This window comes from Humulus lupulus, chromosome 2, assembly GCF_963169125.1.
Source record: "Humulus lupulus chromosome 2, drHumLupu1.1, whole genome shotgun sequence".
Taxonomy (NCBI): Eukaryota; Viridiplantae; Streptophyta; class Magnoliopsida; order Rosales; family Cannabaceae; genus Humulus; species Humulus lupulus.
The window spans coordinates 57,604,342-57,676,430 of NC_084794.1; the positions used below are offsets into that span (position 1 = coordinate 57,604,342).

Genomic DNA, 72,089 nt, shown 5'->3' on the forward strand with positions numbered 1-72,089 from the left:
ACGATTATTCAAATGATTTTCACCTAAAAAGCCATTATTTTTATTCAAGTAAAATCAAGATATTTTCATTCCCAAACTCTATAAATAGGACCTAGTACCCAGCCATTATTCACCATTTGCTCTAAGTTCAGAAGCTGCTAGTGTTAAGTGAGTGTGAGAGTGTAAACACTTGGTTTGGGGAAAAACTATAAGCTTAAACATCATAAGCTTATCAAAAACTTTGGGAAGTGAGTTCTATAGTATTTCGGTGGAGGTTAGATTGATCTTGCAATCTTTGAGGTAAACCCAAAACTCTAGTTCCTTTCTGTATTTTATGTTATTTCCTTTCTCAAAACCTTCTACTCAGTCCCCTAACCTTATTCTTATTTTGGTTAGGGAATCCAAGCTCTTAAGCATATAAGTCGATAAGTATGTTCTTTTTTATGGTTTAGTCTTTCCATCTCTTTCATTTCATCTCCTTTCTTTAGACTCACTCTTTCTTATGGTTTTAGGAGTGTTCCAAAAGTCCCAACTCAGTCCATAATCCCGGTAACTTTGGTAAGGAAAATAGGCTAGAATCAATATGTTATGTGCTTATGTTATCTATATGTTTTATGTTATTAAAAGTGTTATGATATGTATATGTGTATGTTTGTAGGCTTGGGCATATGACCCATATGACTAACAAGACCCCAAATGGGTAATGGGCATATGACCTACTTAGCTAGTAGGACCCCACTAATCCCATGGGCATATGCTTGTTTAGTCTATGGGACCCCAAGTAATAATGGCCATTATAATAAGTGTATGTTATATGTGTTATGTTAAGTCTTTATGTTTTCTTATGAAATTATGTATATGACTTTGTGTTAGATTTTCCTTACTGGGCATTAGGCTCACTCCTTTCTGTTTATGTGCAGGAAAATAAGCTTAGAGGCGGTAAGATTCGTGGCGCTTGGAGGATGTGTATCGATGATGAATGGAGTCAAGGGGCCGAGCGTTAATCGATTCGAGGATGTAGTTTCGGCTTTATGTCTTTTTATATGTATTTTCTGCACTAATTATGTAATGTTTTATTATTTTAAATTATGTTTTTGTTTTAAAGACAATGGGATCCCATATCCGTTTTGGTATTTACTTTGTAAATAACTCTTATTTTGCAAGTTATTCAATAAATTATGGTATTTTCGCAAATGTAAGTTCTTTTAAGGATTTTGTGTATAGTTTCGTTAATGGTCCAAATAGTCTAGATTAGTGGGTCATTACATTTCTTGTTTTGTATTTAGTGATAAAGGAATCTGAATTGGGCATAAATTATGTTGTAATATGATTTCTTAAGCCTAGACTAGTAGACTAAATATTGTAATTACATTTGAGTAATTAATAAAAATCTATTTATGTTACCTTATTTGGCTTCAACTTTCATATTTGTTTTCCTAGTTTTGTGTAAGTAAAAAAAGATTATGTTTCTCTGAGCTAATATAACACATGTGTTATGCTAAAGTGTGGTATAACACAAAAAAAGTGTTATACTAAAGTGCAGTATAACACAAATTTATATGTATTGAAATGTGTTATATAATCGACTATAAATAACATAATTAAACACTTATCTATTTATTAAAATAACACAGAAATTGTGTTATCGTTGACAGTATAATAACACATCTGTATAACAATGATAAAGTGTTATGTAAAGTACTCTGACCTACGGTAACATAGTCGGTCTTAACACATCAAAAAGTGTCATGGTATGTTTTGATAACACATTTTCGGTGTTATTAAAAGAATTTTTTCTTGTAGTGTTTACTATCTTGATTAGCATGTCAGGAGGTCATAATTGGAGGTATGTGTGATTAATTGATTAAATGTGTGACTACGTGACATGCATGATTTATATGATAATATGAGTATATTAATATGCATGTTTATGAGTAGTAAATATGCATGTGGGCCCGTTCTTGTTTATAAGGGCATATTTGTAATGTTTGCCCGTTGTGGGCATAAATGTGATTATATGTGTTAAATTATTGACGACACATTATTATGTGGATATATATTTGCAGTAATTGGCTCGAGGCGATCTTAGTGAGCGAATTAGCGAAATAGTCACAATGGGGTCCAATCACTATAAGAAAAAATACTTTCAATAAGACCGAAAAAGTATTATCAAATATATACCATAACACTTTTTGATGTGTTAAGGAAAGCGGTGTTATAGTAGGTCGGAGCATTTTGCATAACACTTTTCCATAGTTATAGACATGTGTTATGGTATAGCCTAGGATAACACATTTGTTGTGTTAGTTTGATTGTTAGATAAGTATTTCATTATGCTATTTATAAATGGATTATATAACACTTTTTTGTACTTATAAAGTAGTGTTATGATACACTTTATAATAACACACTTTCTTCATTATAGAAAATAGTTTGCATAACATAATTTTAGGCTATTAAACCAGTGTTATTGTAAAAGATACAATAACACATTTTTTGTATTATTATAATATTTGGATAAGCTTGAATTATTATTATTATTATATAAACCTGTACATTATAATTATTTTTTATTGCTTTAATTCAAACCTGCTTCATTTAATATACTTAAGACACCCTTAACATTGTACAAATATATTTTTGAGTACCAATTATATGGTTCATAACACATATAACCAAATAATTGTGTCAAAATACATTCAAGATTATCTAAAAAACAATCAAAATGTCTTAAGATATTCAACACTGCCTAATTAACATAAATAAAACATTCTCACAAATGTTCAACAAAATAGTCTTAAATAGTTGCATATTCAAAAGTAAAGGTAGGAATTCATGATCTTCCAAATGTCAGCACACCAAAGCCTTCCAAATCAGATTTTCTTTTGCACTTCACTTATTGAAGCAAAGTTGATAAAGACATCAGCAGTAGGGTGTGTGGCACAAGCTGCTTCAATGCTATAGAAGTAATCAATAATCAATATGAAGGTAAGTCAATCTTAAAGTCAGAACAAAAAAGAAGGAAAAAAAGGCCAACTAATAGTATAGTCCATTTTAGATATTGTTTGCTAGCCCTAATGTTCCATCTTCGAAGTCCTCAAGTAATGGTATTACAATCTTGTGCATGTAAAAGGATGAAAAACTTGTTTCGTCTATTTCTGTGCTTAGTAAATGATAAAGATATTTACAATACACTCTAGTGAGTCTCCTAAATATTAGTATACATTAAAAATAAAAATTAAATATATAGATTTACATGTGCTAGTGTGTGCATGTGCATGTATATGCATCTATGTTCAAGGGAAGCTAATTGAAATGGTTAATCAGTGTAATATGTCAGTTATAAACAAATTTTGAGACTGACATCAAACAAACTCATAAAAAATACGTGTACATGGACTTAGACGAGCATAACACAACAGTACACTTTCATTTTTCAATTGACGTTCATGAATATTTGTTCAATTTATGACTGTCTAAGAATCAAATCATAGCAAATAAAGATGTATGAAACATAAAATAGAACATGAGAAAAAAAGGCATACGATGAATGGACTGGGATGGCTATTTCTTCTTGACCAAAAAAGAGTTTCTGAAATCCCTCAGCACCTGGGTTAATGATTCGAGAAACTGATGGTGTCTCCCTCCCTACGTACACAAGAATATAACAAATTTATATCCCTATACATACCACAAAGGAAGTCAAAGTCCAGCATCCACTGGATTGGAAGTTGCTTATAGTTGTAAAACAGTTCTTCTGTAGTGCGAGAGAACAGCTGTTCGGTAGCCATTGGGTAGAATCAAATATAATTTGCATCACAAATGATAACAAATTATTCCTTATGGCTACAGAACATAATGCAAAGTTATTAATATTTCCCTATAAAAAGCACAAAGAATATATATTAAAAAAAATGCAACAACAAAAATAAAATAGGAAAATGCATAGTACATTAGTTCCACTAACTGGTAGTCAACTCCTTACAAAGGGGGTGAAAGCATCCTATTATGAAAATGGTCTAAAGAGAAATGAATAACACATCAACAAATGATGATACAAAAATAGTTCAGGCATTGGAAATGAAGAGGGTAATAAGATTGTATAGAGACTTGTATAACTATATTTGGTTGTGCATGTAAATTTTGTAGTTGATTCTTGAAAATTTGAATATCATAAACATAATAATCTTTTAAATATCGAAATAATAACGTAAATACCTTAACCCCATAAGTTTGAGATCAATTGTAATGTAAAATTGAAAACACCTAGCAACCACCATTTTACTATCATAACCATATTAAAAACATGAAAATTCTAAATGGCAAAAAATAAAATAGTGCACTCAGGAGTTTGAACGCAAGGTCCCACAATACTATATTCCATTTCATCCTTTCCAATAGCGTGTAATTATCTCATCATGATCTTAGTACTTTTTACTCTAACAAAATCTCGCTTTTATAAGCAAGTAGTTATTAGAGGAAGTACTTATTATTTCTTATTTATTCTCCCCTAACCAAAAAATTATTTACATTGTTAAAATAATTTATATAACACTCTATCAAAAAATAAAGAAACAATGCAGATTCAACAACCACCCAATCACTGGTGAGATGACATAATATTCTTACGATACAATTATAGGATAGTTACCTCCTACTCTAACTTGAATAAATGATTATTGAAGTGTTGCTGCAATCTCTCATTTGCATAATTAATGCAGAACTGTTCAAAATTATTCTGCTATACAACAAATTACATGGCACAAACTATGGTTCAATGTAGAAGTACAGTACATCTTCAACATTAGAAAGTACATTTGAAACAGTAAAGCATCTTAAAATAACAAATTTTAGACCAACTCTTTCTCTCAATAATTTAATATTTCTTCCCTAGGTAGACAAATACGCCATACAGATTCTAAGTTCACCAGTTGCCTAATGTCATTTTGAGGTCAATTGCTTCAAAAGTTTCAAGACCACACAAAATACAATTTAGTGTGGCTATGTCTCATATTCATACTTTTGGTTGCAAATAATTGGCACACTCGATCTATTCTTTAAACTTTTTTTTGTTTAAAAAAAGAAACACAAAGTAAAGAGATCAGATATGACCTCTTAGTGTTTGAATTCAATTATATAAATAATAATGTCATTCAAAACAATAAGACGAGATTTATTATTTAAACTCATTATATAGAATTACCAAGATTCCAATATATTCTTATATATAAAAAGTAATAATGCTTTTTTTTAAGTTTTGAAAAATCCAAATCATTCAAGCATGACAAAACCCATTAATTCTTATAAATCTCTCACTTAAACATCAAAGGACCTAAGTATATTCTGTACTAGATGTGTAAAACATATAAAGCATGTAAGACAACAAAATTACAATCAAAATATGTAAATAAACAATCAGCAAACTAGAAACTGCAACATTATAAGTTTATAACAGAATGGAAGGGAATTGTTCACTAACCTTATGATGATAGACTGATTTACTTCATTTGGAAAAAAGTAAGTCACATTAGAACTTTTAACAGCTAATGTCAATTTTCAGGGTGGGATTTATGTGCTGAAAAGAATAATCTTATAAATATTGAACGAGTACATAACCTCGTATCATTTCCCAAATTGCTATGTCTATAATGGCATACACATGTGGGTTGTCATTTTTTTTACGCTTATATGCGTCTATATATTCATTTCCATACAAAGGAACTTTCTTCAATGGATTGATAGCAACCAACACTGGTCCTGCTTTTGTCTGCAAGGAATACAATCAAAATGTAAAGACATTAGAGGAGACAGATTTCCAAGAAAATGACAAAAGAAAAGTTACAACAAATTTGAGAACATATGTAAATCATATTTTGATTGTATCTGTACTAGAGAATGTACAACACTGATGGTTCATTTAGACAACTTAGCTGCTTGAGATCATCTACACCATCAAGGATATCAGGATTTGCTGGGACCAAACTTTTAGTTTGTACCTTTAAAACCTACAAAGTGAATATTAAAATAAATCAAACATCTAATGGCAAAAATACAATCAAATCTTAGCTCAAAGTTTCCATAGCTCTCTTACTTTCTCATCAGCCAATGCAATGACAGATTCGGTCCCTGAGATTGACAAAGCTCCCATTTCCCATTTGGATGTTGACACCAAGATTGAAGGTTCTGAAACAATAAACTTAAGAAGTAGGTAACATAAATTAATAAAAACTACATACTATGTTCACATACTAAGCTCCAGGAATCATCAGTTACTTTTTGAAACCAGTTTATAAAATTAAGGATGAATTGCAACAAGTCTGTAACAAATTTGGATATCTCATGTCAGCTATTTCTTACAAAAATAGAATATGAAATTGAAAGTCCAATTGCATTTAAGAGACAAGGAAAAATGAAAAGCCAAAAAGGTAACAATCTTCATACAAATAAAAATTTAGAGTTAGAGTATGAAGCAATCTATACAACAGCAAAAAATCATAATCCGCAAACCACCAATCTACTATACAAGGGATAGACCAGCAACGCATTAGACAATAAATGTAAAGCTGTAGTTTGGGATGGGGTGAGGGGAAAGCAGAAGATCTAACAACAAAATACTATAGTAAATTTGCTAAAAGTTAGACAACATCCATACAAATCAAGTCAAGATCAAATAATGTAGTTTCATTATATATAATAACAATAAAAGTAATATCTGTAAAACACCAACCTACTAAACACGTGGCTAAGAGCGGTTACATGTTATTAATAAATATATAATTGGTGGGAAAGAAGTCTATAGCAGAAAGACTCTGAGATTCACTAAACAGTGAAGCCAAATGCATAGGCATCAACAAGTTGATATCATGTACTAAATTATAAAATAAAATTGTCAAAATAAATAATTAAAGTTATAATTTGTTCCATGTTGATGTTGTCAAATGTATAAGACATCTGCAAAATTATAAGTACTACCTTTCATAGTCGAAAATAAATTGCATATGCAGCAAAAAACTGCCATTATTTTTTGGAAAATATAAGTACATACCAAAAAATGAAATTTAAAAAGAAGCTAGAAATATACCTTCTTCGCAGCATACGAGTTGGTATCACCCCACATGTGTTCACTGTGAGATGCAGAGACCGATGGCACAGGTGGAGCTACAGAGTCTTAATCTTCATCACCACTTGATGGTCTGTCTTCAACTAAAACTACATTCATACCATATGGTGAATCCTCATTCACTTGGTCTATGCTTCCAACACTATTAACAACAGCCACATCCCCTGAATCATTATTTTCAGGTATACTTGATGAGGTGATATTACTGTATCCTAACTTTGCCAAATTGATCAGAGGTCGGTGAACCCATAAACCTAAAATAACCAGGCAATGACTGTCCAAAAAGAAACATGCCACCCTTAAAGATAAAAGCAAACAATAATGAACCCCTGTGTAATTTCCCCAAAATCACAATGCTACACTCAAAGATCAAGACATGAGCAATATTTCCATAATACATAATAGAATTAATCAAAGATGGCAACTCAAGAGGAACAATGCACAAACATAACTGAACCAATCCAAGGTACATAAAAATATTACCCAGAAAGATCTACAAAGGAACAACTCAGTAGTGGTGGAATGACATTGGGGCTCAGGTTGTGGTGTTGTTTAACCAGGAGCTCACGAAGTTGGGGTCGGGGCCGTTTTTTTCTGGGTGCGATGGAGCTCTCGGTGCAGGAGTTTTCCTGGAGACACACGTGGCCTCGCATTAAGGGGAGGTGTGCCTGGGCTTGTGGAATCTGGGCCCTCGCTTGGTGCACACTCGAGGCTCTATAGTGGAACGGGTGCAGAATCACGCCTGGTGGTGGCCTGCGAATGGAAGTCGCACTGGGTGGAAGGCACGCAGAGGTGGGCTCGCACCTTGGGTCACTTGGTTTGGGGATTGGGTTCACGGGTGCCTGAGATTTGGAGCTTAGCTCGGAGAAAAAGGGTTGTGAGGATGGTGGTTAGGTGGTCGGAGCTAAGGATGATGGTGGTTACGAGAGTGGTGGCTAGGGCAAAGGGAAGAGAAAGAGACGAGAAGGAGAATGGGAAAAAAGGTATCCGGGTAGGCTGGTTCTTTTTTTATATTTTATTTCTATTACTTTACCACTTTTTGCATAGTATATATTATAATACATTTTCAAAAGACTTATAATTATGTGTTGTGGAAAGTAGTTTTTGGTGTAGTGAATACCCGACTTGGGGAGAGCCTAGGGTTACTTCAGGGACTTAGTGCCTATTTGTGATTTATTTGTTAACGTACATTTATTTGCTGATTTATTGGACATGTCGGGATTCATTGAGAATTTATAGGGAAAATTGAGGATTAGTGGGAGTTGAGGTTAATGATGGTGTAACGCCCTGGATAGCCAAGACCGTTACACTGTGTGTTTATAAAGGTGCAAGACTCACTAGTCAAGTCATTTAATTTAAAACGTGTTACTGAAACTATAGTTGAACTAGGGTTAAAAGATTTTGGTCTCAAAAGCTGCATTTCTTATAGATAAACCTTTTCTTTTTACATCAAAGTAACTAGTTAAAGACTATTTACAAAAGATTCAAGATTTCAATACAGTGATTAGCCACTCTAAGGAAAAACAGAGAGTTAAGCACTTCTCGTCCTGTTCCACTCCTCGGCCGTGGCGGCCGAACAGCTGACTATGTACATTCAGCCCCACAACTCTCCATCCCAGGGTGGGTCCAACTTACCTTTGCCTTTACCTGCACCACGTAGCACCCGTGAGCCAAGACCCAGCAAGAAAACACAATAACAGAGCATAATCATTCAACAGACATTCAGATAACTTATACCTCGTAAGCATGTACTCAACAGTTTAAGCATTCATGTTAATCAAGTATTCAGCATACCAAGTATATCATTCCATATCAATAATCAATTCACATATGATAACTAGGGTTAACGCCCTTAGGCTGTACCCTCTATTTATCCTATTGAGTCCGGCCAGCTTAAACCGAGCTCAGTGAATATTAAGCTATCCTTGGCTACCAGTGGCCGAGCCGCACCCTGTTCACAAGTATTATTTATGGCACCCTTAGGCCGTTTATCACATGTCCCATGGCATAATACCATCTATGACATCATACAGATATAGGGAGCTCTTTGTCCCATCACAAATACATAACTGGGTGTAGTTTTCTTACCTTTAGATTTGCTAGCTTTGTTCACTTTGATCCTTGAGCACGATCCCGACTGAGCCCTAGCGTACACCTAGTCACAGCCATAGATCAGAATCATCACCAAAATTCAAATCCAAACCTAGCCTCGGGACCAATCCCGAGCCCTCAGGACGCCCTAAATCCACCAAACGGGGTGGTTGAATCAAACCCCGAACCCCCGAGCAAAAACCCTTGAAAATAACCCAAAAATCCCTTTATGGAAACAAGGTAGCACTACAGCGCTCTAAGGAGAGCGCTACAGTGCTACAAACAGAGCCTAAAATGCCCCAGACCATATAGCCTAGCGCCCTAGTGACTAACGCTGTAGCGCTAGTCACAGCACGGCAAACCCTGCATTTTCCTCCTTTGATTTTCCTCGAGCCAAGCCTTACCAAAACTCTTCCAAACTTAACCCAAAAATAAAAACAAGCCTACCAACATCACCAACTCACCCCACACATAACTTAATCACATGCACCCCACATCAAGGAAATCACCATAGCTAAACCTTAATCTCAGAAACTCAATAAGAACAACAGTTGAAACCACAGAACTTGAACTATAATTCCATACCTTTGATGGATGAGCTCAACCTAGGTTATCCTCCTCACTAGCTTGGCCTTCACCTCCTCAAAGCTTCAGCCTCAACTCCCTAGAATTCCCCACCCAAACTCAGCTTAACATCCACAACAATACCAAGAGCTAGAAACTGAAAAACTACCTTGAACCTTACCTCAAATGATGAATATCCCCTGCCAATTCCTTAACCTGATCAAGACCCAAAGTATAAAATATCAGCCTTAAGCTCCTTTGGCTTCTAGCCTCAAATCTCCAGAAGAAATTGGTGGAGAAGACCCAAACCGTTCTTCAAAATTTGCCCTGTTTTCCCTTCCTTCCTTTTCCTTTATTTCTTTCTTTTCTTTCTTTCCTTCAGACCTCTACTGCCTTCTACACATTCCACTAAAGTATAAAACTTAATAATACTTATCCCCTTATAAACCAAATGACCACAATACCCTCCCATTATCCCTAAGCCTTTAAATCAACCTAGGGAATTTTGGTCATTACACCCCAACTCCCGCTAATTCCTCGAGTGTCTCTAATATTTATTGCTTTCTTCCCGACACCTAAAAAATCACCAATCATATTCTCTAATATCAAAATAGACTCTAAATTCCCAGAAATATTCCCAAGCTCTCCCCGAGCCAGGTATAAATCCCCGCCATGACTTTTTCGCTAAACCGCTCACTAGGATCGTCTCGAGTCACATATTACAAATATATCCACAAAATAATGTGGTATCGAAAATTTACCACATATATATACAGTTATGCCCTCAACGGGCCAAAATTACAATTATGCCCTTTCGGAACACTAATCAAGGCCCTTAAGACTTATTAGTAAATTTGGGTCGTTACAGATGGTATTGCCCTTGTGTCTATATAAGGATAAGAATATGCTTAAGGAGCATTATGGTCTTTTTATCATAAGGATAGACTTCATCCTTGGAATGTTTAAGCTGCTTTAAGGCCTTAGGAAGCCTAGATGAAACCAAAAGCTAAAGATCAAAACTCTCAGCTCTTTCCTTTTCTCTCTCACGATTCTCTCTCTCTCTCTCTCTCTTGGAGCTTTGCACAAGCCTTACGATTTTGGGAATGAGAGAATGCTAATTGAGACTAGAAATTAAGGATTTAAGCTAGGATTAGAGTGGAGTAGCTCAAGAGGGATCAAGTTATTTCTGAGGTAAGATTATAAACCTTGATTTGCTAAAATTATGGGTTGGTTTTGGGTGTGCATAGGGATGCTTAGTTAGTTTATGATTTTGGGATTTAAGGTAGTTTGAGTTGGTATTATAGGACAAATGTGTTGTTTAAGATGTGTTATTGAGAGCTCTAGGCTATATTATAGCTTTAGCACATGTTTGAGCTGAATTCTGGTGGCTTTGGCTTGGGGAAAAATGCAGGAAAGAGTTGGGAATTCTGGGTTCACTGGGGCGTTTCACGACCTTATTCTTGGGCGTCATGACCCACATGAACTTAGAAGGCCTTGTGAGATTTTTGTTTCGTAGGCGCACTGCAACCCTAAGGGCCAAGTTGCGGTGCATGTCGGTGGGGCTTAGTGCTGGGAGCCTCTGACTACGCTACGAACCTTAGGGCTAGGTCGCGACCCGCATAGGCAGCCTTAGCCAAAACTTTTTTGTTAGCCTGAGAACTTAAATCTAAGCGCATGGGATAAATTTTACTACTCGGTTTAGTAATTTCGAGGTCCCGGAGACTAGTATTTTATTCCAAAGCTTTTAATTGGTTTAGGATTTTAATGGTTATCCATTATCACATTGTGACTAGGTTATACTGCAAGGGCTCAGAATGAGGCTTAAACCCCTGTTAATGAATATGTTATGAATGTGAACATATCTGTTTTTGAGAATATCTTGATAGGCATTCTTGTATATGCTGCCATTGACTACTTGTTATGCACTGTGTATTGATGATTATATCTGTTTACAGGCTGGCCAAAGGGTGCTGGGGGCTTATAGCAAGTGTGCAGAACGTAGCCCATCCTAAGGGTGCTGGAGTCGGCTATAAGACTAGTGGACTCGGCCTAAGGGCACCGAGCCTGGACATTATACAATAAACCGAAATGTGGTTTGCACTTCACTATTTCTATTTGATTGATGAGTTTGGTTTATGGATTTGACCGAGCTGAATATTACTGCTTGATTGATTGTTTATATCTTGTTATTGATTGGATCTAATGATTTATATTTACTACTCTTATGTTGTTGCCTAGTTGTGCATGCTAATATAAGTTTTCTTGCTAAGCCTTGGCTCACAGTGCTACGTGGTGCAGGTAAGGAAAGAGGATAGCTGGACCAGCCATGGGTTGGAGAGATTTAGGGGCGGTATGTACATATGCTGCCAACCTGATCGCCACGACCGGGATATCTGCGAGGAACTAGGATTGAACCCTATTTTATCGCTTAGGATGGCTAAGTTGTATTCTATTTGTTTTTTTTCAAGTTTGTATAATAATTTTAGGATCCCATGTATAAACATAATATTTTAATAAAAAATAATCATCTTGTTGACAAAACTTGTTATACTACCTTACCTTGACTTAGTCTTTAATTACACATTTGAGTTCAAATGACTCACCTAGCGAGTTAAGCACTATTTTGAACACACAGTGTAACAGTCTTAGTTAACTAGAGCATTACAACTTGGTATTAGAGCCTTGACCCAGCCGAAAGTGTGGCCGATAGGGATGTTAGACCCCTAAATAGGGTGATTGTGACAGCCAGTATCCTGTGATCCGTAGGGGAAAAAACTAGGTAAAAGTTGTGCAATCCCACATCGCCTGGGGAAGGTCAATTGTGATTATTCTAAGATTGTGTAGGTATGGGACTACACAATTGAAGAGGGCTTAAATGGATTGATGGGTACAACCTATGGCAACAAGATGTATCTTCTTTTCGGTAACCCATCACTTGAGAACTCCAAAGTTAAGCGTGCCTGACCTGGAGTAGGCTCATGATGGGTGACCTCATGGGAAGTTTTTCCAGGAAGCGTGCGAGTGAGGAAAAAGCATGCTCGAAAGACTCGTGCTAGTTTGTACGACTAGTCATCATTCCAAGAAGCAGCCATAGTGACTTGGGGTGTTACAAATGGCATTAGAGTAGTCTAGGTTTAAGGCTTCCTGAATACTGGATGGGTGTGTACACTCTCCACTAAAGATAAGCTCGACTCACGGTTAGGTATCTAATGACATGATTATGTGGTTATTTGTCTAAATTGAACCTATGTGCCTTATCTGCATGCAAGTATAGAGATCATGATGTGTATGAATGTATTTGGTGGAAATAAGATTTGATAATTGACGCATGAACATTGCAGATTTGTATTTTGATATGCATATTGTGTGTATGGTTATTATGATTGTCTAGCCCTTCCCATGGGGTAGTTCTGGATATGAATATCAAGGTCGAGAGGTCGAGTCATTGACTGCAGACAGATTTAGAAATTATGTATCCAAGGCAGTCAATTGGAGCTGGTTTCGTTAGTAAATGGGGGTTGTGGATGATAGTCGAGGTTTGAACCTTCCATCTGCCCCTGGAATTCATAACAAATGTTTGCTGGTATGTAAACAAGACTGCTAAATCAGGATAAGAAGATTAGATGGTTAACACAGCAGTATCCACTGGGGAATGCTACTTCATATATAGTGAAAGTAATGGCACCAGTGTTGGTTCAACATAAGGGTTGAAACAGATGAGAATTACTGTATGAAAGACTCCAAAAGCATTATCCTCTAGTTTTTTTAGGGAGGTTTGGGTTTGTTCAGAGCTTATCAGATGATGGGTGTGATTAGCTCTGTCCTTGATGATATGGGAGTGGTAGGCCATGATAGAGTTGTTGTGCCATGCGTATGTTGTAGGAGGATGCTTGGACGTCATGGGAAGTAGTACCCCAGTCCCAGACTGTTGTCATGATGGGTTAGGAGGAATTCAGATAGTGGTTTGACGAAAGAGACCACTGTGACGCAGTTTGACCTGCGAGGACGAATGAGTTTATGAACTAGGCTCAGGATGGCAAGACAGTGATAGAGTATGTCAATGAATTTGATGGGTTGGCCAAATCCACTTTTGATTTGGTACAAACGGATATGGTCCGGGAGGAACGATTCATTTGAGGATTCAAATCTGGGGTGTTCCAGAGCATTAGGATAGCTCAAGTGCATGAGACTTCTATCTATGCTCAGACAATATGGAGGGCCTTGTTATAGAAGATGCAAGAGATGGGATATGGAGTGACAGTTCCATAGGGCAAGAAGCTCAGGCAATAATATCCCTATTTGCGGGATCAGGTAGGGACAGATGCTCGGTAATAAAAAAAATATGGGCCCCTGATAGTTCTACTACTCCTGGTTTTGACAAGAGGGTTTATAGTTATAGGATGGCCACCAGGGCGGCAATGAAGCCTGGTGAAGTCTTCTAGTGTGCGCCATGTGTGGGAGACATCATCTGGGAGGACGCCGAGTGAAGGCTTGCTTTCTATGTAGAACGATTGGGCATGTTAGGAAGGATTGATCGAAATCGAAGTTGGAAGAACCAAGGAGTATAGACCCCAGTTCGAGAGTCCGCCTTGATACAGTTAGAGCCCAAGGCTAGTCCCTCGGAGGCGACCGGTTGGCTCTCTAGTTCTCGTTCCTTGTTATATATTGAGCTGAATGAGCTCAGTGCTACATTTCTCCTAAAAGAGACATAGATATGGGACACATGCTTCATGATTACTATGCCATAGGGCTTGAGATATTAGTGCCTGTCAAGAAAATTGGTAATCTTCTAGAGAAGGGTTAGAGTACTATTGGTAGAAGATTGACAGTATAATTGATTGAATTAGTCACATGAGGATTTTGATATGACCCTGAGTACAGATTTGTCTACTCAAATAAGGGACAACCATGGATATCAAGAGATGATGATGACTTCTGGATTTAAAAGGGAAAGTATCCACACTACTACAAAAAAGGCTTTTCTCTGCAGTTATTTTACTTAATACACTGTGGTTTTCAAGAGTATTGAAAAGCGCAGTGTATTCGACCGCAGAGAAAAGTGGTACACAAACTGCAGAGAAAAGCCACACTTTTCTCTGTGGTTGTGATAAGCCAACCGCGGAGAAAAAGCCACTTTTCTCAGCGGTTGTGATAAGCCAACCGTAGAGAAAAGTGGCTTTTTCTCCGCGGTTGGCTTATCACAACCGCAGAGAAAAGCCACTTTTCATAAAAAAAAATATTTCAATTTCGATTTTATATAATTATTTTGAATTCTGATTATATATATGTTTATAATTATAACCTAGTCTTTTTAATATAAAAAATAATATTCAATTTTAATTTTATATAATTATTTTCAATAGTATAACGTAATTTGTTAAATTGTTATATATACATTTCATAACTAATACAAAATAATTGGCTAGTAATGAATCAATGAATTTAATCTTTCTAACAAATATAAGTTAACACTTTAATCTGACATACATATAAAAACATAGATTTCATAAATAAATGTCATTAATCTTGCTAACCAATCACTTTGTAGTGGTAGTAGATCTTCTTTGACATTGTATTCCTTTTTGTCAAACCATTGCAAAATTGAAAAGTTAATATAGATTAGATAATTAAATATTATATCTAGTTTTTCTTAAGCAAAAAAAAAAAGAGTTTAAAATATAACATACTTTCTTCTTGATAACTTCTGCCGAATTTGGTGCATTTACAAGATCATAAATGTATCTTAGTACATAATAACCACATTCATGACTTTCAGGTTGTTTTGGACAAGAACCTCTTAGCAATTTTGTAAATGTGTCGATGTATTAATTTTCGAAACATTGTACGGATGCTCTACAAAAATTAAAATTAATTAAATACATATTATACTCTCAACTTTTAAAAATTAATAATGCATACATTACAATTGAAGAACTTACTTTTCCATAACCTCCTTAATTATTGGTGGAGATTTATGATTTTTTAAAGGGTCCAAAATTATGGTCATCCCCCGCATCATCACGAGCACCAACATTCAATGTCGACTAAAACAATAATAAATTATGATTATTATAAAATAAAAATTCAACCATAGTAGTGATAATATTTAAGTAGTTCGTTCTTACTCAACAATCCAAGGAATGAAATATATTTGGCCTCGTCTATCCATAGTCATCATCCATTTGGCTATAAGATCCACCATATAATTTTTACTTTCATCATTGCCAATAGAAAGATGTTCGATGTCAAAAAATTTGTATAATTGTCGTGAATTTGGGTGCATGCTTTCCCAAATGCCTCTGTAGAATCAATCATTTATATTACATTTTCAATTAATAAATTAATATCGTCAAAAAAAAAATTGGGCAGAGTTTCCTTTGTTTCTATAGCATATCCAAAATTATAAGTACCTACAAATTCAATTCAAACAAAACATACAACAAACAACATGCATGTTCTCAACCATAAACCACCACAGCACACAAAATTCGCAGAACCTACTTCACTAAGACACACATGTTCTCAAGCTTCTGTTATCTCCGCAACACACAATTTCATCTCAAAACTTACTTCACTATAGATGAATATCTAATATATTCAAACTCCTCTAATAGTTTGTAATGACATAACAGATTGAGTTCAATTTGAATTGATACATACCTCTTAACAAACAGCATAGCTGAGGATCCAATATTATCCATGGAGGCTGCTTGATAAACGTCTTCCGAAGTGATGAAGATAGCCTCGCGCTTTCCTATAAACTCTGGGTCAACGGGAACTTGTACAACCTCATCTATTCCTTTAATGGAATAATACTCCTTCACTATAAATTTTAGACTCAGATCAATTTTTTCCCATTGGTTATCTATTAACCAATTTGAAGGTTCTAGTTGAGTTATTTCAGAGGGCATGACTACGTGAGATCCAACTGATGATAAATATGGGCTTGGTGATAGGGATTTGTGTTAGATGAAGATGGACCCTACATAATAGCATTTAACATATCAATATAGTGTACTCTTTTAAAAATAAAATTTAAATGTCTAAGCAAATAATTTTATACCTGACAAGTCACAATTAAATTTTTTGGCCAAGGCAGGAATGTGTCTCGTGCGTCCCCAACATATCGTATGTTACCAAAGGGAATAGGGATCTCAAATTCTTCTTGTAAGACATCTATAAGCAGGAGGTAAATATGTGCGTTTACCTTTCTGTTCAGGTGCTAAATCAGTTCATATACCCATTTCAACAAGATCTAAACGACTAGTTAAACCATCCTTAGTTTTACCGAGAATATCAAGTAATGTACCTATAATACTTTCGCACACATTTTTTTCTATAAGCATGACATCCAAACAATGTCGAACAAGTAAATCTTTCCAGTAAGGGAGACGAAAAAAATTTGATTTCCTTTGGAAACATCCATTTACTTTCTTGTTTTTTCCATACTTGAAATTAGTTTTCTCTACTTCATTAAGAATTTGTGCCCCGAAAGTGGCAAAGGAGCAACACCTTGTTCTTTATCACCATCAAATGCTTTTTTTTTCCCTATAATGATGATTTAGGGGAAAATATCGTCTATGACCCATATAAAAAATTTTGTGCCCATTCGATAGACGAATAGTCCTTGTGTTAGTGCAACATATTGGACATCCATGGTAACCTTTTGTGCTTAACCCTGATAGATTACCATAAGCTGGGAAATCATTAACAGTCCACAACAAAATAACTTTTAAGTTAAAGACTTCTTTCTTAAAACCGTCATATGCCTCAACACCATTTTCATACAAATCTTTCAAATCATCAATTAATGGTTCCAAATAAACATCTATATCGTGTCCCGTTTTTTTTGGGCCTGAAATCATTAACGAGAGCATCAAAAACTTTCTTCTCATCACTATCCATGGAGGAAGATTGTACATAACAAGGAAGACAGGCCACGAACTATGCATACTACTTAGAGATTTATGTGGATTTACACCATCGGCAGCTAGACCTAGACGAAGATGTCTTGCTTCAGTTTTAAATTCAGGATTTAAGTTATTAAATTTTTTCCAAGCCTGCGAATCTGTAGGATGTCGAAGTTTACCATCTTTCACTCACCTAGTCTCATGCCATATTAAGTTTTCAGAGTGTTCTGCACTTCGATATAATCGCTTAAGTCGCGGAATCAAAGGCAAGTACCACATCACTTTCTGAGGAATAAGTTTCCTAATCTCCTCACTCTTGTTAGGTTTGTAGTGGGGTGAATCACATTCTAGGCAAGTGTCCATGTTTGCATACTCTTTACGATATAACACACAATCGTTCGGACATGCATGGATCTTCTCATACTTCAAGCCTATGCAATTTAAAGTTTTCTTCACTTCATACGTAGACTTAGGGAAGCAATTATCTAACGGAAAAATCTCTTTAAAAGCAGCTCAAAATTGACCAAAACATTTATCGCTAACTCCATTTTCTGCTTTTATGTTGTATAATTTTACCATCATTGGTAATCTTTGTTTTAGACAACCATTGAACAATGGTTTATCTGCATCTCTAACCAATTTATCAAAATTTGAAGGATCATCAACAAACTCTTCTTGTGCTTCATCGAGCAATTCCATAGGATGATCGTCAAAATCACTATAACCCAAATCATCAATCCCTCGCCTCCCGAATGGATATGGATTATTATTTTTCAATGATTCCCAATGCCAATACCATGTACGATAACTTATATCAAATCCCCGACAAAATACATGATTTTTTATCATGGTAGTATTTCCTTTTGATCTATTACCACAATCTATACATGGACAATGAATTCTTTCCGGATCACTACAATTTGTTTGGCAAAATTCTAAAAATTGGTTGAATCCGTCTTGAAATTGTTGTGTTTATCTATTCTCAAGAATCCATGACTTATCCATAATGATAATATCTACCTAATTTCTAAGTCGATAATGAAAAGAAAATTAATATTGTAATTGAAAAAATTATGTTCAATTAATAAATTATAAAATGAAATGGGCAGAGTTCCATTTATTTCTATAACATATCCAAAATTCATATGTATTTACAATTTCAACATAAATAAAAACATAATTATTACATATATTAACTTATAAAACATGTTCAATTAATATTATAAAACAAAAAATTGGGCAGAGTTTCCTCTGTATTTATAGCATATCCCAAGTTATCTACCTATAAATTCACATCAAACAAAACATATAACAAACAACATGCATGTTCTCAACCATAAGTCACCGCAGCACACACATAATTCGCAGAACCTACTTCACTAAGACACACATGTTATCAACTTTCTATTATCTCCGCAGCACACAATTTTATCTCAGAACCTACTTCACTACGGATGAATATCTAATATATTCAAACTCCTCTAACAATAGTTTGTAAATATAAAAAATAAAAATAAAAAAATTAAGTAGTAATTATTACTTGCCTTCAAAATTAATCTTCAACAATTTCAGCACACCTCACACTCAAACAAATATTTCCTATAATAAAAATTTAAACATTAGTAAATATATGGTAATTAAATTGATCCTAAAACAATACAATTAACAAAAATATACTTTTAAAAAACCATTAGCAAAATAATATAAAAATTATGTAAGCAATAATATTTTAATATAAAAAATTATGTAAACAACACTATTATAAATAAAATAATACAAAAAATACCCTAAAACCGAAATATACATTAAAAAATCAAGTTTTTGTGATCAAAACATGTTTTGAACAATGAAAATGTCTTCTAATCCTATATAACCTTAAAAAAATGTTATAAAAACTTTGAAAATAACCATATAAACATACATTGAAACCCCCATTAAACCCACTCAATATTTCTTTATTTTTACACTAAAACTTCAAAATAAATCAAGATTAAGTATATTTACATGATTTCAAGATTTAAAATTCAAGAAAATGAAAAAAACAAAAAACAAAAAAATGGACAAAATGGGGCTTACCCGTGGCTGGGGACAGTGGTGGAGCGCCGTGTATGCCTCTATGTGAAAATGAAAAATGCAATATGAGATGGAAGAGTAGGGTCTCAGGTTGATGTAGGAAAAGGGAAGGCTTTTCTCCGTGGTTCTATGCTCAAAACCTCAGAGAAAAGTGTCCCACTTCAAACTTTTCACTGCATTTTTTTTAAACTGCAATAAAGTAGGGTGCGGACATTAAATATAATTTTTTTGAGTCTTTCAAACCTTTTCTCTAGGCTTTTTTTTTATTATTGAAAAAAACCGCAGAGAAAGCCTATATTTGTAGTAGTGCCGGTAGCATCTACGGGAAACCTAGATATTGTGGTAGGCACCATTTGGAATATATAAGTTAGACCGGATGAAGACTGGATCGGCCAGTAAGGTTTTAGATGGGTGCACAAAGGATTTTTGAGATCGTTGTTACGTTAAGGAATTAAGAATGCTACGAGATTTAGAAATGGATAGAATCAATATCAAGGGAATCATGAAGAACAGAATTAGTTCAATAGAAATAATTAAAGGTTAAGTTGAAGAAGTATTTGATTTGAGGGTTGATTAGATGGAGCATCTCATCATGGGACACGTCAATACTGTTTGCTATGAATGAAGGGTTCAATTGACCGGTTGTAAAGTAAGACAGTGTTCTCATAAATTGACCCTCGATCTGGTTATTACGAGATGAGGATCAAGGAAAGAGACATTTTAGGAATTACTTCTTGCACCAAGTAGGATACGATGGGTTTTCAGTGAAGGATCTTAACTGACCAATGCTTAAAAGACATAGGTATGTTTGACAAGTAGGGAATACAGGAATGGTAGAGATAAGCCATATTCAGATTGATTAGGGATGTTTTGGTCTACTCCCAGTTAGAAGCAGAACACAAATGACCACTTCATTGATAGTACCAAGACTAAGGAAGCAGGGTTACAGGTAAGGTTCCAGAAGGAGTAAGCTTCAATTTCTCCTAGGGTATTCAAGGTCATGTTATGGGAAGTGATGGGATCATGTATGAAGTGATTCAGATAGAAACACAACGAAATTATAAAGCAACACTTGAGGCATGAGAAGTACAGTGAGAACGGTAAAACACATCGGATATTACTTGAAGCATCTTCGAAGGCAACCATACCCTAGATTGAGGTAACATAAGATCCTAAAGTTTGTCTGAATAGATAGTTTCGTACCAGATTTTTAGAAGATGGAATAAAGATTGGGTAGCACATCATGGTATTAGAATAGTTATGTGGTGGACTGATACATAAGGATGGCATGATTGACACTACCCTCAATTAAAACATGAAACTGTAGTGCGATGCATCGAAGACTAGGATGCCCCCGTGTATGGACTGAGAATGGATGATTTTTCGTGCTTCACGAGAGATGAAGGAATAAGAACACAAATGTTCTACATGGGGCGTTAGGTTGATGGTAATGCCAGGTAGCCACAGTTAAGGTGCAGTGATGGCAACTACGGAATAGAAGTGCGTGTATTAGCTTAAAGAGTTAAAACATTTGGTCAACCATAGAGGAATAACCATGAGACTAAGGCCCTAGAGGGAATTAATTGATGATTACATGAATAATGAAATTTAGAGAGAAGATCGTATATGAATGGTTCAGAATCCTACTATTTTGGTATGTATGGGTTAAGATATGAGGATCGGATGAGCGATCCAATGGAAACTGGAATTGAGGTAGAGATTCTAGACGAGTCTTGTACTACCTCCTTATGATTGTTGTATCAAAGAGATTTGAATGAATGTTTGGATCTAAATTATGTATATTAGAAGGTAAAATTATATATTTGTGGGCCATAAGGGTGGATTACATTAGACTGCAGGTAATATGATTTGATACAAAAGTGTTGTGAGTCAATCGATTGAGTTAACACACTTCGGTTTGTGTGAACGGGTATCAAAATAATACATATGGGCAAAGGGAGACCGTATGTCTCCGTGGGACACTGAAGTCGATGGTATCGTACTGAGACCCTTTATTTGCCATGTTCTGGAAAAAGGTTGTAGAGGGCGATGAGTATAAGATTGAGACTTAGAATTATTGGTTACCTTCAGATAGATTGAAAATTTGAAGGAATGACTCAGACTTTAAGGATTTTACTTCAAATGTGTAAGTTTTTGAGATATTGAGATATGTACGGTCCCTTGATTAAATAGTCATGGTGATGGAAGCCAGTCAATGACTAGGATGATTATGAATAAGATACAGTGAGATAGGGAGTGAGAAGTACTCATTCCAAGTAATGAAATGAGAGACAGGAAGTATTGTGGTTCAGAATTGGTCCGGGGGACCAATGAAGTTATTGTGATTATTAGGGCATAAGTGTCTGCCTATTTGAAAGGACATAGGAGTTTGCAGATTTAAAGCATGGGAACGCGGAGTTCCAGGATGGGAGACTTTGTATTTCTCCAAGTATTGTGGACTAGAAAGGATATGATATTTTGGGAAAGAAAGAGGATCTTTGACTCCTGATTTAATAGACTTCTTAGATCCTACCAAGGACTAGACCAAAGGCCTATAGATTAGCCTTACCCTAGTTGGAGTGGTGGCTCATTAAGTGTTACTAGTGCCAATGTTAAGGAAATAAGTGTTAAGTATTACCATTGATGGGGTGAGAAGACCCTAGGATTTCAGTGGGATTTACTGCGCAAGGAAAATCTAATGGAATGTGTGATAAATAAGATAAAGTCTTACATAATAATATTATCACTCTATTGAGAGTATCACTAAGGGGTAGCAAAATAAAGGACTAGAATCTGAGGCTATAGTGTAATTTGTTAGATTCGTATCCCAACACATTTTAATAAATTTCAAAGACGAAATTTCAATAAGGAGGGGATAGTTGTAATGTCCAAAAATTACTAATAAGGTTTAGTGCCTTGATTAGCATGCCGAGAAGGCATAATTGGAGGTATGTGTTATTAATTGATTAAATGCGTGACTACGTGGCATGCATGATTTATAGGATAATATGAGTATATTAATATGCATGTTTATAAGTATTGAATATGCACGTGGGCCCATTCTTGTTTATATGGGCATATTTGTAATAATGGTCCGTTGAGGGCATAAATGTGATTATATGTGTTAAATAATTGAGGCCACATTATTATGTGGATATATATATATATATTTGTAGTATTCAGCTCGAGGTGATCCTAGAGAGCAGATTAGCAGAATAGTCATAACGGAATTTAATACCCGGCTTGGGGCGAGCCTAGGGGTACTTCGGGGACATACTCCCTATTTGGGATTTATTGTTTAACGAACAATTATTTGGTGATTAATTGGGCATGTCGGGATTAATTTGAAATTTATAGGGAAAATTGATGATTAGTGGGAGTTGAGGTTAATGACGATATTGCCCTTGTGGATATTAAAGGATAAGAGTATGCTCAAGGGGCATTATGGTCTTTTTATCGTAAGGATAGACTTCATCCTTTGACTGCTTAAGCTGCTTTAAGGCCTTAGGAAGCCTAGATGAAACTGGAAGCTAAAGCATCAAAACTCTCAGCTCTTTCCTTTTCTCTCTCACGATTCTCTCTCTCTCTCTCTCTTGGAGCTTTGCACAAGCCTTAGGATTTTGGGAACGAGGGCTTGCTAATTGAGGATGGAAATTAAGGATTTAAGCTAGGATTGGAGTGGAACAACTCAATAGGGATCAAGTTATTGATGAGGTAAGATTATAAACCTTCATTTGTTAAATTATGGGTTGGTTTTGGGTGTGCTTAGGGAGGCTTAGTTACCATATGATTTTGGGATTTAAGGTAGTTTGAGCTGGTAGTATTGGTCACATGTGTTGTTTAAGATGTGTTATTGAGAGTTCTAGGCTCAATTCTAGCTTTAGCACATGTTTTGAGGTAATTTCAGGTGGCACTCTGGGTTTGTAAGGGCGCGCCACGAGCCTGTTCTTGGGTGCCGCAGCCTGCGTGAACCCAGAAGGCCTAGTGGGATTTCAATTTTGTAGGCACGCTGCGACCCTAAGGGGCAAGTCACGTGTAGAGTCCAAGAAATTTACTTAGCTAAGATAGATAGTAGTATTATAGTATTTATAGCATTATCTTTGTAAATGTGGATTTTTGGTTCAGACCGGGAATTATTTGGACACTCATAGTAGTACTTGTAGATTTTCTAAGTTTAACCTATAGTTTAAGAATATTAATGTTAACCTAAGGTTTGATTATATGACTGATATTAAGGATAATATTTATTATACTATAAGGTTTAGATAAGGACCAATAGGATTTTAAGCACATGTTATGAATGGGTGATTAAAGATTAAGTATTTTGAGGATTAAATTTAATAAGGGGTAAAGTTTGAATGTTATGAGGTCAGTCAGCAGCTTTGAATACGTTGAGGGCTTAGTCAAGGCTGTTTACTCCATTCAAACTTAGCTAAAAATGTGTAATTTCATGTTTAATTAATCAACGTGTGCCGATATATCGCAGCTATAGGGGGCGATATATCGCAGCACGTAGATACGGAAAACACGAGACGATGCACGACAGCCTCGGGCATACTAGCCCAGGCGATATATCGCCTACAGGGGGCGATATATCGCCTCTATCAGTGTATTTTGAAATGTTTTGAAATCATTTCCCATTCAGCCATTCAACCTCTTGATAAGTCCTGCATCTTTTTGAGCGAGTCTTCAGCCTCTGCTGAACGATTATTCAAATTATACCTAAAAAGCTATTATTTTTATTCAAGTAAAATCTAGATCCTTTCATTCCTAATCTCTATAAATAGGACCTAGTACCCAGCCATTATTCATCTTTTGCTCTAAGTTCAGAGGCTGCAAGTGCTAAGTGAGTGTGAGAGTATAAACACCTGGATTTGGGAATCATAAGCTTATCAAACACTTTGGGACGTAAGGTTTTAGAGTATTTCGGTTTGAGGTGTAGATTGGTCTTACAAGTCTTCAAGGTAACCCAAAACTCTAGTTCAATTCTGTATTTGTTCTTTTAAGTTCTCATAATCTTATGCTCAGCCTCTAACCTTAATCTTTATTTTGGTTAGGAAATCTAAGTTCTTGAGCACATAAGTTTTGGTAAGTATGTTTCTCAAAGGTTTAGTCTTTCCATTCCTTTCATTTCTTCTTCTTCAAATCTACTCACCCTTTATATATGGTTTTAGGAGTGTTCCAAAAGTCCCAACTCAGTCCACATATCCCGGTAACTTTGGTAAGGAAAATAGGATAGAAATGCATATGTTATATGTTCTATATGTTATCTTATGTTTCTTATGTTATGATAAGTGTTATGATATGTATGTTTGTAGGCTTGGGCATATGACCCATATGACTAACAAGACCCCAAATAGATTATGGGCATATGACCCACTTAGCTAGTAAGACCCCACTAATCTCATGGGCATATGACTTGTTTAGTCTATGGGACCCCAAGTAATAATGGCCATTATAGTATGTGTATGTATTAAGTGTTATGTTATGTATTTATGATTATTATGAAATTTATGTACATGATGTATGTGCTAGATTTTCCTTGCTGGGCATTAGGCTCATTCCTTTTTGTTTTATGTGCAGGAAAATAGCTTTAGTGGCAGTAAGGTTCGTGGATGCTTGGGATTGTGTATCAATGGTGAATGGAGTCAAGGAGTCGAGAGTTCGATTGATTTTCGAGGATGTAGTCTTGTCTTACCTTTTTATGGTTTTACATGTATTTTTCCGCACTTTCTATGTAACTCCTTTTCACTTTAAGTTATGTTTTTTTTTAAAGACAATGGGTACCCATATCCTACTTATTTTATGAAAGTAACTTTTGTTTTCTACAAGTTTCTAATAAGTTTATGGTATTTTAGCAAATGTAAGTCTTATTAAGGTTTGTATGTATAGTTTCATTAATGGTCCAAAAGTCTATAGTAGTGGGTCATTACATCACGGCGTGTGTCTCTGGGGCTTAGGGCTGGGAGTCTATGGCTAGGGGGCGCACCGCGACCCTCAAGGCCATGTCGTGGCCCGCATAGGCACACTTATCCTAAACTATTTCGTTAGCTCGGGAACATAAATCTAAACGCCTGCGATGAATTCTACTACCTAGTTTAGTATAATTCAAGGTCATGGAGTCTAGTATTTTATTCGAAAGATTTTAATTAGTTTAGGATTTTAATTGTTATCCATTATCCCATTGTGACTATGTTATACCGCAAGGGCTTTAGAATAGGGATCGTGCACGCGACAGCCATACTCTATCTGCTCAGAACTTGAGGTAAGAAAACTGTACCCAGATTGTGAATGGGGCTTAAACCCCTGTTAATGAATATGTTATGAATGTGAACATAACTGTATCTAAGTATATTTGGATAGGCATGCTTGTATGTGCTGCCATAGACTACTTGTTATGCATTGTGCATTTATGATTATATTTGTTTACAGGCTGGCCTAAGGGTGACGGGGGCTGATAGCAAGCATACATAATACAATGCGACCTAAGGGTGCTAGACCTGGACATTATACATTAAATTGAAGTGTGGTTTGCACTTCACTATTTCTATTTGATTAATGAGTTTGGTTTATGCATTTGATTGAGTTGAATATTACCATTAGGTTGATTATTTATATCTTGTCATTGATTGGATCTAATGATTTATATTTACTACGATTATGTTGTTTCCTAGTTGTGCATGCGGATTTAAGTTTTCTTGTTGAGTCTTGGCTCACGGGTGCTATATGGTGTAGGTAAGGAAATAAGATAGTCGGAACAACCATTGGTTGTAGAGCTTCAGGGGCGGTGTGTACATATGACTTGCTTAGTGAGTTAAGCAATATTTTAAACACACAGTGTAACGGTCTTCATTAACCAGGGCATTACAACTTGGTATCAGAACCACGACCTAACTAGAAGTGTGGCCGACAGGGACTTTGGACCATCAAACCCAAAAATGCTAATAGGGTTTAGTACCTTGATTGGCGTGCCGGGAAGGTATGACCAGATTTATGTGGGATTATTGATTAAATGCGTGATTGTGTCATGGATGATATATATGATAATGTTATTATATTATATCCATGTGTTATGAGTATTAGATATGCATACAGGCCCTTTATTGTTTATAAGGGCATATCTGTGATTTTGGCCCGTTAGGGCATAAGCGTGATTATATGTGATAAATGGTGGAGACCACATTATTATGTGGATACACGTCTCGAAGCAATCCTAGTGAGCGGATTAGTGAAATAGTCACTGCTGGGTTTAATACTTGGCTCGGGGTGAGCCTAGGAGTATTTTGGGAACTTAGGGAATATTATGGGGTTTATTGAGTAATGGGTAAGTATTTGGTAATTAGTTGGACATGACGAGATTAATTTGGAATTGGTAGGTATACTCGAGGACTTAGCAAGATGTGGCATATGACGAAATTGCCTTTAGTGGCACTTGAGGATTTAGATTGATTTAAGGGGTAATTTGGACATTTGGTAAAGGGATATACTTATTTTTGGGTGCTGAGACTTTAGGAAGAAGTCAGAAGGAAGGAAACCATTGGAACCTCTCAGCACATTCTCTCATTCTCACTCATGTTCACTCTCTCTCTCCTTCACTTAAGCTTGAAGTTGTGGAAACTCTGAAGGAGAGAACTCAAGAAATTGAACTGGAAGAGCCTGGGGAATTAATGCTAGTATCAGTCAAGAGTTTCTGAAGAGATTAGGCTATCAACTGGGGTAAGATTCTAACTTTTAATTGCTGAATTCTATTGAATTATGGTTAGAACTTAGAGCTTGCGTGAAAGTTATTTCCAAAACTGAGTTGGGGTGTTTGATAAGTGTATGGCGTTGTTTATCGGTTGGGTATGATGTATAGGCTATAAGGTTAAGGATTCAAAGCTTAATTCTGAGTTTGGCTGACAATTGGAGTTGAATTTTGAGGTTTAGGTTAGGGAAAAAATGCAGGAAAAAGGCTGGTTTTCTGGGTTTGGGGGCTCGAGCCGCGGCCTTGTTCTTAAGGAACTGCGACCCGTGTGCTCAAAGAGGCTGGAAGGCCTCTGTTTTGTCTAGGCATGACGCGGGGCAAGGTGTCGCATGCCGCGACCCGTGTCCTTTACTAAAGAGGAATTTTGCGTCTGACTTGAGCGCGCCGCTACCCTTAAGGGGTTGGCCATAGATTAAATGCAAAACTAAGGCTGTTTGAGGGTTTTAGGCTCGGGACCCCAAATGTTAATGCTGGGGAAGGATCCTACTACCTGGTTTGGTAGAATCCAAGGACCCGGAGGCTAGATTAATATTCCGAAGTTATTTATTGGATTGGAATTTATTAGTTATCCATTATTCTTTTGACTAGGATTATTGTTACGGCTCAGGACTGAGGATCGTGCTCGGGATCGCTCTATATCTATTGCTCGGAACTCGAGGTATGAAAACTGCACCCAATTTGTTGTGTTTGGGACTGAGATTACCTATAATTGAACATATATATTGTGTAAATGTATGGCTGTTATGTGTAATATGAAAGTATTTCCTAAGGGTGCCAGGGCCGATGATAAGCGTACTGAATGCAGCTCGGCCTAAGCGAGTAGGGATCAGCTAAATAACTAGAGGACTTGGCCTAAGGGCGCCAATACCTAATTTCTTGTATTACTCATCGAAATATATGATGAAAGTATGTGTTTATCATTGTCTAGCTTTATACCTGTATTCTATTGATTAGTTGAACTAATTTGATTGAAATTGATGATATGTTGTTGTTGCTATCTATGTTTGTTGTTTATGGTTTTCTTGCTGGGCCATGACTCATGGGTTCTACGTGGTTTAGGCAAATGCAAAGAAAAGTTGGACCAACCATGAGTAGGAGAGCTCTGGGGGCGAAGTCTACATCACCAGCTGCTCGACCACCAGAACCGAGTGAATTTAGAGGAATTAGAGCTCTAAAATGTATTTTGCTGTTTGACTGGCTTTTGTTGTATCAGCATTTGAGAGTTTTATTTGCTATGTAAACCCTGTTTTTGGGATTCCGTGTTTCAAACATTTGTTTTAATGAAAATGAACAGCTTATGATCAATATCTATTAACCCTAACCTATCGGTTGACATTAGAATCACATTTATGTTCAAACGACTTGATTAGCAAGTCTTGCACTATTTAAAACACCTAGTGTAACAGTCTTGGTTATCTAGAGCGTTACAACTTGGTATCAGAGTGGTTTAGGTTTAAGGGTTCTTGAAGATTGGATAGGCATGTACACTTGCCGCTAAACACTAGCTTAACTTAGGGTTTGCTAACTATATATGTGATTATATGCTAAATTTTTTTAATGAATTGTAAATGCCTTATTTGAATGATTAATAGGGAGCATGAGATATACTTATAAGGCCTGGCCCTTGACTGCTATGTGATTATGATAAGGTGTGCTTATTAGCATTTCTACTGTATGTGAATAAATGTTTAAATGCTTATTTTCTTCTTGATTGCATACTGTTGGTTGAGTTTCAACATTTGACCATGGAATGAATGTTAACCTACTATCATGGCCTGATTTGCTAGGTCGTTGATCGTAGATAAACTTGGATAGTTATGCGTCTAAGGCGTTCAATACGGCTAGCTGGCACTGGGGTTGGGGCTAGAGATGATGAGTAAGGCCAAAACCCTTCGCAAGCCAGACTTTAGAGTCAGGAAGAGGAGATTCACCATCTAATGTAACAAGCTCCATCAGAGAGTGTGGTACCTCCATCTTAGATTTTATGAGGGTGGAAGGTAAGGATAGGGTGGCTTGTGCCACCTACATGCTTAGAGAGGATGCCCGCATTAGGTGGGAGGTGGCATCCCAAACTCGAGACATTTCTACTCTGAGTTTAGATCAATTCAGAGATCTGTTCTGTAACAACCCAAAATTGCTAATATGGGCCTTGATTAGCGTGCCAAGAGGGCATAATTGGTATATGATTGTTTAAATGGTTAAATACATGATTATGTGGCATGCATGATTAATATGATTATCTGGGTATATTATATGCATGTTAATGAGCATTAGATATGCATGTGGGCCCATTATAGCTTATAAGCGCATATTTGTAATTTTTGCCTGTTGAGTGGATAAATTTGATTATATGTGATAAAATGTTGAGACCACATTATTATGTGGATATATTTGTAGTGTTTGGCTCGAGATGATCAGAGTGGGCGGATTAGCGAAATAGTCACAGTGGGGTTTAATACCCGGCTCAGAGGGAGCCTAGGGGTATTTTTCGGATTTATTAGATATTTAATTAGTAATTGGTAAATAGTTGGACATGACAGGGTTAATTGGACAGTAGGAACACTTGAGGAATTAGCCAGAATTGGGATCAGAATGACCATTTTACCTTTTAGTACCCTTAGAAGATTAATAGGCATAAGGGGGAAATGAGTCTTTTGTTAAGCAAAGGATATACTCAGTAAAACACTTAGGATTAACTCAGAAAGTGGTAGAAACTCTCAGTTCTCACATTCCTTCCCCCTTATGATTCTCTCTACCTCTCTCTCATGCTTTATGAGTTCTTGTGGAACTAAAGGTTAAAGCTTAAGGAAATTCTGCAGGGAAGTCTTAAGGAATTGAAGCATCTATCCAGGAAGTTCAGCTGGGAACTTAGGAGAATTAAGCTCAATTAGTGAGGATTGAAACTAGAAAGTGTAGAAGCCAATTACGGTAAATTCTTGTCACTGAATGTGCTAGGAAGTTCTGGTTATTTGGGTGATAAAATTGTTATTGAGTTGGGGTATAGACTTTAGTATGTTTGTTAAGATCACTTGGTGAATTACTAGTAGTTTTGATAGAATTTCTGTTGTATAACATGCTTAGAATTTATGGTTAGAGTTCTGGACTGACCCTTGTGTTTTAGTTGGAAGTGGGGAGTATAAATTGCTTGAATTTTAGAAGTTTTGGCTAGAAAGAGGAGAAGAAAACCCTGAAAATTCTTGGAACAAGGGGGCGTGCTGCGACCCAGCTCATGGCCACTGCGGCCTGCGTGCCCAAAACTCCTGGGATTGCTCTCTGGCTTGGGGGCACGTCGCGGTCCTACGGGGCAAGTTGCGGGCCGCCTCCACCAGATGCTTGATGATGGAGTCTCTGAATTGGGGGCGCATCATGAACCTTAGGATCAAGTCGCGACCCACCTGGGGGTTTTTGCCCTAGGTTAGTTTCTAGAATTGGTGAGGCTCGAGGGCTCGAATCTAGGCTTTCGGGACAATATATACTACAAAGTTTAGTAGAAATTGAGATTCCAAAGGCTAGTTTTTGCTCCTAAGTATTTATTTGGATTATAAGTGTATGATTACCCGTTTGCCACTATGACTAGGTTTATCGCCAGGTCTCAGGACTGAGGATCGTGCCTGACACCGTTCCGTAACTTTCGCTCAAAATTCAAGGTAAGAAAACTACACCCTTGTATGGCAGTGTTGGGACTGAGACCCTATATCTGAGTATATGTGTTGTATAACTGTGATATTGTTATTCGAACATGAAATGAACGCCCTAAGAGAGCGTGGTCTGATGTCTTGCGCATAGGACGCAACTCGACCACTGTGAGCCGGCACTACACCAAATATCAATTTCCATAACACATGAATATAATACTAATAAAAAAGTGTTATGCTAGAGTATTATATTGGGCATGAAAAAAGGGCGGTAATATACACCATCCCGCCACTTAGTGTTTTTTTCATTTCTAAGACCTCGAAATTTGTGAGACCCGAGAGACCCATTTCCTCTCCTTCAATATTTCCTCAATTCTAGTAGAGAGACCCGAGAGACTTGAAAATTCCTTTCATTCAATTCCTTCAACATTTCTGAGACCAGAGACCTATTTCCTCTCCTTCAACATACCTCAGGGGGCTATCGATTTACTCCTAACCATCTACATTACCACCGCAAAAAGCAGCCATGGCACTGACCTCTCTCCGCCTCTGCCGAACTATCAGCAGCACCATCTCCACACTCGGTCGCTCTCTCGCCATGACTTCTGCAATTTCTGCACCGTCTTCCTCATCACCTCCACTCCAGGGCTTCATTTCGGTAGATTTCCCTACTTTGGTAGAGCATTCATGGCCTCTGCTCCGTCAATCTCGCCAGTTCAAATCATCGTCTCTCTCGCTCTTGTCTGCCCGATCAGCATACGGCAATAGCAACAACCAGAACGACGAAATTGGGCCAGACACGATACTGTTCGAGGGATGTGACTACAACCACTGGCTCATCGTCATGGATTTCCCCAAGGACCACAAACCTTCCCCTGAAGAAATGGTTCGTACCTATGAGGAAACCTGTGCCAGGGGCTTAAACATCAGGTCTAATCTTACCCTTTCTCTGTCTATATACATATATATATATATTTTTATACCATCTTCTTTCTCCTGCGGCCTTTTAAATCTTTAACTTCTCAAAACCTTAGTCTCTCTCTTGAAACCTCAATTTCCCATGTTTTTATTTCTTCAATTTTTTAGTATAGTAACAGAGGAAGAAAAATATATAGGAAGATTTAGGTTAACGCCTCCAGTGCCTAGCTTCGAGTACAAGTAATTTGAGGTTTTTTGGTTTTGAGAGAGATTGCATTAGAAAAAATAAGTATACCAGCATAAATTTTAGGTTGTGTTTTAGTTTTTTTTTTTATGGGAACTACTAATTTTATGCTGCAAAATTTATTTTTCAAATATAGTTACTTATGATTGTTCCTTCAATATAATTGTTATCAATTTGTTTTTAATTATCATTGGGTTAACTATGATTAACTATTAACTAATTCAATATAATTTCCTGTTAGTGGCAGTTTTTTTTTTTTGCTGAGCTTTCAAGTCTGTTTTCTTGGGTTGAACTTATAATTTAATTTACTAATGGGAAATTGTGTTTGGAGGATGGTTCTGGGTATTTGATTCACTAATGGGAATTTCTTGTTTTCTTTTCCTAGTTCTCTTTGAAATGTTTTCATTTACTTGCTATGAAGTATTATAACCATCATATTACACTTGCAAAATCCTAATTTGTTCATGCATAGATGCGATACTTAAACAGGGGCAACTATTGCTTTAAGATACTTGTGATGTGATTTTGAATTGTCTATGTCTAGTACTAAGGCTATGAAGGCCAGAGTGGACTGGTGCCATTGCACAGGATCATTTGAATCCTTTGCTATTGCCTAGAGAGATTTAAAAGTGAGTATATTGAGAATCTGTGGGAAGAGAGTATATGGAGGTACCATCTGAAGGAAGGGAATAAAATTCTTTTATGTATGGCTTATTTCCCATGTTTTTATTTCTTCAATTTTTGAGTATAGTAACAGAGGAAGAAAAATATATACGAAGATTTAGGTTAACGCCTCAAAATGACATTAGGCAACTGGGGAACTTAGAAGCTATATTTGTCTACCTAGGGAAGAAAATTTTATATGTAAACAAATTTAAGGACAAAGACATAGATTGTAGGGTGTTCAGGTCAGGGGAGACTATGCTATAATTTCTTTGATGGTAAAAAAAGTTGAAGAGGGCTGAGTTTTTCCCCTAATTTTTTTTTGTTTTTTTTTTGAGGTAAAAACAATACGATTATGCCCGGTTAACTTTGTTACTCATATTTTTGTTTGTTTTGTTAATTTGTTAGTAAACTTTTATTTTCTCAAGTCTTATTCTGTTGCTAATTTCTACCACCGTGTTAGGAAACACTGCCATAAACCTTTTCCCTAAATTGTTACTAATTTTTGGCTGTGAATCAGAACTCATAAAAACTGACTAACTAATGTAATGAAATTAAAAAAAAAAAAAACTAAAAGTCTTTTTTTTTCTTACTGGAATTACATTTGGTAAATTATATATGACTTTTTTTAAAAAAAATATTACAAAAGAATACATAATATATTACTTTAAAATTTAAGATGAAATAAATTTAATATTTATATATTGTAAAAACACAGGGACCTACTTCTGTATAATCTTTTTACTAGCCTTGCATCATTGTAAAAATATCATTTTGGTTGAGAGTTGTGCTCTGAATATTTATACTAGATAACTTAGTTTGTCCAAGCAGGATTTTAGACTGTTGAAAGTCTTATTGCCATGTTGTTTGGATAGAAAGAACTGTTATCAATGAAATTGTTTATTTTCAAAGAAATTTTGATAGGTTGTAGGTTCTCTACTGAAGAATTTTTGGGGGTATGTTTCAAGGAAATAAGTAAAGAAATGACTTATGGATTTTAGTGGTTAAACAGACTGTGGGGCTTGCGAGGGCGATGATCAAGCATAGTTTAGAAGTAGAGGGCTTACTTGATGCAGTGGACATTGTTGGAACAGGTGGTGATGGAGCAAACACAGTTAACATTTTGACTGGAGCTTCAATACTTGCTGCAGCTTGTGGTACCAAAATTGCAAAGGTGGCATCAATTTTATTGATTACTTGACATGAATGTGATCCCATATTGTAATTTGTTAGAGCTAAACTTGATTTTTTCCCCTTTAAGCAAGGAAATCGTTCAAGTTCTTTAGCATGTGGAAGTGTCGATGTATTAGAAGAGTTGGGGATAGTTATCTACCTGGAACCTGAGGTTGGTGCTGTAAAATTTTCTGTTTTAGATGAATAAGCTGGTAGATTAATAAGATGCTAAACCAATTTCAAATTTTTCAATGACAAAAACATTATTCTAATTCAATTCAAGTTTGTGATATGCGTGACTTAATTGTCTTATTAAATTTGTTCTGATCATTTTTTTATTATGAATGTTCCCTCTGTTTTATTTGTAAATGCATTACTAATGTGCTCAATTTGTTCCTAGGTTTTCCAAGATTTCATAGTGAGCCCACCTTTGCATGCCTTCAAACAATAGACCCACTCAAATATTGTCTTTCCTTAGTATGTTCTAGTCTTGATATTAGCTATACTACCATAATCTCTCTATTTTTCTTTGTTGCCAACCATAAGCAAGAACAGATATATATTTTTCCTCTTCTCTTTTCAGGCAAAGAAAAAAATGGTGAAGCAAGTATAGAAAATTTTAGAAGCCAGGAAAAGTAGTAATGGGATGATCACCAAAAAGGCTCCAAGAGATGTAATAGATGTTCTTCTAAATGACACAAGTGGTCAATTAACAGATGATCTAATAGCTGATAACATTATAGATATGATGATCCCAGGAGAGGATTCAGTTCCTGTTCTTTTGACTCTTGCAGTGAAATATCTCTTAGATTGTCCTGCTTCCCTACAACAGTTACTGGTATGAACCACTTAGTTTGTTGTTTCTCTTTATTGGATTGCTATAGAAATCAAATTATTATAATCATTCTACTTAGACTATTATTATCATTGTATTAGAAAAGATGCCAACTTCATTTCATGATCATTATCATCCTTTCCTTTAGTGCTCTTTTAATAAAAAATGACTTGATTTGATTAAGCTGCATTAATCCTGTTTAGCCAGCCAGCTTTTTTCTAATACTACTGGCTGTCTTTTTTGGAAATTTGTGACTTTCGAGTCCATTTTTTTTTACCACTTTTATTGTCTAGTTTTGTCATTTCTGAAGTGGTTTCCTTCTCATTTGTGCCTTGTCATTGGAAATAGGTGACAATGCAAATTTTAGCAGCAATAGAAAATTCTTCAAGTCAAGATATATATTTGCTCAACCTTTAATTCCTAATATTATATCTTCCAATATAGTTAAAACTTTCAAGAAACTACTTTCTCTATTGTCTAACATATTGAATGAAAATGGGACTGGGTAATGAAAATAGAAATTCTTCTTAATTTCTAACAGTTCTCACATTCTAGGTGCATATGTAGCAAACTCAAATCTTTGGGTCAAAGCTTAGTTGGCTAGTTATGAAGGCATTAGTGGGCATATTCCTGTGAGAAGGGCAAAGTAGAGTTGAAGTACAACCCTAGAAGCTTGAAAGAAGGGCTGGAAGAGGTTCTGTCATGGCGTATGAACTTAGGCAGGTTTTTATTGACCCCTCTCCTTTCTAACAGCCAGGTTTTTGTATAATAATGCTTTATGTATAATATCATATTCTACATGAAAATCCTTGGTGTATGCATAATATGAAAAGCCTTTGGTGTAGAGTTGTATGGTACGTTCGTGTGCAAGACCTGATTCTGTTTTGGAAAGTCTTTCATTTTATTTTACTTTTCAGTTCACATGATTTTACATTATTTATGGAAATCCCATGCTTTTTGTATAGAGAAGCAATGCTAATATATATGTTTTTGCCTTGCTTTTTAACCTGTTTATGCTTTAGCCAGCCATGGGTAATGTTTCATGAGCAATTTTTTCTTCAAATAATGCCTGTGTCATGTTGTTTATGGTATATCTTAGTTTCTTGTTAATTATTTAATTATTTAGGTTTCTTCCTCCAGTAATGGATGTGAGATTCTAACTAGTCTAGTATTGGTTATATGAAAATCTCATCTTCTCAAGCTTCAGATTCTAACTAGTCTAGTATTGATTTATCGTAAAGCCAATGGGAGAATTTTCAGTTATTACGTGGAAAAACTAAGTGATAAGTAAATATAATATATGTATGTATACAAAAAAAGAGTATGGTTAGCGGGTCTTGTGGCTAATTGCCAAGGCTATTAGCAATTATTCTGGTTAAAAAAAGAGTAATTCTTGCAGCTATTATTCCCCTTCCCCTTATATTCTCCTTGCAGCTATTATTCTGGTTAAAAAAGAGTAATTCTTACATTTTGGTCTGATTTAATAATTCAAATGTCTAGCCTCATTGCTATACATTTTATTTGTTATGAAAGCTTTTGTTTGTGTTTGTAGGGTAGAGCAACTTTGTTTATTGTTTATTGTTCCTTTTTCTCTTTTCTCTTCTTCTTTGTTATTTTTATTTTTCCAAAATTAAAAAAGTTTTAATATTTAGCTTGACAGGAGAATCATCTAGATACCTAACTATTTGATGTAAAATTCGAATTGATTTTTAGACATTTCAAAACAAGAGACTGGCTTATGCTGTCAAGGAAAGCACTCTTGATAGTCTAATTACTGAGCTCCTTCTATGGCTGTTGGATGAGAGAGTTCCACATATGGATGATGGCAGCCAGCTTTTAAAAGCTTTGAATGTTCTGATGCTAAAGATTCTGGTTAAGACTTGCCATTTCATTTGTATCTGCATCCTTCAAAGCATCCATTTGTATCTGCAAGACTTGAGGATGGAAGAAATTAGAAGACGGTATGCTTTTTTCTTTTATTTTATTTGGAATAACATCTACTACTATGACTGATAGTTACAATTTGTGATTGCATAATAATTGGTTTCTTCTCTCTTGCAATGTATAAAAACTATTCAGTGCTGGTGCTGATGACAAGCCATTGCGCATGGTGAAAAATGTTCTACGTGAACTAGTGAAGCTTCGAGGAGCTGCTATTAAAGGTCACCTTTCAATGGTTCCTATTGACATGAAGCCTCAACCAATAATTCTTGCTTACATTGATCTTAATCTAGAGGTAGAAGTCAACCTAAACTATTCACTTTCTGCTTTTTGATCAATTTTTTTTAGTTATTTTTTCCTGACCTAGAAGTAATCTGTGTGGATGCCAGTCTGTTTTTCTTTCTATCACTATCTAAAAGTTCATACTTGCATTTTTTTTCATGTAATGAACACACATAGAGTTATACACCTTTCATCTTCAGACGAGCTTTCAGTCAACGATGATTTTTCTGCCCACCCTCTTTCTACCCCAAGCAATTTGATACATTTTGTGATAGCCATGACCATTGGTTAAAATATTCTAAGAACTAGCTTGAAGTGTTTCACATTTGATCTCACATTTTCTTTTTCACTCAGCTTGGTTGTATTTTTACTTTGTTTGTTTGTTTCTTTATTGCTTACTCTTTCTTTGGTAAAAATTCTAGGCACTGTTGCTTTCAAAATTTGTTCCTCTGACTTCAGTCCTATAAAATTATACAGAATTCATTTGTGTGCTTCTTCATTTTCATATTCACTACCAAAAGAAGGTTTTATTTTCATCCAATAGCCATGCACAATTTATTTGAAACTATTTTACTAAATGTTATTATCTCTATGAATCAGTTGGGCGTTGTAAGCACCCAAAGCATAACATTAAGCGTTATACTTTCATCTTGATTCTTGTATTTTTGACATTTGTACTCGTTGCTTGTTTCATTTAGTTTGCTTTGCAACATGAATTGCCTAACATTAAGTTTTCTTCATTATTCCTGAGTGTTATCCTGGTTTCTTCTTTGAAAAACTGTTGTCTGGAAATGAATTTAGATGGTGAACCATAAATGATTGCATTGATCTGGTTTGTTAGTCCTGTACTCCTGTCATTTAAGGGCTAAGGTTATGATTGGAATAGTAGCCTGTTGCTGACTCTTGAGCCAGTATTTATTAATGGAAATTAACAAACAAGTGCGAAAATGATTGCAAATTTTTTTAAATAATTCTTTTCTCTTTCTTGCTTGGTTTATTTTCAATATTATCGAAAAGGTCATGTAGTCTTTTGACTTTAAAAGTCTAATTGGTCTTTTAGTTGTAAATATGCTGCACACTGCTCTGTCATTGCATCTCGTTTTTCTCTTCCTTCCTTCAATTATCCAGCAGCGTTGTCCATAAAGAGCGAAGGTGGCAGTAAAAGGCTAAGGATCGGGTAAGTTTGAGATATATATTCTCTCTTCCTTTGTATGTACATACTGCCTATGCCTGTTTTCATTCGCTGTTAGGCAATTCATGTTGCAAACTAAATGAAACAAGCAACGAATATTTCTACTCTGTGTTGTGTGGCTTAAAAATACTTGTGTGAGTGTTCAAAGAAAATTAAATATTACCTTTATCTTTATTTTTTCCATAGTATAATTCATGTCTTACATGTGTATATATATAGATAAGTATTAAAAAAGATTGTCATGAAATGATCAAATAAAACACAAAAGAAACAATTTAAATCATATTTTTTAATATGAAAACATAGTTGATAGAGACTCTTGTAAGTAATCTTTGTAGAGTATCTTGTAACCACTTTAACATCATTTATGATTTTAGCAACTATAGAATGAAATCTTGTGATAGTGACTACTCTGAGGTTATTATTACTTTTATTACTACAAATTTTGTCTATTAAGTGGTAGCTGCTAGATTTGTTATGGTTTTCTATGAATCTGTTAGTCTTACTCTAATTTTTAGCTCATTATAAGTGATGTATTCTCTTTTTCTATTTAACACTTCAATATATTTCAATAAAGTTCAGTTCATTCATTCTCTATCCTCTCTGATTTTCTCATTCACTTTCATTTCTGAATTTAACTGTTTGTTTTGTGGGAAATTCATATGCTTAGATTTTTCTTTCTTAATAGGCTGATATGACCATGTTAGAAGACGAACTACCAACAAAAATATGACTTTCATCAGCCCTTGTCAAGGTATAAAGAAGAAAGTCTTCTGTTGTGCTTTAGAATTATTCTGCTGAATGTTTCTTTCATTTTCATTAAGTTTTAGGTATTGATAGAGTACTCTGTTTGGCAGTGGAATTTTCTCTTCGTTCATCTCTTAGCTTATTGTTTTAAGTTGCATGTTTTGTTGCTTCAGTCGTTTTGCATGGTAGTACATCTTGCTATACCCTGTTGTTTTGTCAAGTTTTGGAGTTATTACAAATTTAATTTAAACTTTATATGCTTACAGGTGGAAACTAGCTTAAGTCTTATGTTCTTAATAATAAAAGGACTATTTTTTTACAATGTGCAGGTATATTGAGATGATTTCTTTGGAGCAATTCTTGACAACATTTGTAGTTGAGGCCTTTAGAATGGAAGAATGTATTTCACTAATTTTTGTATACATTTCTTGTTTTGTATTTAGTGTTAAAGGAATCTGAATTGGGCATAAATTATGTTGTAATATGATTTCTTAAGCCTAGACTAGTAGACTAAATATTGTAATTACATTTGAGTAATTAATAAAAATCTATTTATGTTACCTTATTTGGCTTCAACTTTCATATTTGTTTTCTTAGTTTTGTGTAAGTAAAAAAAGATTATGTTTCTCTAAGCTAATATAACACATGTGTTATACTAAAGTGTAGTATAACACAAAAAATGTGTTATACTAAAGTGTAGTATAACACAAAAAATGTGTTATACTAAAGTGTAGTATAACACAAAAAAAGTGTTATATAATCGACTATAAATAACATAATTAAACATTTATCTATATATTAAAATAACACAGAAATTGTGTTATCGTTGACAGTACAATAACACATCTGTATAACACTGATAAAGTGTTATGTAAAGTACCCTGACCTACGATAACATAGTCGGTCTTAACACATCAGAAAGTGTTATCCCATGTTTTGATAACACATTTTTGGTGTTATTAAAAGAATTTTTTCTTGTAGTGCGGGGTCAGCTAGATAAACACTGGTCTCGGCCTAAGCGAGCTGGAGTCAGTTGAGTAAATAGAGGGCTTGACCTAAGGGTGCCATCCCTGAACATTTTCATATTGATAGAAATATATTGCTGAACGTACATCTTTATCGTTATTAATTTGATGCCTATCACTTGTTGAATTTCTGGATAACAGTCTTTGGATTGATTTGTTGTAATTATTGATTATATATTTGTTGTTATTGTTTTCTTGCTGGGCCTTGGCTCACGGGTGCTATGTGGTACCGGTAAAGGCAAGGGTAAGCTGGACCAAACATAAGTTGAAGAGCTCTACGGGCGAGGTGTACATAGTCAGCTACTCGTCTGCCACGACCGAGGGAAAGTACAGGGACAGAACCTAAAATTTGTATTTTTCCATTAGAGTGGCCACTGGTTGTATATACTTTTGAAAATTGTAAATTTTTTCTTAAACCCTATTTTTTGGGATCCCGTATATGTAGAATCTATTTTAACGAAAATTAACCATTTCCGATCAAAATATTTTAACCCTAACCTGATTATTTACTTTAGGATCACATTTTTACTCAAATGACTTGATTAGCAAGTCCTGCACTATTTCAAATACACCGTGTAACGATCTTGGTTATCAAGGGCGTTACAACTTGGTATCGAAGCGATCTAGGTTTAAGGGTTCCTCAATATTGGCTGGACATGTACACTCGCCGCTAAAGACAAGCTCGACTCAGGGTTGGTAATTGTATAAATGTGATTATATGCTTAAATATTTGAATAGAATATAAATGCTTTGCTGCATGCTTAATAGGGAGCATAAGATATTGATAGGGCATGGCCCTTGACTGTTGTGTGACTATTATGGGCGTGCTTATTAGCATTGCTGTTGAATGTGAATGATTATTTGAATGATTATCTGCATCTTGATTGATTTTGGTCATTTAAGTTTCAATGGTGGACTTGGAAAGATGGTTCACCTGTCATCATTGCCCGATCGCCGAGTTGTTTATTACAGATAAACTTGGATAGCTATGCGTCCAAGGCGATCTATACGAATAGCCGGCACAGGGGATGAGGAAAGAGATGATGATTAAGGCCAGAACCCTCCGATAGTCATTGAGAACTGGTAGCAGATACTTGCAGATATGCAAGCCCGGTTACAGAGTCAAGAGGAGCAGATCCATCTCCCGAGACAGCAGGCTCTGCCAGGGAGTGTTGCACCTATTGTGCCACATGTTGTGGTACAGTTATTCATTTACCTGTTCTTGGGAATAGGTGGGAGGCACTTTATGAGTGGTTCAGGAGACAACATCCTCTAACCATTGAGGGAGGACCAGATCAATTGAAGGGCGAATAGTGGATGAGTATGATTACTTCTATCCTGGATTTCATGAGGGTGGAAGGTAATGATAGGGTTGCTTGTGCAACCTATATGCTTAGAGAGGATGCTCGTATTTCGTGGGAGGTGGCATCACATACCAGGGATGATTCTACACTCACTTGGGATGGGTTTAGAGATCTGTTCAACCAGAAATACTATAACATTGCCCTCAGGGTAGCGAAGGTGAATGAGTTTGTGGGATTGGTTCAGGGCAACATGACAGGTACAGAGTATGCCTGCGAAGTTTGCACTTGATCTAGTGCCTACTTATGCAACTAGAGAGAACTGGTTTATTTGAGGGCTTAATACTATAATAGCCTAAGATTTGAGAATTACAACAGTACCTGGGGGAACGACTTATGCCTAGGCTGTTGAGAAGGCTCTCACTGCTGAAGAGGCAGAGAACAATATTTGGATGGAGAACGCTGCGAGACAGGAGGTTGGCAAGGCAGTGCCTCCATATACATGGTCCGGTAGGGGCGGAGGCCCCAGTGATTTGAAGAGAACGACCCCTAACACTTCGACCGTTGTTAGTCCTGATAGGAGGGGTCGGGGTGCTCAGGGTGACCGTCAGGGAGTCGGTGAGGCATGGAGAAGTTATCCAGAATGCACGAGGTGTAGGAAGCGCCATCTGGGCAAATTTCGGGTAATGGCTTGCTATCTCTGCAGGGTGGTGGGACACCTCAAGAAATACTACCCAATAGGAAAGAAAGAGGAATAGGGGAAAGTGGACAGCTTGACTCTAGCTCGAGTGTTCATCCTGATGCAGGCAGAGGCCGAGGCTAGTCCCTCGGTAGTCACAGGTCAGCTTTCTAAAGTTCGCTCTTCTTATATTGTATTGATTTAATCTAGTGTTACACATTCATTTGTTTCTAGTAAGGTAATTAATAGATTGTGTAGATCTAGTGAGTATTATACTACGAGGTTCGGGACTATACTGCCTACAGGGGAACTGGTAGTTTCTAGGAGATGGATTAGAGATTTTCCAGTGATGGTAGATAGTAGGGAACTATTAGTAGGCTTGATCGAGTTGAGTATGGATTATTTTGATATGATTCTAGGGATGGATTGGTTGGTCAGATATGGGGCTACTATAGACTACAGGAAAAAGTTGGTCACTTTTGACCCTGAAGGAGAGGATCCCTTTGTTTTTGTGAGAGTTGTGCATCGACCCCGCATACCCATGATATCAACATTAAAGGCTAGGGACCTTTTTCAGGGAGGTTGTATAGATTTTCTAGCAAGCGTGGTGGATACCACTAGGGTTATGCCAGTAGGCGGGGAGAGACCATATTGGTGCACCAGTTCTTGGATGTGTTTTTTGAGGATTTACCAGGACTGCCGCTGCATAAGGAGATTTAGTTCGTTGTTCAGTTAGCGTCGGGTACAGAGTCAGTGTCGAGGGCACCATACAGGATGGCTCTGAGAGAATTAAAAGAATTGAAGATATAGTTACAAGAGCTTCTTGATTTGGGATTTATCAGCTCTAACTTCTCGCCATGGGGTGCTAAGGTTTTGTTTGTAAAGAAGAAGGACGGGACACTGAGGATGTGTATAGATTACAGAGAGTTGAGAAAGTTGACCATCAAAAATAAATACCCTCAACCAAGGATCGATGACTTGTTTGATCAGCCGCAGGGAAAGACGGTGTTCTCGAAGATTGATCTTCAATCTGATAATCACAAGTTGAGGATCAAGGACGAGGATATACCAAAGACGGCCTTCTGAACAAGGTATGGGCATTATGATTTCCTAGTCATGTTGTTTGGTTTGACCAATGCCCTAGCAACATTCATGGACTTGATCAATAGGTTGTTCAAGGACTTCTTGGATTAGTTTGTGATTGTCTTCATCGATGACATCTTGGTTTACTCTAGTTCAGAGTCAGAGCATGAGCAGCATCTTTGATAGGTCTTGCAGTGATTGAGAGATCATCGTTTGTATGCTAAGTTTAAGATGTGTGAGCTTTGGCTACCAAAAGTGACATTCCTTGGACATATTGTTGGTGAAATGGGATTAAGGTGGATCCAACTAAGGTAATAGTAGTGAGAGAATGGTCGAGGCCAAGGAACACCTCAGAGGTTAGGAACTTCCTTGGATTAGCGGGATATTATAGACGGTTCGTGGAAGGGTTCTCAAAGATTGCTGCACCAAGGACAGAATTGACTCAGAAGAATATGAAGTTTTTCTGGTCAGACAAGTTTGAGAATAGCTTCCCGGAGTTAAAGCGATGACTGATTACTGCTCTGGTGTTGAGTCTTCCTTTGGAGGGAGGGAAGTTTGTGGTATACTGTGATGTATCAAGGTTGGGATTGAGATGTGTGTTGATGCAGAATGAGAAGATTATCGCTTATGCATCAAGGCAACTGAAGGAGTATGAGCAACGATATCCTACTCATGATCTAGAATTTGCAACGATTGTATTCACGCTGAAAGTTTTGCGACATTACCAGTATCGGGAGAAGTGCGAGATATACACTGACCATAAGAGTTTGAAGTACTTCTTCACCCAGAAGGATTTAAATATTAGGCAGAGGCATTGGCTGGAGCAGGTAAAGGACTATGATTATGATATCTTTTAACACCCAGGAAAAGCCAATGTAATGGCTGATGCATTGAGCTCGAGGGGACTGGGACAGTTGTATAGATCTGCATAGATAACGAGAGAGTTGGCAGAGGAGATGTCCAGAGCGAGGATAAAGCTAGTTGTTGGCCGGTTGGCCAATATCACTTTACATTCGACCTTTCTGCAGAGGGTAAGAGAGCGTCAGATGGTTGATTCATCGTTACAGGAGATTAGATGGAATGTCCTTGATGGTATAAGGGTTATTTCAGAGATAGGATTATTATGGTATAAGGGTCGGATTTGTGTCTCGACAGATATGGGTATTAGACGAGAGATATTAGATGAGTCCCATACTATACTGTACTCACTCCATCTAGGAACCACGAAGATGTATCAAGATCTACATACATTATATTGGTGGGATGGAATGAAGAAGGATGTGGTGGAGTACGTCGCCAAGTGTTTAACCTATCAACAGGTGAAAGCAGAGCACCAGCGACCAGCGGGGTCGCTACAGCCTTTGGGTATTCCCGAGTGTAAATGGGTAGATATTACCATGGATTTTGTGGGAAGTTTACTCAAGACAGTGGGGCTACATGACTCGGTGTGGGTAATAGTAGGCAGATACACCAAGTCTGCTCACTTTCTACTAGTGAAGACGACCTATACTATGGATCAATATGCGGAGGTGTACGTGAGGGAGATTGTATGTTTCCATGGTGTTCTCAAGTCTATAGTATCAGATCGGGATCATATATTTACCTCCAAGTTTTGGTGTAGTTTGTATAAGGCTATGGGGACTCAGCTGAAGTTCACTATGACATTTCATCCTCAGATCGATAGACAGACTTAGAGGACGATTCACATATTGGAGGACATGCTTAGGGTGTGTGTGATAGACTTTGAAGGGTCTTGGAGTAAGTATCTTCCGTTGATTGAGTTTTCATACAATAACAGTTATCAATCAATGATTGGAATAGATTCATACGAGATGTTATATTGGAGGAGGTGTAGATCGCTCATTCATTGGGATGAGATGGGTGAGAGGAAGTATATGGGGCTGGAGATTGTTCAGAAGTGTAGAGTCCCAGAATGTTTACTTAGCTAGCTAGATAGTAGTAGTAGTAGTAGTAGTAGTAATAGTTACTATTAGCTAGTAGAATATTAGTTACCGTGGATTTTGGTTCAAACAAGGACTTAGTTGGACACTCATAGCAACACTTATAGATTTTATAAGTTTAACCTATAATTTAAGAATATTAATTATAACCTAAGGTTTGATTAATATATCTGATTATAATGATGTCATTTATTATACTATAAGGTTTAGATAGAACTAATAAGATTATGACACTTGTCGTGGGCATGATTATTAAGGATTTAAGTATTTTGATTAATAGTTTAATTAAAAAGAAAGATCTAGGAGCTCTAGAACCTTCCAACAACTATTAGGGTTGAATATTAACTCAGTCGAAGTTGTTTATCCAATGTGCTAAGTGCCAAAAGAAACATTCTGGTGAGTGTCGTGCAAACACCAAGGGATCCTTCAACTATGGTCAGGAAGGTCCCCAAAAGATGTAGTGTCCCCAGCTCAAGTCAGAGGAGAAAAGGGACAATAAGATGGTTCCTGCCAGGGTCTTTGCCTTAACCCAAGGGGAAGCTGACGCTAGCAATAAAGTGGTCACAGGTCAGATTTCTATCCTCAATAAAGTATGTTCAGTTTATTTGATTCAGGAGTCACTCACTAGTATATCTCGTTAGGAATGATAGAAAAGTTAGACAAACCTTGTGAAAGATTTAGAACTAGGTTTGTAACAGAGTTGCCTTCGGGCAAATTAGTTCTATCATCACGGATAGTACGAGGCGTATCGATCAAGATTGAGGACATAGAACTAGAAAGAGACCTGATAGAACTAGAGATCAAAGACTTCATTGTGATAATAGGCATGGACTAGCTAGCTAGGCATGGTGCAACCATCGACTACAGACGTAAGCAAGTAATGTTCGAGACTCCTGACGGCTAGAGATTATGCTTTATGGGAAAGGTTTCAGGGCTACGCACACCGCTTATTTCATCCCTTAAAGCTTAGAGGATGATAGAAAAATGATGTCACTCATTCTTAGCCCATGTTACGGATGTGGTAAAGAAAACATCGCTAAAAGTTGGAGCCGTCCGCATTATAAGAGAATTCCCAGAAGTATTTCCTGATGACTTGCCAGGATTGCCATCAACTCGAGAAAATGAATTCACCATCGAGCAAGTACCAGGCACCGAGCCTATCTCCAAGGCACCATACCGGATGGCTCCTACCGAACTCAAGGAGTTAAAGACACACCTGCAAGAACTCTTAGACTTGGGATTTATTAGACTGAGCCATTCGCCATGGGGAGCACCAGTTCTATTGGTAAAGAAGAAGGATGGGAGCATGCGGATGTGCATGGATTACCGCGAGCTGAATAAGGTGACCATTAAGAATAAGTACCCGCTACCCCGGATTCACGACTTATTTGATCAACTCCGAGGAGCGACTGTATTTTCAAAGATTGATCTACGGTCCAGGTACCATCAGCTCAAGGTACGAGAAGAGGATATTCCCAAGACATCTTTTAGAACTCGTTATGGACATTACGAGTTTCTAGTTTTGTCTTTCGGTCTTACCAACGCTCCAGACGCATTTATGGATTTAATTAATAGGGTCTTTAGGGACTACTTGGATAAATTCATCTTATTGTTTAACGATGATATCTTGGTGTACTGAAAGGATGAAGTCGAGCACAAGGAACATTTAGGGTTGATCTTGTTGCGTCTAAAGGAGCATCAACTTTATGCTAAGTTAAAGAAGTGCAAATTTTGGCTTTCACAAGTAGCATTCCTCGGGCACATCGTTTCCAAGGACGGAGTTGCAGTAGACCCATCTAAGGTAGATGTTGTTAAGGATTGGCCAAGACCAAAGAACGCATCTGAATTGGTCATTGTAATCTAGGCAGACCCTGAGGCTTCAGCAGGGTTGCGGTGTAAACGAGGGGCTATCGAGAGTATGGCTATTAGACAAAATCTTGAGGGGAAAGATTGTTACTCTTGTGAGAGTGTTGTTGAAAAGTAAAGTAAAGGCGGTGGGCCTTGGAAATTATGGTCAGAGTTGCGGGTTTACTGACTGATGTGTTTGGATAAATTTCGAGGATGAAATTTTTATGAGGAGGGAATAGTTGTAACGACCCAAAATCACTAATAAGGCTTAAGGGCCTTGATTAGTGTGCCAGGAGGGCAGGTTGGGATTTATGTGTGATTTTATGAGTTAAATGCATGGTTATGATTTAAAGCATGTTATATGACTATTTGTTTATCTGAGATGCATGACTATGTATATTAGTGTGCATGTAGGCCCGCATCGTGTTAGAAGGGCATAACTGTAATTTTGGCCATGTTGGGCATAGCTGTATTGATATGTGATGATTGTTGAGACCACATTGTGATGTGGATGTATCTGTGATTTGTGACTCGAGGCGATCCTAGTGAGCAGGCTAGCGGAAAAGTCATGGCGGGAATTTATACCCGGCTCGGGGCGAGCCTGGGGGTATAAGCAGGAATTTAGAGAATAGATTGAGATTAATTTTGATGATGGGGGATACTTATTTGGTGATTTATCAGGTGTTGGAAAGCAACGGGAAAATATTAGAGACACTTGAGGATTAGCGGGAATTGGGTGAATGACTAAAATGGCCCTACTTGGACAAAAGGATTTAGAGTTAATAGGAAGGGCATTTTGGTCAATTGGCTTTTAGAAGATTGATTTATGAGGCTTTATACACTTAGTGGGATTTATAGAGAAAGAGTGTTGGCTGTGGAGAGAAAGAAAGAAAAGAAAGAAAAAGGAAAGAAAGAAAAGAGAGAAAACAGAGGGGTTTTCCAAAGGATCGGTTTGTGCATTTTTGCACCATTCCTCTCCATTTTTCTTGGAGCAAAGCTTAGTGGAGAGCAATGATAGGCTGAGCATCAAGGATCTTGGGTTAGACTTGAAGATTTGGCAAGGATTAGCAAGAACACATCAACTTTTGAGGTAAGTTTTTGGAGATTTCAGTTTTACGGGTTTTGATGGTTTGAGCTGTGTTTTGAGCTGAGTTGATGGGAATTTTAGGGAATTTCTGGGCAAGCTTTGAGGATGAACAAGCTAAGGAGGTCTAGTGTTGAATCAAGGTCGAAATTTGCATCAATGGTAAGAATTCTAAGCCTTTAACTTTGTTGTTGACTGAATTTCTGGGTTTAGGGTTGTTCATGGTGAATTTTGAGATTTGGGGATGCTTGGGATGAATGGAGTGTGTTTGTAAGCTTGATTTTGGGTTTGGAAAAGGTTTGGACAAGTTTGGGGTTGAAATGGTTGAAGGAAATCGCAAGAAGCGATTTTTGGGTTTTGCTGGGCTGCAACTAGCGCTACAGCGCTAGTCAGTGGGCGCTGTAGCGCTAGCCCCTGTTCTGGGGGGAGTGTTTCTGCTTGTAGCGCTACAGCGCCCTCTTTAGGGCGCTGTAGCGCTGCACTGTTCAAAGAAGTGGATTTTTGGGTTTTTGATGAGGGATTTTGACCTAGGGTTCGGGGCTCGGGATTGGTCCCGAGGCTAGGTATTCGGACTTGGGGTTCGTTGTTGACTTTGACCTATGTTGGTGCCTAGGTGTACGCTAAGGCTCGAGTGGGATCGTGCTCTAGGAGTCAGGTGATCTAAGCTATTGAATCGACAGGTAAGAAAATTATAACACCCGTAGGATAGGGCATGGGCCCATAGTGTGACTGCGGGGCACGACCCTATATTGCATGTTGAATGATGAGATGATTGCAGGGCACGGCCCTATATTGCATTACATGTTAGGGTGCAGACTTAAATGAATTAAATTTTGTTTGAATGTTGTTTGAGTTATACTATATGTGTGATTATAGTGAAATGAACGGCTATGGCCGAGGGCGGCAAGGCCGAGAACGGCAGCGGGGCCGGAAGTAACACTTAGCACATGGGATGCTTATAGTCAGGGTAGGACCCAGTGGATACATGTGAGATCCTACGGTAAGGACCGAGACCCTAGGCTTTGGTAAGGGTTCTGGGGTGGCATGGCCGTGTTTGCTTAGTCTAATGGTTGACTTGTTTATCTGTGGACTATCTGATATGATTAACTGTATAATTTGCATATGTTATGTACTGCATGAGTTTTCTTGCTGGGCTTTGGCTCACGGGTGCTCTGTGTTGCAGGTAAGGGCATAGATTGAGTCAACCAACCATGAGTACGGAGAACGTGAAGCGACGCGTACATGTTTGGCCTGCCCGACTGCTTTGGTTGGGGGTTTATTCGAGAAATGGCTGTAATAATCTATAATTTTTATAACTAATCAACTGTAAGCTTATTTCAAGATGTAAATAGTTTTCAAACCTTATTTTGGGATCCCAAATGTTTAATACTAGAAGTTTTAATGAAACGACGCATTTTCAAAGATTACAGCCTTAACTTTTTATTAGTCACACTTTTGTTTTAAAAACCTCGGTTAGCGAGTTCATTGCACACTGTTTTGTCTTAAAACTCACTTGGTAACGGCTCTAAGGTAGTAGGGCGTTACAATTTGGTATCAGAGCGAGCCAAGGTTTATTGGTTCTGGAGATCAACCGAACATGTACGCTCGTTGTCAATGACAAGCTCGACTCAGGGTTGGTTGGTATGATTGATTGACATGTTTGAACATATGTTTGAATGCCCTGTTTGCCTGCTTATCTTTATGTGGAGCATGAGAAATGAGTTGACATATGCAGGAGATATTGTTGGGGCTGGGCCCTTGGCTGTTGCATGTTGAGATTAATGCGTGCTGAATAACATTATTATGCATGTGGATGAATATTGGCATAATGGTTCACATATTGAGTTTATGTGGTTGATTGTTTAAATTGAATTCGTATGTTATATCTGTTTATTTGCTTGTATGAAGCATGTTGAGACCTGGGTATACATGTTGATGTTAAAATCTGGTAGCTAAATGTATATCTTGTGTGTGCATGATAACTGTGGTCATTTGGATCTAGTTGTGTTTTGGTTCAGAGTATGAACCACAGAGCTCAGGAGTTTGGCCAGTTTTGGCAGATGAACTCGAATTGGTTGTTCCTAGAAGGGTTTGGGGACCTGATATTGTGTTGAGAGGGGGATTCTAGATATAAGTTGGAGTTGAGATCTCCAGTTATCCCTTAAAGCAGCAGCAGAGAGTCACTAGTGTGTGAGTAAGCAGTGGAGTTTGTTAGTTGAGATGGGATAGAAGAACAGCGGATTTCTCTGGGGAAATAGCTGATTTAGATGTTTCAACAGTAAGGTTACCAGTGTTGGTTTACTGTGAGGTATGGACAGATAAGGGTATTATATGAAAGGCTTAAAGGGTGTTATCCTCTAGTTTTGAGGAAAGTACGAGAAGACAAGGAATTTATTAGTGGATGAGCAAGGTTAATTCCACCCTTGGTTAAGAGGATGAGAGATCCTGATTTGAGGGTTGTGTTAAATGTTGAGGCAGAGAGGTGCCTCGAAATGGTACTCGGGCTGAGGTACTGGCTTAATGGGTTGGAAAGAACCTAGATGGTGATTGATAGAAGAGGTTATAAAGACATGGTTAGAACTGTGGAGACTGGTGGGCTCATAAGTTTGGTTTGGACTGATAGGGTAACAACAGTGTAAATCAATGGGTTTGGTGAATTGGGTGATTCATTTCAGAATTTATACTGATGGATATATCTGGAATTGATGGCGACCCATTTAAGGATTTGAGAGCTGGAATAGTTTAAGGTATTTGGGCTGCTCTGAGGTAAGAATTTATCATCTGCATGTGGATGGCGGAGAGGGCCATGTTGTTGGAGGAACTGATGGTTGATGTATAGAGCATGAGTGCTAGAGCCGCAAGGGCAGTGCTCCCTTTGATGGAATTAGTAAAGATAGATTCGTGTTAATCAAGTTGATAGAACCCTGGATAGTTATGTGGCTTCTGGTTTTGCCAGAAAGGGGGAAAGGTCTGGTTGATAAGATAGTACTTTTGTTGATAGAGCGCAGCGAGGTCGGATTCTCAATTTTGAGGTAAAAGGACCCTAGACAGTGCTTGGGCACCTAATTTGAGATTGGAAGGAAGCTTGATTGGAAAAGGTAGTTATCAAGATGGTGACAGGAACCAGTGAGGTTATTTGGTATGCACATGAGGAAGAGGATGCCACCTAGAAAGAGGACAGGTGAGGGCATGACTTCTACATAGAATGACTCGAGATGTTAGGATGGATTTCCCATGGTGAGGGAACGGAGAACTAGAATGCATTGATACATTCAAGGTTCGAGGCTGATTCCTCGAGGATGAGTATTTAACTGACGAGCTTATGCTTTGGGCATGTAACGAACTGGAAGGACTCGGTGTTGAGAATACTCCGAGAGGGTGATGGACATAGAGAGGTTGCCTCAAAGGTGCTATTCGGGAGGCTGAGGACAGTAATGCTTATTGAGAAGGAATTAGAAACTCTGGCAGATGGATTGTTGAGGATATCATCTGGAGTATGAAAATGAGACTGAGTGGAAACTGGGCTGACCAGTGGGAGAATTATGTGGGTATGTAAAGAAGAATTGGGGGTACTTCAAGGTCGGACTACAGATAGGATTGGTATAAGGAATGTAGTAAAAGATGGTTTTGGCTGACAGAATGTCTATTGAAGCAATCGAAGGAATTTGACCCTGGTGTAGCCAGTGTGTTATACTGCGGGGATCGTTAGCATCGTCGGGTTAGAACGAAAAGTACAATGTTGGATACAAGATAGGACGATGTCTCCAAGAGTTGATCTAGGACCTGGTTATTACAAGTTGGAAACCAAGGATAGAGACATTTCGTGAATTGTCTAGTTTGCACCAGGTAGGGTGTGAGGAGTTGGTAACAAAGATTCTGGAATGGTTCAAGCTACAGCAGCACAGGTAAGTTCTTTAGGCAGAGACTGCATGAACGGTATGGACAAGTCCCCTTCAAGCTCATGAGCAGTACAGGTGGATTACTCCCACACGGAAATGGTGAGCAACTGATTATTATGCTGAAGACGTTAGTACCCAGAAGGCAGAGTCACAGGTAAGGTTCTACAAAGAATCAGTTTGGGTTTCGTTAGGAGTACTCAGAGTAGAACTACAAGAAGAAAGGACAGGTAAGGAGAATTGATCTGAAGCCACGAAGAAGCTGATGAAGAATATCTGAAGAGTAGAAAGCATAACAAGACTGGTAAGCGCGTCATCTATCGCATAAGTATCTCCGGGGACAACTACATCAGAGATGAGGAGAACAGTAAAAATTGAGGTTAGACGGACTGAGTGGTGTCAAATCAGAAAGAAATTCAGAAGACAAGGTAAGAATTGTTTAGTATCTGGTAATGCTGGAATATGTGTGTGTTATGGTTAAGTAAAGAGTGATGGCATAAAGGACCTGATCTATGGTAAGGATATGGAATTGTGGGAGTGCATCACGGATTGTGCACGCCCAGGCGCATTTGGCGCGAGGATGGATCGAACCTTGTGGGAGATGAAAGGATGGATCATGGTGGATATCCTTGGAACGTTAAGTTGACAGTTATGCATATCATAAGGTGCTTGAGTATTGGGTGTTAGTAAGAAAGATAACGTTGAGACCCAGATGCGGTGAAAAGTAATAGACGGATGATCAGTGTTTGAAATCCTCGATTGAGCGAGGGGAGATATAATTGGAGGCGGAACTCCTAACTGGGAGGCGTGTGTCAGTCAGGGAATAACGCTATAGATTGTAATGGAGTGGACAAGGCAACGACTGAGATTGGCGTAACGTTAGTAGGTATGACTAGCTGGTGAGTGTCACTGAGCTATGGAATCCGAAGTGTCGGCTTTGGTCGAAGCAGGGAAGAACCCTGCTAAGGTGGTACAAGTTAGGATACCAGGAATGGATGAAGGATCCAATTAGATTTGGTTTATGAATGAGAATTCTGAATGGATATCATTCCACCTCCTAGGGTACGTCGTACCGGGAGGGTCAAGCGGGTGACAGAATCTAGTGTTTTCCTTTGGACCCTGCGGGGTTAGGTGATGTGGTGGTGCATCGTGGGGATAGACCACAATAGACCTTAAGAAAGGTGTTTGGACATGAAAAGTTTTAACTCGTTTGTTTGAGTTAATGTTGTCGGGTCAAGTGAGCTGGTTTCAGGGTAGAACGTCAATGATACTGAATTGATACCCTATATTATTTTAAATCTTGGAAAGGATCTAGAGAACGGAAAGAACAGAGTGGGAACCTGGAACTATCAGTTGATTGCAAGTGAAATGGCAGTTTGAAAGTTTATCGGATATCTAAAGAATTGAGCGCTGAGTAGGCGAATACTTGAGGTATTAAGGGAAGTGTAATCCCTGATGAGTTAGTCGTGGTGGCAGTTGCTGGTGTCTTGTTAATGTAACACGACATAGGACATGATAAGAGGTGAAGGATAGTGAATACTACGGTTTGGCTTTAGTTCAGAGAGAAAGCCAAAGAGGTCGTTGAAACTTCTTAAGGCAGGAGTGTCTGCCTATTTGAAAGAATGAAGAGCTGGTAAATTGCTAAATTATGAGGAAATAAAGTTCCGGAAGGAAAGAGTTGCATCTCTGCGTAATAGCAGACAAGGAATAGTATGGTGTTCAGAGAAAGAAGGGAGAGTTCTGACTCTTGATTCAACATAAAATTCTGAAGTTGTACTAAGGGTTAGGCCAGCAGGGCCTACAAGCTGATCCCACCTAGTAGAGGTGACGACTTTTGAGTATCTCTGGAATCAGGAATAAGACAATGAATTGGTCATTGTAATCTAGGCAGACCCTGAGGCTTCAGCAGGGTTGCGGTGTAAACGAGGGGCTATCGAGAGTATGGCTATTAGACAAAATCCTGAGGGGCAAGATTATTACTCTTGTGAGAGTGTTGTTGAAAAGTAAAGTAAAGGCGGTGGGCCTTGGAAATTATGGTCAGAGTTGCAGGTTTACTGGCTGATGTGTTTGGATAAATTTCGAGGACGAAATTTTTATGAGGAGGGGATAGTTGTAACGACCCAAAATCACTAATAAGGCTTAAGGGCCTTGATTAGTGTGCCAGGAGGGCAGGTTGGGATTTATGTGTGATTTTATGAGTTAAATGCATGGTTATGATTTAAAGCATGTTATATGACTATTTATTTATCTGAGATGCATGACTATGTATATTAGTGTGCATGTAGGCCCACATCGTGTTAGAAGGGCATAACTGTAATTTTGGCCATGTTGGGCATAGCTGTATTGATATGTGATGATTGTTGAGACCACATTGTGATGTGGATGTATCTGTGATTTGTGACTCGAGGCGATCCTAGTGAGCAGGCTAGCGGAAAAGTCATGGCGGGAATTTATACCCGGCTCGGGGCGAGCCTGGGGGTATAAGCAGGAATTTAGAGAATAGATTGAGATTAATTTTGATGATGGGGGATACTTATTTGGTGATTTATCAGGTGTTGGAAAGCAACGGGAAAATATTAGAGACACTTGAGGATTAGCGGGAATTGGGTGAATGACTAAAATGGCCCTACTTGGACAAAAGGATTTAGAGTTAATAGGAAGGGCATTTTGGTCAATTGGCTTTTAGAAGATTGATTTATGAGGCTTTATACACTTAGTGGGATTTATAGAGAAAGAGTGTTGGCTGTGGAGAGAAAGAAAGAAAAGAAAGAAAAAGGAAAGAAAGAAAAGAGAGAAAACAGAGGGGTTTTCCAAAGGATCGGTTTGTGCATTTTTGCACCATTCCTCTCCATTTTTCTTGGAGCAAAGCTTAGTGGAGAGCAATGATAGGCTGAGCATCAAGGAACTTGGGTTAGACTTGAAGATTTGGCAAGGATTAGCAAGAACACATCAACTTTTGAGGTAAGTTTTTGGAGATTTCAGTTTTACGGGTTTTGATGGTTTGAGCTGTGTTTTGAGCTGAGTTGATGGGAATTTTAGGGAATTTCTGGGCAAGCTTTGAGGATGAACAAGCTAAGGAGGTCTAGTGTTGAATCAAGGTCGAAATTTGCATCAATGGTAAGAATTCTAAGCCTTTAACTTTGTTGTTGACTGAATTTCTGGGTTTAGGGTTGTTCATGGTGAATTTTGAGATTTGGGGATGCTTGGGATGAATGGAGTGTGTTTGTAAGCTTGATTTTGGGTTTGGAAAAGGTTTGGACAAGTTTGGGGTTGAAATGGTTGAAGGAAATCGCAAGAAGCGATTTTTGGGTTTTGCTGGGCTGCAACTAGCGCTACAGCGCTAGTCAGTGGGCGCTGTAGCGCCAGCCCCTGTTCTGGGGGGAGTGTTTCTGCTTGTAGCGCTACAGCGCCCTCTTTAGAGCGATGTAGCGCTGCACTGTTCACAGAAGTGGATTTTTGGGTTTTTGATGAGGGATTTTTACCTAGGGTTTGGGGCTCGATTCCGCCACTTTGTTTTGGGGATCTAGGACTTCCCGGGGGCTCGGGATTGGTCCCGAGGCTAGGTATTCGGACATGGGGTTTAGTGTTGACTTTGACCTATGTTGGTGCCTAGGTGTGCGCTAAGGCTCGAGTGGGATCGTGCTCAAGGAGTCAGGTGATCTAAGCTATTGAATCGACAGGTAAGAAAACTATAACACCCGTAGGATAGGGCATGGGCCCATATTGTGATTGCAGGGCACGACCCTATATTGCATGTTGCATGATGAGATGATTGCAGGGCACGGCCCTATATTGCATTACATGTTAGGGTGTAGACTTAAATGAATTAATATTTGTTTGAATGTTGTTTGAGTTATACTATATGTGTGATTATAGTGAAATGAACGGCTATGGCCGAGGGTGGCAAGGCCGAGAACTGCAGCGGGGCCGGAAGTAACACTTAGCACATGGGATGCCTATAGTCAGGGTAGGACCCAGTGGATACATGTGAGATCCTACGGTAAGGACCGAGACCCTAGGCTTTGGTAAGGCTTCTGGGGCGGCATGGCCGTGTTTGCTTAGTCTAATGGTTGACTTGTTTATCTGTGGACTATCTGATATGATTAACTGTATAATTTGCATATGTTATGTACTGCATGAGTTTTCTTGCTGGGCTTCGGCTCACGGGTGCTCTGTGTTGCAGGTAAGGGCATAGATTGAGTCAACCAACCATGAGTACGGAGAGCGTGAAGCGACGCGTACATGTTTGGCCTGCCCGACTGCTTTGGTTGGGGGTTTATTCGAGAAATGGCTGTAATAATCTATAATTTTTATAACTAATCAACTGTAAGCTTATTTCAAGATGTAAATAGTTTTCAAACCTTATTTTGGGATCCCAAATGTTTAATACTAGAAGTTTTAATGAAACGACGCATTTTCAAAGATTACAGCCTTAACTTTTTATTAGTCACACTTTTGTTTTAAAAACCTCGGTTAGCGAGTTCATTGCACACTGTTTTGTCTTAAAACTCACTTGGTAACGGCTCTAAGGTAGTAGGGCGTTACAGAAATAGCAGAGGTTCAACTGGACTGATAAGTGTGATGAAAGTTTCCAGTTGCTTAAAGATAAGTTGTGCTCAGCACTAGCACTTTGTGTACTGATACCCAACGAGAAGTTTGTAGTCTACTACAATACGTCGAAGCAAGGTTTGGGTTGTGTGCTGATGCAAAATGACATGGTGATAACCTACGCCTTAAGGCATGTGAAGGAGTACGAGTAACGCTATCCAACACACGATATGGAGTTGGCAGCGGTGATCTTTGCATTGAAAATCTGGCGCCATCATGTTTACGGAGAACGGTGTGAGATTTATACAGACCACAAATGCTTAAAGTATTTTTTCACTCAGAAGGAACTCAACATGAGGCAACGTAGGTGGTTAGAACTAGTGAAGGATTATGACTTTGAAATCCTATACCACCCGGGTAAAGCAAACGTAGTTGCTGATGCGCTAAGTAGGAAGAGTTATGGAAGTCTAGCGGCACATGCCAAAATAGAAAAGCCGCTACAGCAGGAGCTGATCAGTGCTGGAATAGAAGTAGTCATCGGTAAGCTAGCTAACTTGTCTATTCAATCGATTTTGTTAGAAGAAATACGGATTGGACAAGAGCATGATGACACATTAGTAGCACATATTGATGCACTTAAAGAAGGTAAGGCCACACATTTCTCAATATTAGGTCAAGGGTTATTGAGATATAAGGATCGGGTATGTGTGCCAAATGATCAAGGGATTAAGATGAAGATTTTAGAAGAAGCACACAATTCCCCATACTCAGTTCATCCAGGGTCGACCAAGATGACTCATGACCTTAAGGCGTTATATTGGAGGCTAGGAATGAAGAAATACATAGCGAAGTATGTGTCTAAATGTTTAGTATGCCAACAAGTAAAAGCAGAACACCTACGGCCTACATGCCTATTGCAACAACTTAGCATACCAGAATGGAAATGGGACGATATAGCCATGGATTTAATGACGGGTTTGCCACGAAAAAATAAGCAGCATGATTCGGCTTGGGTAGTAATAGATTGACTAACCAAGTCAACTCATTTCCTGCCTGTTAAGACTTCGTATACAGCGGATCAGTACGGAGATATTTATGCCTGAGAAATAGTAAGACTTCATGGAATCACTAAAACCATAGTGTCCAATAGAGGATCAGTGTTTACATTGAGATTTTGGGGAAGCTTACAGCAAGCTATGGGTACCAAGTTAAGTCTTAGTACAACATTTCATCCTCAGACAGATGGTCAGTCTGAGCGTACCATACAGATTTTAGAAGATATGTTGCGCGCTTGTGTACTTGATTTCGGAGGATCATGGTGTCAGTACTTGCCGCTGATAGAATTCTCCTACACCAATAGTTACCAGTCAACGATCGAGATGGCACCCTATAAGTTGCTTTATGGAAGGAGGTGTCGATCGCCGTTACATTGGGAAGAGGTAGGAGAAAGGCAACTGCTTGGACCTGAAGCTGTTAGAGAAGCTTAGGATGCAGTAGCGCTGATTAGAAAGCGTATGCTTGCTGCTCAAAGCAGTTAGAAAAGTTATACGGATCCCAAGCGGCGTGGTATGGAATTCAAAGTCGGAGATCAAGTCTTCTTAAAGATATCTCCTATGAAAGGTGTGAAGCGGTTTAGGAAGAAAGGCAAGCTTAGTCCCCGGTTTATAGGTTCTTTTGAGATACTGGACAAAGTGGGAGCAGTTGCATATAAATTAGCCTTACTGCCAGCTCTAGCACACTACAAGAAAAAACAGTATTCATAACACTTAAAAACTACTAACCGAGAGTATTGATAACGCTTCTGAAAATGCTAACGTAGCCCCTGTTATTAAAAGTCCTGTCTTTTCTATAACAGTATTCGGATGTTATGTTCGATGTTATCTTAAACTATTCAATAACACATTTTTAGTTGCTATAATATTCAAATAATAACATTTAGTTAGAGTAAATGATTATAAATTTAGAGTTTAATCTTATACTTTATGCATAACACTTTTCTACTGTTACATTTGATTATTTTGATAGCATTTTTAGTTTGTTATACTATATAAATCATAACGATTTATTATGCTTATAATATATTTCTAAATCATAACATATTAAAAGTCTAGTAATAAAATTTTGTTACTTTAGTATGGATAATATATTTAAATTTTATTTTGATAAATATACTTATAAGGATTTTTTTTTATTAAAAGATTTTTATTATTGTATTTTGATAAAAAAAATCAAAATTAATCATAAAATGTAATTCTCAATAGATTGATAAACCACAAATATTACATTAAACAATAACTAATTCAAACCATGAATATGTCAAATTCATGAGATCTTAGTTCTAACTTAAATTTGAATGCATAACATAATAAAATTTTATAATCTTGAATATTTTTTACTTTAAAAATGAAAAACAGAAACATTACAAGATACACAAAAGTAAATCATGCATGAAACTTGCTCCATCCTTCAATTCATCACTCAACCAAGTACTTGCTGCTGAAGTTGTTTGTTGCCATCTGAGGCTCTCTAAATTGAAATCTCCTCAGGTTTCCAAGGCAAACCTCCTCATGATGTTGCTCTGAAATTTTTTAAAGCCTACAACTGTTAATCTCTTCTTCTTCTGTTTCTTTTTTAATGATATTGCTTAAAAAATGAGTTAGGTTTACTAACCGTTGACGTCAAAGATATTTGCTGATTGTGTCTGTACCTCCACCAAAGAAGGAAACCAAACCCAAGAATTAGTAGACAAATGCAGCCCAGGCTTGAAGCAAAAGACAAATAGATGAAAATTAGAGAGATTAAGAAATCATTATCAGTCACAAACATGACCAAAGTATATCAAGTTGTTAGAAAACCTATTTAATGAACATATGAAGAACCAAACTAGAGATTCAACAAAGATGAAGAAAAAAATAGGAAGATAGAGGAAAAATATGAATAAAGTGAGAAAGGAGATTTCAGAAAAAGAAAACAAAATCAAATAAATTCTAGTTACATACATAACTTTAGTACTCTAAACCCAATATGCTAATTCTTAAATTTGATTAATCTAATATGAAGCTCAAAGAAAGAATTATATGCCCAATATTATCAAACTAACCAAAATAAAATACATGTAACTGAGAACGAATTCAGATACACACATATATTTTTACCTGAAAATATCTAAACAAATATAAGGTTTTGCCTCCACAAAAATCACACATGAAAAAGGGATAAAGAAAACTCAAACATTAGGTGTTCAAAACTATGCAGAAAGCCTTATAAAAATCAGTTAAGCTATAACATAAGACATTAATAAAATACAAAGCTTTAACGCATTACAGAAAGATACTCATAAACATCAAAACTTTAAATGCACAATGTAGTGACCCACTAATCTAGACTATTTGGACCATTAACAAAACTATACATAAATCCTACATTTTTACGAAAATACCATAATTTATTGAGTAACTTGCAAAATAAGAGTTATTTACAAATAAACAGAATACTAAGAAGGATTTTGGGATCCCATTGTCTTTAAAACAAAACATAATTTAAAATAAGAGACATTACATAATAATGCGGAAAATACACATAAAAACCATAAAAACATAAAAGGAGACTACATCCTCGAATCGAATAACGCTCGGCCCCTTGACTCCATTCACCATCGATACACATTCTCCAAGCGTCACGAATCTTTCCGCCTCTAAACTTATTTTCCTGCACATAAACAGAAATGAGTGAGCCTAATGCCCAGTAAGGAAAATCTAACACAAAGTCACATACATAATTTCATAAGAAAACATAAAGACTTAACATAACACATATAACATACACTTATTATAATGGCCATTATTACTTGGGGTCCCATAGACTAAACAAGCTTATGCCCATGAGATTAGTGGGGTCCTACCAGCTAAATAGGCTTATGCCCACAATCTTTTTGGGGTCTTGTTAGTCAAATAGGGCATAAGCCCAAGCCTACAACATACACATCAATAACATATTCATAACAAAACATAACACATTAATAACATAAAACATATAGATAACACAAGCACATAACATAGTAATTCTAGCCTATTTTCCTTACCAAAGTTACCGAGATTATGGACTGAGTTGGGATTGTTGGAACACTCCTAAAACCATAAGAAAGAGTAAGTCTAAAGAAAGGAGATGAAATGAAAGAGATGGAAAGACTAAACCATAGAAAACATACTTACCGACTTATATGCTTAAAAGCTTGGATTCCCTAACCAAAATAAGAATAAGGTTAGGGGACTGAGTAGAAGGTTTTGAGAAAGGAAATAACATAAAAATACAGAAAAGAACTAGAGTTTTGGGTTTACCTCTAAGATTGCAAGATCAATCTAACCTTCACCGAAATACTATAGAACTCACTTCCCAAAGTGTTTGATAAGCTTATGATGTTTAAGCTTATAGTTTTTCCCCAAACCAAGTGTTTACACTCTCACACTCACTTAATACTAGCAGCCTCTGAACTTAGAGCAAATGGTGAATAATGGCTGGGTACTAGGTCCTATTTATAGAGTTTGGGAATGAAAATATCTTGATTTTACTTGAATAAAAATAATGGCTTTTTAGGTGAAAATCATTTGAATAATCGTTCAGCAGAGGCTGAAGACTCGTTCAGAAGATGCTGGACTGTTGAAGGAGTTTGAATGGCTGAAAGGAAAAGAATTCAAAAGTATTTGAATTCATGCTGGTGGAGGCGATATATCGCCCCCTATAGGCGATATATCGCCTGGACCTTTGTTCCCGAGGCGACCGTGCATCGATTCGTGTTTTCCGTATCTACGTGCTGCGATATATCGCCCCCTATAGCTGCGATATATCGGCATACGCTGAATATTTAAACACGAATTTACACATTTTTAGCTGAGTTTGAATGGAGTAAACAGCCTTGACTAAGCCCTCAACGTGCTCAAAGCTGCTGACTGACCTTATTTAATTTTACCCTCAAAAATACTTAATCCTTAATTACCATTCAAAACATGTGCTTCAAATCCTATTGGTTGATGTCTAAACCTTATAATATAATAATATAATCCTTAATATCAGTCACATTAATCAAACCTTAGGTTATACTTAATATTCTTAAACTATAGGTTAAACTTAGAAAATCTATAAGTACTACTATGAGTGTCCAAATAACTCCCGGTCTGAACCAAAAATCCAAAGTAACAATGATAACACTAAACATACTATAATACTATTAAACAATTAGCTAAATAAAGTTCTTGGACTCTACAATTCTCCCCTACTAAAAAGAATTTCGTCCTCGAAATTTACTTACCAAATAGCTCCGGATACCGGCTCTGCATGTCCTCTTCCAACTCCCACGTTGCCTCGCGTTCAGAACTATTGCTCCATAGGACTTTAACTATAGGAAAGCTCTTGGACCGTAACTACTTCATCCCCCTATCTAGGATGCTAACCGGTCGTTCCTCGTAACTTAAGTCTTTCTGGAGCGCTATGGTGTCGTACTTGAGGACGTGAGATGGGTCTGACACATACTTGCGTAACATCGAGATGTGGAAGACGTTGTGACTATCGGCTAGTGCTGGCGGTAGGGCTAGTCTATACGCAACTGGTCCCACTTTTTCCAATATCTCAAAAGGACCTAAGAATCGGGGACTGAGCTTGCCTTTCTTCCCGAACCGCTTGACACCCTTCATAGGAGATATCTTCAGGAAGACTTGATCTCCACATCACGTCGCTTGGTATTCGCATAGCTCTTCTGACGGCTTTGAGCAGCAAGCATACGCTGTCTAATAAGCGTTACTGCTTCTTGAGCTTGCCTAACAGCTTCGGGCCCTAGAAGCTGCCTTTCTCCTACCTCGTCCCAGTGCAACGGTGATCGGCACCTTCTTCCATATAGCAACTCATAAGATGCCATCTCGATCGTCGACTGGTAGCTGTTGTTGTACGAGAACTCGATCAGTGGTAAGTACTTGTTCCACGATCCTCCGAAGTCAAGTACACATGCGCGTAGCATATCCTCTAAAATCTGAATCGTACGCTCTGACTGCCCATCTGTCTGAGGATGGAAAGCTGTACTAAGACTTAACTTAGTACCCATGGCTTGCTGTAAGCTTCTCCAAAATCTTGACGTAAACACCGATCCTCTATCTGATACTATCGTCTTGGGGATTCCATGCAATCGTACAATCTCTTGGATGTAGATGTCTGCATATTGGTCTGCCATATAAGAAGTCTTAACAGGTAGAAAATGAGCCGACTTGGTTAGTCTATCTATGACTATCCAAGCAGAATCATGCTGCTTATTTGTCTTTGGAAGACCTGTCACGAAGTCCATGGCTATATCGTCCCACTTCCACTCCGGTATGCTAAGCGGTTGCAATAATCCTGCAGGCCGCTGATGCTCCGCCTTCACTTGCTGGCATACCAGACACTTAAATACATACTCCGCTATGTCCTTCTTCATCCCTGGCCACCAATAGACTGCCTTGATGTCATGAGTCATCTTGGTAGACCCTGGATGAACCGAGTATGGGGTGTTGTGCGCTTCTTCTAGGATCGTCTTCTTAATACTTTGATCGTCTGGCACGCATACCCGATCCTTATATCTCAATAAACCTTGACTGGATATTGAGAAATCTGTAGTCTTGCCTTCTCTGACTGCATCCATGTGCGTTGCTAGCGAATCATCATGTCTCTGACCATTTTGTATGTCTTCTAGCAGATTCGATTGGATAGACAAGTTAGCCAGCTTGCCTACAACCACTTCTATTCCGGCACTGATAAGCTCCTGCTGTAGTGGCTTTTCTATTCCGAATAAGGCTGTTAAGTTCCCATAACTTTTTCGGCTAAGTGCATCGGCAACTACGTTTGCCTTCCCCGGGTGGTATAGGATTTCGCAGTCGTAATCCTTTACTAACTTTAACCACCTGCGCTGCCTCATGTTAAGCTCCTTCTGAGTAAAGAAGTATTTTAAACTTTTGTGGTCCGTATAAATCTCGCACCGTTCTCCGTAAAGATAATGGCGCCAGATTTTTAACGCAAAGACCACCGCTGCCAACTCCATATCGTGAGTTGGATAGCGTTGTTCATACTCCTTTAACTGACGTGAGGCGTAGGCTATCACCTTGTCATTTTGCATCAGTACGCATCCCAATCCTAACTTTGATGCATCACAGTAGACAACGAACTTGTCGTTGGGTGTTAGGACACTAAGTACTGGGGTTGAGCAAAGCTTATCCTTAAGCAACTGGAAGCTTTCCTCACACTTATCATTCCAGTTAAACTTTTTTTGCTTCCGGGTCAGGTTGGTGAGTGGAGTGGCTATCTTAGAAAAGCCCTCTACAAACTTTCTATAGTAACCTGCTAGCCCTAAGAAGCTTCTTACTTCCGACGCGTTCTTTGGTCTAGGCCAATCTTTCACGGCCTCTACCTTCGATGGATCCACAGCGACTCCGTCTTTCGATATGATGTGCCCGAGGAACGCCACTTGTGAGAGCCAAAACTCGCATTTCTTGAACTTCGCGTAGAGTTGGTGCTCCTTCAATCGCGTCAAAATTATCCTCAAGTGTTCCTCGTGCTCCACTTCATCCTTGGAGTAAATTAAAATGTCGTCGATGAACACAACGACGAATTTATCCAAGTAGTCCTTGAAGACCCTATTCATTAAGTCCATAAACGCGGCTGGCGCGTTAGTAAGACCAAAAGACATAACCAAGAACTCGTAATGTCCATAACGAGTCCTAAAGGCTATCTTAGGAATATCTTCCCCCTTTACCTTGAGCTGATGATACCCGGACCGTAAATCGATCTTAGAGAATACAGTCGCGCCTCGGAGTTGATCAAACAAATCATCAATCCGAGGTAGCGGGTATTTGTTCTTAATCGTTACTTTATTCAGCTCACGGTAGTCTATGCACATGCGCATACTTCCGTCCTTCTTCTTCACGAATAGTACCGGAGCTCCCCATGGTGAATGGCTTGGCCTAATGAAACCCAAGTCTAGGAGTTCTTGTAGCTGCGTCTTTAACTCCTTGAGTTCCGTAGGTGCCATCCGGTATGGTGCCTTTGAGATAGGCTCGGTGCCCGGTACTAATTCTATCGTGAAGTCTATTTCTCTAGTTGGCGGCAATCCTGGCAAGTCATCGGGAAATACTTCTGGAAATTCTTGTATGACTCGAACATCTCCAACTTTTAGTGATGTCTCCTTCTCCACATTCGTGATGTTGGCTAAGAATGCTTGACATCCTTTTTCCATCATTCTCTGAGCTTTGAGAGATGATACTAACGGGGTGCGTAGTCCTGAAGCTTGTCCCATGAAGCACAGTTTCTGGCCGTCAGGAGTCTCGAACATCACCTTCTTGCGTCTGCAGTCGATCGTTGCGCCATGCCGTGCTAGCCAATCCATGCCTAGTATGACGTCGAAGTCTTTGATCACCAGCTCTATCAGGTCTCCTTCTAGTTCCTTGTCCTCAATCTTGATTGGTACGCCTCGTACAATTCGTGATGATAGAACTACTTTGCCCGAAGGCAACTCGGTTGCAAACCTAGTTCTAAATCTTTCACTAGGTTTGTCTAGTTTATCTATCATTCCTAACGAAATATACGAATGAGTGGCTCCCGAATCAAATAATACATGGCATAATTTATTGAGGATGGAAACCTGACCTGTGACCACCTTGTTGCTAGCATCCGCCTCTCCTTGGGTTAAAACAAAAACCCGAGCAGGAACCATCTTTTCGTCCTTCTTTCCTTCCGGCTTTTGCTGAGGACAATCTTTCTTGCGATGCCCCTCTTGACCACAATTGAAACACTCCTTGGTGTTGGCACGGCATTCTCCGGGGTGCTTCTTCTGACATTTGGCACAGGATGGGTATTCCACGTAGTTTGACTTATTTCCCCCATTATTTGGTCGTGCCCTTTTATTGTTGTCGGCTTGCTTGTTGTCAGGATGCCTTCTCTTCTGTCCGTTACCGTTGTTGTTGAACTGACTGTTGCTGGACTGATTGTTGTTCCGACTGGCCTGAGGTTGGCTCTGCTGTCTAGGTTCCGGCTTGCTGGCTTCTTCTTTGCTTACGTTGGCTTGCAACCTTTCTACTTCAATTGCCGTCTCAAGAATGTCGGCATATGAAGTGTTTCCCGGGTTTGCTAGTTTAATCCCCATCTCGATCTTCGGGCGAAGTCCTCTAACAAACTTGTTCACCCTTAGATAGTCGGTTGGAACCAACTCTGCTGCGAACTTCGCTAAGCGATCGAACTGACGAGCATATTCCGCCACTGTTAAGTTCCCTTGCTTCAGATTGGTGAACTCCTCAACTCTCGTAGCAAGCACTGCTGAATTGTAGTACTTCTTGTGGAAGAGCTCCACAAATCGGGTCCACGTCATAGTGGCAGCATCGTGGGATTGCTGGACCAAATCCCACCATATCCTGGCATCTTTCTTGAGTAAAGATGAGACGCAGGATATGCGGTCAGCATTAGTGAGGTTCATGTGGGCTAGGATCGGCTCCACATTCCTTAGCCATTCTTCTGCTTCAAAGGGGTCCGTAGTCCCTTCGAAGTTCGGAGCGTGCTGCTTGCGCAACCTTTCGTACACTGGCTCTATGTGCTGTACAGGATAAGGAGCGTAGTTCGTCATAGGCCATCCCCCATACGGACCAACTTGTTGGGGTGCTGGGGCCATTGGCTGTGGCTGCGGCTGCGGCTGTGGCGGAGGCTGAGGCTGAGATTGACCCTGTTGGCGTTGTTGCTGCAGAAGTTCCTCGACTTGCTGTCGTAGTCTGGCAATCTCTGCAGTGTTGTCAGCTGGCTGTGCCGGTGCGTTGCGGCGAGCAGTAACACGCACTCTCCTTCGGCGAACGGTAGGGACCGCATTGGTCGCTGGAACATCGCTGGAGGCGTTTCCGTTGGTGCGAGCAGATCTTCGGAGAGACATCGTAGCAGAGTTCTAAAAGTTGAAAGAAACATGTTAGAACTTTTCCTAATAGGCTCTAAGGCAAAAACTTATTCTAAACAAACATATCTCGGACCTATTTATTATGACTTCTTATGAAAAATTATATAGGTCTTTATTTATTATTAGAGCGGGTTTCTATACTTAGAAAAACAAGTCATCTTTATTTTCTAAGTGTGTTTCTAATAATCCTATATGACTTAATTCTCAGGCTCGAAACTTATCTTTGTTCCAAAGTTAACCATATTGAGGGAGGGCTGGGATCAGTAAAATCGTTCCCACTACTAAGGCCCCCTAACTCTCAACAAGGAAACCAGGTTCATTGATTCGTATCCACCCTCACCGAACTCAGTCATTATTCATTTTATTTAGTATTTATTATGATTGTGAAAAAAATTCAAACTCACACATGATATTCAGATAGCATGTTTATTCATTTGAAAAAAAAAATTTCACTTATTACAATCATAACATAAAAGTAGATAAAACAAATAAAAACTACTAATCTAAAAATCAGGATCTTCTACATCCGATCCGTCATCTAACATATCATCATCTATAGCCTCATAGTCATCATTATCATGAGCATCAAAATGCCCTCTAGGAAGGTTTGTGAGAATCCTATTCTTTTGCTCCTTGGTGAATTGAAATTCAAATTTTGCGGTGAACCTAACTAAGAGGAAATAGTATCTCATTGCTAATGGTGATTCATCCTCATCATTCATTTCTTCCCATATTTCTTCTAAGGCTGCTATTACAGGATGGAAATCTTTAAACAACCTAATCACTAATACATATTGTTCCGTTGATCTTAGCATTATTTGTTTAGCCTCTTGAAGGCCACCTATTGCTTGGTGAAACAAAAGCAACCTTCGAGTAATCCTTTCTAGGGCTCCTACGGTGTTTCTTGGCTCCCTTATTCTTTTTAAGGCCTTAATGGCTCGGATATCTTGGTAGGTTAAAGCTCCATTCATTTTTAACTGAAACATAAACACTAAAGTTGTTAGCTATACATATAAGCAAAGTAACTAGTAACTTGTAACTTAAACACTTACTTGGCGGTCCGATTCGGAGCTTTGAGCATGTGTATCGAGGAGAACTTCATGCGAAGGAACCGTTTCTCTGATACCAACTGTAGTGACCCACTAATCTAGACTATTTGGACCATTAACAAAACTATACATAAATCCTACATTTTTACGAAAATACCATAATTTATTGAGTAACTTGCAAAATAAGAGTTATTTACAAATAAACAGAATACTAAGAAGGATTTTGGGATCCCATTGTCTTTAAAACAAAACATAATTTAAAATAAGAGACATTACATAATAATGCGGAAAATACACATAAAAACCATAAAAACATAAAAGGAGACTACATCCTCGAATCGAATAACGCTCGGCCCCTTGACTCCATTCACCATCGATACACATTCTCCAAGCGTCACGAATCTTTCCGCCTCTAAACTTATTTTCCTGCACATAAACAGAAATGAGTGAGCCTAATGCCCAGTAAGGAAAATCTAACACAAAGTCACATACATAATTTCATAAGAAAACATAAAGACTTAACATAACACATATAACATACACTTATTATAATGGCCATTATTACTTGGGGTCCCATAGACTAAACAAGCTTATGCCCATGAGATTAGTGGGGTCCTACCAGCTAAATAGGCTTATGCCCACAATCTTTTTGGGGTCTTGTTAGTCAAATAGGGCATAAGCCCAAGCCTACAACATACACATCAATAACATATTCATAACAAAACATAACACATTAATAACATAAAACATATAGATAACACAAGCACATAACATATTAATTCTAGCCTATTTTCCTTACCAAAGTTACCGAGATTATGGACTGAGTTGGGATTGTTGGAACACTCCTAAAACCATAAGAAAGAGTAAGTCTAAAGAAAGGAGATGAAATGAAAGAGATGGAAAGACTAAACCATAGAAAACATACTTACCGACTTATATGCTTAAAAGCTTGGATTCCCTAACCAAAATAAGAATAAGGTTAGGGGACTGAGTAGAAGGTTTTGAGAAAGGAAATAACATAAAAATACAGAAAAGAACTAGAGTTTTGGGTTTACCTCTAAGATTGCAAGATCAATCTAACCTTCACCGAAATACTATAGAACTCACTTCCCAAAGTGTTTGATAAGCTTATGATGTTTAAGCTTATAGTTTTTCCCCAAACCAAGTGTTTACACTCTCACACTCACTTAATACTAGCAGCCTCTGAACTTAGAGCAAATGGTGAATAATGGCTGGGTACTAGGTCCTATTTATAGAGTTTGGGAATGAAAATATCTTGATTTTACTTGAATAAAAATAATGGCTTTTTAGGTGAAAATCATTTGAATAATCGTTCAGCAGAGGCTGAAGACTCGTTCAGAAGATGCTGGACTATTGAAGGAGTTTGAATGGCTGAAAGGAAAAGAATTCAAAAGTATTTGAATTCATGCTGGTGGAGGCGATATATCGCCCCCTATAGGCGATATATCGCCTGGACCTTTGTTCCCGAGGCGACCGTGCATCGATTCGTGTTTTCCGTATCTACGTGCTGCGATATATCGCCCCCTATAGCTGCGATATATCGGCATACGCTGAATATTTAAACACGAATTTACACATTTTTAGCTGAGTTTGAATGGAGTAAACAGCCTTGACTAAGCCCTCAACGTGCTCAAAGCTGCTGACTGACCCTATACATTCAAACTTTTACCCTTATTTAATTTAATCCTCAAAAATACTTAATCCTTAATTACCATTCAAAACATGTGCTTAAAATCCTATTGGTTGATGTCTAAACCTTATAATATAATAATATAATCCTTAATATCAGTCACATTAATCAAACCTTAGGTTATACTTAATATTCTTAAACTATAGGTTAAACTTAGAAAATCTATAAGTACTACTATGAGTGTCCAAATAACTCCCGGTCTGAACCAAAAATCCAAAGTAACAATGATAACACTAAACATACTATAATACTACTAAACAATTAGCTAAGTAAAGTTCTTGGACTCTACACACAAAGACCTAGAAATTAAAGTGAACAAAAATATGTAAATCACTTAGTAAAATAAAAATATAATAAGATCCTTAAAAACAGAAAAATTAAGATCAAAATGGTATACAATACACGGCAAGTAAGGGGTCCTTATTGTCAAACAATTTAACTCTGCAATGAAACATATATGAAAAGCAAAAAGCAATGAAACCCAACACTACTTAAGTAAGTAATGTTAGATTAAACAAAAATATGTACAGTATAAACCATAACAAAGCAGCTTTGCAAGATATGAAACATATGAGAAATAGTCATGTTCATTAGTGTAAAACTAAACCCAAATTCTCTGCTGAACTAGTCAGTAATGAGGTCAAAATTAGTAAAGAAGGTGAAAATCGCTTAAGGAGTTCAAATGGCTAAATCGCTTAATGTAGAGTCCAAGAACTTTACTTAGCTAATTATTTAGTAGTATTATAATATGTATAGTATTATCTTTGTAACTGTGGATTTTTGGTTCAGACCGGGAATTATTTGGACACTCATAGTAGTACTTGTAGATTTTCTAAGTTTAATCTATAGTTTAAGAATATTAAGTTAACCTAAGGTTTGATTAATGTGACTAAAATTAAGGATTATATTTATTATACTATAAGGTTTAGATATCAACCAATAGGATTTTAAGCACATGTTATGAATGGGTGATTAAGGATTAAGTATTTTTGAGGATTAAAAATAATAAGGAGTAAAGTTTGAATGCTATAGGGTCACTCAGCAGCTTTGAATACGTTGAGGGCTTAGTCAAGGCTGTTTACTCCATTCAAACTTAGCTAAAAATGTGTAATTTCGTGTTTAATTAATCAGCGTATGCCGATATATCGCAGCACGTAGATACGGAAAACACGAGACGATGCACGGGAGCCTCGGGCATACTGGCCCAGGCGATATATCGCCTACAGGGGGCGATATATCGCCTCCTTCAGCATAATTCAAATGTTTTTGAATTCTTTTTCCTTTCAGCCATTCAACTTCTTCATAAATCCATCATCTTTTGAACGAGTCTTCAGCCTCTGCTGAACGATTATTCAAATTATTTTCACCTAAAAAGCTATTATTTTTATTCAAGTAAAATTAAGATCCTTTCATTCCCAAACTCTATAAATAGGACCTAGTACCCAGCCATTATTCACCTTTTACTCTAAGTTCAGAAGCTGCAAGTGCTAGGAGAGTGTGAGAGTTAAACACTTGGGTGGGGAAATCATAAGCTTAATCATCTTAAGCTTATCAAACACTTAGGGAATTAAGAATTCATAGTATTTCGGTTCGAGGGTTAGATTGATCTACAAGTCCTCAAGGTATTCAACACACTCTAGTTCATTGGTTTTATGTTATTTTTCCCTTCTCTTAGTCTTCTATTCAGTCTTCTAACCTCATTCTCATTTTGGTTAGGAATCTAAGTTCTTGAGCACATAAGTTTGGTAAGTGTGACTTTCAATGGTTTAGTCTTTCCATTCCTTTCATTTCATCTCTTTTTCTTCATTAGACTCACCCTGTGATATATGATTTTAGGAGTGTTCCAAAAGTCCCAACTCAGTCCTCATATCCCGGTAACTTTGGTAAGGAAAATAGGCTAGAATCAATATGTTATATGCTTATGTTATCTTATGTTTTATGTTATTAAATGTGTTATGATATGTATGTATGTATGTAGGCTTGGGCATATGACCCATATGACTAACAAGACCCCAAAAAGATTATGGGCATATGACCTACTTAGCTAGTAGGACCCCACTAATCCAATGGGCATATGACTTGTTTAGTCTATGGGACCCCAAGTAACAATGGCCATTATAGTATGTGTATGTTATAAGTATTATGTTAAGTCTTTATGTTTCTTATGAAATTATGTTTATGACTATGTGATAGATTTTTCCTTGCTGGGCATTAGGCTCATTCCTTTTTGTTTTATGTGCAGGAAAATAGCTTTAGAGGCGGTAAGGTTCGTGGATGCTTGGGATTGTGTATCGATGGTGAATGGAGTCATGGAGCCGAGCGTTATTCGATTTGAGGATGTAGTTTTGTTTTATGTCTTTTTACATGTATTTTCCGCACTATTTATGTAACATCTTTTATTTTAAATTATGTTTTGTTTTTAAGACAATGGGATCCCATATCCTACTTATTTTATGAAAGTAACTCTATTTCTACAAGTTTCCAATAAAGTATGGTATTTTCGCAAAAATATAAGTTTTATGTATAGTTTCGTTAATGGTCCAAAAGTCTAGAGTAGCGGGTCATTACACTTAAGGAGTTCAAATGGCTAAGAGCTTAAGGAGCTATTCTAATTCTTAACAGTCCTTACATTTTCGTGGCCAATATGGCAAAGGAGTTCAATATCTTCCCCAATCAATATTATATATTTTCACATGAATAAAAGCTTGATAAAATCATATTATAGAATATGCATAAATAAAATATGTAAAAGGCTCAGCACAGTTTAACTTCCAACATAAAACAATGTCCACTAGGGCAGCGAGGGTGGATGTTTCCAAGAAAAAAAAGAACAAACCTGAAGGTCTC

General features: G+C 37.7%; 1 protein-coding gene and 1 long non-coding RNA gene across 2 annotated transcripts; both read left to right on the plus strand.

Annotated features, from left to right (window-relative positions):
* The first annotated feature begins 36,650 nt into the window (after positions 1 to 36,650).
* LOC133814290 (protein MOR1-like) lies at positions 36,651 to 37,224 on the plus strand. The gene is made up of 2 exons (XM_062247273.1): positions 36,651 to 36,910; positions 37,029 to 37,224. The coding sequence occupies exons 1-2, from the start codon at positions 36,765 to 36,767 to the stop codon at positions 37,222 to 37,224; spliced, it is 342 nt and encodes a 113-aa protein (XP_062103257.1). The 5' UTR covers positions 36,651 to 36,764.
* Positions 37,225 to 38,829: 1,605 nt separating this feature from the next.
* On the plus strand, positions 38,830 to 39,671 carry LOC133816053 (uncharacterized). Its single transcript, XR_009884984.1, has 2 exons — positions 38,830 to 39,118; positions 39,441 to 39,671. It is a non-coding gene; the product is annotated as an uncharacterized LOC133816053 (long non-coding RNA).
* Positions 39,672 to 72,089: the final 32,418 nt, after the last annotated feature.

Coding starts and splice junctions, on each gene's coding strand:
- LOC133814290 (XM_062247273.1), top strand. CDS start 36,765: ATGGATGATGGCAGCCAGCTTTTAAAAGCTTTGAATGTTCTGATGCTA. Junction 36,911..37,028: donor ATGGAAGAAATTAGAAGACG/GTATGCTTTTTT, acceptor AAAACTATTCAG/TGCTGGTGCTGATGACAAGC.